Consider the following 72,089-nt stretch of genomic DNA (forward strand, 5'->3'; position numbering starts at 1 on the left):
GGGATGGTGAGCAGATATTGAACAGGTATAGAGATGAGTACTGGGATAGCTGGGATGGCCACGACATGACGATAGAGTCTTCCATTTGTAGTTTAGCATTTATTTACATTTCAGTTGAGAACAGATAGTTTGGAATAATGTATTGCACTTTCAGTTTGGTTTCGAGGATTGTATTTATTCATTAAACTATTTACAATAAATGTTGTTTCTGTTTTGTCTATTTGATTATCATACCTCGGGCGACCGAGATGGTGATGTCTTCATACCTGAGTGGTCCTGGTAAGGCACTCGGAGTATGGGGGTGTTACAAATGGTATCAGAGCGACGATCCTGAAACCTGTAACCAATGAACTTAATGAACATAGGGAGTCAATTAAAATGAACCCGGGGTAAAAGTTGTAGGAGCTAGTGCAAAGGCTTGGGAGACGTCCTAAAGTCGCGGGGATCGCCCTACAACTTTGAACCGGTCACATGGGGGAAATGTGTGTTGAGTCATGTGTGTGCTTAGTAACTTGCGTAACAATGTGATGGAATGTGTTGATGGTTGGATGTTCGAATTGGAAGTTGATGAGATGAAAGAAAAGTGATGTTATATATATAGACATTGTTGATGAAATGATAGCATGATGGAATGTTTTACAATGTGGCAATTAATAGCATGAATGTTATGATATAATGTGATTTATAAAGTTAGCAATGTTAGTATGTGACGTAATATGCGGGTAGCTCTTACGTATTGGTGGTACTTGATCGAGTGAGGCTGACTCGATCGGGTAGGTTTATGGCGATTTTGAGTCCAGAATCGCGTTTTGGGGCACTCGATCGAGTAACAAGGGGTACTCGATCGAGTAGGGGTCACTCGATCGAGTAGCCTAGATACTCGATCGAGTGGGTTAGAGATCAGAAGGTCTGTTTGGTTCTGGAGTTTGGGTACTCGATCGAGTACATGGGGGCACTCGATCGAGTAGCCCGTTACTCGATCGAGTGGGTTTGGATACTCGATCGAGTAGGTTCTGGGCAGCGTGTTTTCGTGTTTTGAAGTTTAGTACGTATGTTCATATCTACCCTTTTCTTATATATGTATAGTTTCAAGATGCCGCCAAAGAGAAATGCTTTGTACGCGAGAGCAGAGCTTATGACCACGGATGACATCGTTAAGATGTTGGAACACCGGGACGCTCTTCATCGAGACCCCGAAGAGAGTGAATGAGGACAAGGATAAGAGTAAGGAGAAGGAGGTTGACCATGCTAAAGTCAGCCTCTATATTGCGAGGTTTAACCCGAAGGAGTACAAGGGAGTTGAGGAGCCTAACCATCTTGATAGTTGGCTGAGGGAGATGGAGAACATACTAGATTTAGTTCGCTGTCCTGATGAGATGAGAGTGGATCAGCCGCATTCTATCCGAGGGAGGCGGTGGCAAGTGGTGGGATTCCGTGAAAGTGAGTGCCAAGGAGATATATACCAACCAAGGGTTACCTGCTATACCTTGGGAGGAGTTTCGAGGGTGTGAGGAAGGAGTTCGTGCGAACATGTGAGGAGTAAGTTGAGAGAGGAGTTCGACAAGTTTAAGATGACTATTTGAGATGTCGTGTATTTGAGTACTACAGGCGAGTTCAATGAGAAATCTAGATATCTTTGAGGATATGGGTTTGAGTGAGGAGAATCGGCTTTGAGGTTTGAGAGAGGGCTACCCACGAAAATTATGGATAAGTTACCCGTGGGAGTCCTTACTGATGTAAAAGAAGCGTATGAGAGAGGGTCGGGAGAGCCGAGAGACTAGTGGAGATGGCTCGGGAGAGGTCGGGTGGAGAAAAGAGGAAGTCCGAGAGCGAGGGTGGTGGCCAATCTAATTTCAAGAAAGGCAACCACAATCAATCTAAGGGATTTTCTTCCGGGTCCGGGTTTAGTCTTTGGAACTTCCTTTGGGCGAGGCCGTGGGAGTGTGAGCAATAGCTGGGGAGTGACCTGCTTTGGTTGTGGTGGCGTAGGCCACAAGAGACATGAGTGCACGAGTGCACCGGGATCTTTTCAGAGACCTGCACAGAGCTTTGCGAGCAATAGACCAGCTGGATCATGGCCAAACCGGGGAGGTCAGAGCTACCAGAGTGGAGGCAACCGCAACGGCGGTAATTCTTATCAGAAGACACCGACGAACAACAACAACAACAATCAAGGGTCGGGTGCTAAGCCGACCGCATCGCCCAAGATCTTGTCGGGGAGGTGGACGAAGACCGATGGCAAGTTGTTCATGATGGACAAGAAGGCAGCTGAGGAAGATGCGCACTTTATCACCGGTACATTCCTTGTTAATGGTATTCCTACGTTTGTTTTGTTTGATTCGGGGGCTTCTCAGTCGTTTGTGTCTTCGAGTCATGTAAAACAGTTGGGTTTGAGAGTATATGAGTCTGTTAGGGAGCAAGTTTTCATACCTTCGGGTGAGTCTGTATCGTGTGGGAGGTTGTTTAGAGATGTATCTTTGATAGTTGGGCAAGTCGATTTCCCGGTAGACTTGCTAGAGTTTCCTTTTAATGGTTTTGAGATGATAGTTGGGATGGATTGGTTAGGAAAGTATAAAGCTAAGATAGACTGTCATCAAAAGGAAGTGTCCCTAAGAGGTCCTAAGGGTGTTAGTGTGTCTTACCGTGGGTTTCTAGTCAAACCCAAAGTTAAGTTGATTGCAGCTGTCACCTTGAAGTCGTATCTGAGGAAGGGATGTCCTCTGATTTTGTGCCATGTGAGAGATGACCGAATAGAGAGCCCTAGCGAGTTGACGAGATACGGTGGTGGGAGAGTTTGCAGATGTTTTTCCGGAGGAGATTCCGGGGTTGCCACCGAAGAGGGAGATAGATTTCACCGTTGAGTTGAAGCCAGAGACGGGGCCAATCTCTAAGGCACCGTACCGTATGGGTCCTAAGGAGATGGAGGAGCTTAGGAAGCAGTTGGATGATTTGATAGAGAAGGGATACATTAGACCAAGTGTATCGCCTTGGGGAGCACCAGTTCTTTTCGTGAAGAAGAAAGATGGGAGTTTGAGGTGTGCATAGATTAAGGGAGCCGAACCGTGTGACGATAAAGAACAAGTATCCTTTGCCAAGGATAGATGACCTGTTTGATCGGTTGAGTGGTGCAACGGTCTTTTCTAAGATCGATTTGAGGTCGGGGTACAATCAGGTGAAGATTAGAGATGTGGACATACCGAAGACAACTTTCACGTCGAGGTATGGCCATTATGAGTATGTGGTGATGCCATTTGGGTTGTCTAATGCGCCGGCAGTGTTTATGGATTTGATGAATAGGATCTTCAGACAGTTCTTGGACCGATTCGTGGTGGTGTTTATCGATGACATCTTAGTCTACTCTAAGACTAAGGAGGAGCATGAGGAGCATCTGAGGATCGTGTTGCAGACTTTGAGGGATCATGAGTTGTATGCTAAGTTGTCCAAGTGTGAGTTTTGGTTGGAGAAAGTTGCTTTTCTGGGGCATGTAATCTCTAAAGATGGGGTATCTGTGGATCCGGCGAAGATTGAGGCAGTGACAAAGTGGGAAGCAGAAGAATGTTCTTGAGGTTAGGAGTTTCTTGGGTTTATTTGGATACTACGGGCGGTTCGTGAAAGATTTCTCCAAGATAGCTAGACCGATGAAAGCGTTGATGAGGAAAGAGAACAGGTTTCGTTGGGATGAGAGTTGTGAGACGGCGTTCCAAACCTTAAAGGAGCGTTTAACCACAGCTCATGTCCTCGCATTACTGAAGGGAGCGAGAATTTTGAGGTTTATACCGATGCTTCGAAGAATGGGCTAGGTTGTGTGTTGATGCAGAATGGTAAAGTGATTGCCTATGCTTCTAGGCGATTGAAGCCTTATGAGGAGAATTACCCTACTCATGATCCGGAGTTGGGTGCAGTGGTGTTTGCTCTCAAGATTTGGAGACATTACCTTTATGGAGCAATCTTTAAGGTATTTTTTCGATCATAAGAGTCTCAAGTACATCTTCACGCAGAAGGAGTTGAACATGAGACAGAGGAGGTGGATGGAGTTGATTGGCGATTATGACATGGAAATCATCTACCATGAAGGGAAAGCCAATGTTGTAGCTGATGCTTTGAGTAGGAAGAGTGTACATTCTTTGTGTACAGCTCTATCTTTGATGAGGCTGAGAGATGAGGTAGCGAGGTTCGGGATACATATGATGCAGAAAGAAGATGCCATGGGTGATATGACAAAGACAGCTTGAGTTTTATGATGATATTCGGGATAAGCAGGCTTTGGATCCTAAGATAGTGGAGTGGAGAGCTGGGGTAGAGAAAGGGACAGTGTCCCGGTTTTCCATTCATACAGATGGTAGTTTGAGGTTTGATGGTAGGTGGTGTGTTCCTAATGATGAGGAGTTGAAAAAGACTATCATGACAGAGGCACATTGCACACCATATTGGTGCATCGGGTGGAGATAAGCTTTACAAAGATTTGAAGAAAACGTTTTGGTGGCATGGGATGAAGAAAGAGACAATTTGAGTTTGTGTCCGTTGTTTGACATGCCGAGAGTAAAAGGGGAGAGAGAAGACCACAAGGTAAGGTTCGGTCTTTGGAGGTGCCGGAGTGGAAGTGGGAATCCATTTCCATGGATTTCATTGTGGGTTTACCTAAGAGTCAACAAGGTAACAATATGATTTGGGTGATAGTGGATCGTCTGACCAAGTCAGCTCACTTTGTTCCAATGAAAGATACATGGACTAAGGCACAATTGGCTATGGCCTATCGAAAGAACGTGCTTAAGTTACATGGAGTCCCTAAGGACATAGTGTCCGACAGAGATGCGAGGTTTATATCGAGGTTTTGGAAGGAGTTGCGGGGAATCGTTGGGGACAAATCGAAGATGAGTACAACATTTCATCCTGCGACAGTACGGGCAGACTGAGAGAACAATCAAGACTCTTGAGGATATGTTGCGAGCTTGTGTGATGGATTTTGGTGGTAGGTGGGAGCAGAGGTTGGACTTGATAGAATTTTCTTACAACAACATCTATCACACCAGTATTGGTATGGCACCGTTTGAGGCTTTGTATGGGAGGAGATGTAGGAGTCCGATCTGTTGGGACGATAGTCTTTGAGGCAAAGTGGTTTTAGGACCAGAGATGGTACATGAGATGGTGGAACAGATTAAGATGATCGGGGAACGGATGAGAGCAGCCCGGGATCGACGAAGTGTTATGCGGATCTACACCGTCGGGACATAGAGTTTCAGGTTGGGGACAAGGTTCTTCTGAAAGTGTCTCCTATGCGTGGGGTTATGAGGTTTGGGAAGAAAGGCAAGCTAAGCCAGAAGTTTATAGGGCCTTATGAGATCTTAGAGCGAGTTGGGGAAGTTGCTTATCGTCGGCTTTACCATTTGCGTTAGAGAGAGTACATAATGTGTTTCATGTATCGCAACTGCGGAAGTATGTGAGTGACCCGTCACATGTGTTGGAGGCAGAGAGCTTAGAGCTGGATGAGTCTTTATCATACCTTGAGGTGCCTAAGCAGATCCTAGACCGAAAGGTTAGGAAGACCAGGAGTGGTGAGACAGTTTTGCTCAAGATCCTTTGGTCTAACCACGAGACCGAGGAAGCTACATGGGAGGCGGAGGATATCATGAAAGAGCGTTACCCCTTCCTTTTTGATCAGGTATGTATGGTTACGGGGACGTAACCTTGTTTCTTTTAGGGGGGTAGGAGATGATCGCGAGCAGTTTCTAAGAGTTTTATACACCTTTTTATATGTTGCGTCGGTAGGTCGTCGGGATGAGTTGGGTAAGTAGCGTGTTTTATATTGAGTTTTGTTTTGGTTGTTGAGTCGGGAATGTTTTGGAGTACCTTTGTTTTAGTAGTGGTTTGAACTTTGGGGACGAAGTTCCTTTTAGGAGGGAAGGCGTAATACTCCGTATTTATAGTCTTGGGGTACTCTATCGAGTAGGCCTTACTCTGTCGAGTAAGGGTAAGTGGCGAAGCAAAATAGTTTCGACTGTTGGGCACTCGATCGAGTAGTTGGGGCACTCGATCGAGTAGGGGGTACTCGATCGAGTACCTTGGGTACTCGATCGAGTGTCCGGTTTCTCGGGGAGTTTTCTCGGGTTTTGTTAATTACGCGATTAAGGTATTTAAACATATTCGTAATTGTTCTAAATCACTTTTTACAAAACCTAAAACCTGTTTAAGAGAGAAAGCAACTAGTCTTCTTCCTAATCGCGTTCTTGACAATTCCGGAGTTCGACGGTCGGTTCGTATCGTAGTTCGTGTCGTTGGATTCCTTGCGTCGAGGGTAAGCTTTTAATATAATTTATATAATGTTTTGATAAGATTGATGAAACCCTAATTTAGGAATTGGGGGTTTTTATGAGTAGTATTTGAATAGTAGCATCTATGTGTTGTATGATAGGAGGAGAATTCGTAGAGGAGCCGTTTTGATACATTTTGTAGATACCGTCTGCGTGTTGTGCTTTCGGGTAGGATTTCCTACTCGGTATTAGTCCCATAATGGGATATTGGTGATGTCTTTGTAGTTAGTTGTTTGATATGATGATTGTGATTGTGATTGTGATTGTGGTTGTGTTTGTTGATGGTTCTCGAGATGCGTTCTCGGTTGAGTGGGGTCACTTGCGGGAGTGATCTCACGCCCTAGTTTCGCCCTTCGTGGAACCCGCCACGAAAGGGGATGTGCACATTAATGGACGGGGTTATCGCTCGTACGATGAGCGGGGCTTAGGTGGGAACGGGTGCGGTCCCCCATCGCGTGGCGGGGTCCGGTGGACGGTCAAGATTGAGATGATGGGAGTTGGTGGTGTGTGTGTGTGTGTGAGTTGGTCATTGTCTGTTTGTCTTATTGTTGTTATCTATATTGATTGTGTGATTAGTCGACCCGGTGTTGTTTTGTAAAACTGCGGTGATCCATTCGGGGATGGTGAGCGAGATATTGAACGGTATAGAGATGAGTCGGGATAGGCTGGGATGGCCACGACATGACGATAGAGTCTTCCGCTGTAGTTTAGCATTTATTTACATTTCAGTTGAGAACAGATAGTTTGGAATAATGTATTGCACTTTCAGTTTGGTTTCGAGGATTGTATTTATTCATTAAACTATTTACAATAAATGTTGTTTCTGTTTTGTCTATTTGATTATCATACCTCGGGCGACCGAGATGGTGATGTCTTCATACCTGAGTGGTCCTGGCAAGGCATTCGGAGTATGGGGGTGTTACAGGTATGGTCGAGGAAAATGACGTTTTGCTCCTAGAGAATAATGAACCCGCTACCTATAAAGGTGCCATGACCTGTTCCGACTCTAAGCTATGGCTTGAAGCCATGCAATCCGAGATGGACTTCATGTATGAGAATGACGTATGGGATCTTGTTGATTTACCTAACAAGGTACGACCTCTTCAGTGCAAATGGCTTTACAAAATAAAGCATTTTGTAGACGGGCAACCAGATACCTATAAAGCACGACTAGTGGCAAAAGGTTTCACTCAAGTGCACGGATTGCATTATGATGAAATTTTTGCACCCGTAGTTATGTTGCATTCCATTCGGATAATCTTAGCGATTGCTGCTTTTCATGACTATGAAATTTGGCAGATGGATGTGAAAACCGCTTTCTTAAACGGTTATTTGGAGGAGGAATTGTACATGGTACAACCCGAAGGTTTCATAGATCCTGAAAATCCTAAGAAAGTGTGCAAGCTTAAACGTTCCATTTATGTACTTAAGCAAGCTTCTCGGAGTTGGAATCATCATTTCGACCAGGTGATAAAAGAGTATGGTTTCACTCGATCGGTAACCATGCTTATATGTCAAGTCGAGTGGGAGCAAGATTGTTTTCTTGATATTGTATGTCGATGACATACTCTTGATTGGGAATGACATTCCTCTCTTATCTTCGGTAAAAGGATGGTTGAAGAACCATTTCCAGATGAAAGATCTGGGTGAGGCACAACGCATATTGGAAATCCGTATCTATCGAGATAGATCACGACGGATGTTATCACTGAGTCAGGAGTCTTATTTAGATAAGATTCTTGAAAGGTTCAGCATGACCAACTCCAAGAAGGGGAACCTTCCAATGACTTCTAGGATACACTTGAGCAAGTCTCAGTTACCCAAGACACCTGAAGGGGTTGAACGCATGAGTCGCGTTCCTTATGCATCAGCCATAGGATCAATCATGTATGTCATGATATGCACACGTCCAGACGTGGCATATGCATTGAGTATGACGAGTCGGTACCAAGGCAATCCAGGTGAAACACACTGGATGGCTGTTAAAAACATCCTTAAGTACCTACGGAGAACAAATGATTGGGCATTGACTTATGCAGGAGATACTAAGCTATGTGCAATCGGTTACGCAGATGCTAGCTTCCAAACATATCGAGATGATTCCAAATCTCAGTCTGGATTCGTCTTTACTCTTAATGGTGTTGCGGTCAGCTGGAAAAGTTCCAAACAGGAAGTTGTAGCAGATTCTACTACTGAATCCGAGTACTATGCCGCTTGACGTGAAAGGAAGCTATATGGATGCGTCAATTCTTACAAGGACTAACCATAGTTCCTAGTTCGAATGACTCAATCACCATCTATTGTGACAATAGAGGTGCCATCTTCCAGGCCAAGGAGCCTAAGTCTAGCAACAAGTCTAGACATGTACATCGGAAGGCTCACCTGATCCGTGATTACGTGGAGCAAGAGGAGATGACAAGATTGCTTCGGATGACAACATCGCGGATCCTCTCACTAAACCATTGAAATATGATAAGCATGAAGGGCACGTTATTGTCACAATTGCTTATGGAGTTGTACTAGTTGCTTATGGATTCGATACATTTTCTTTTTCATATGCTATTTATAACTTCATCGTATTATTTCATATTTTGTTTTTCATGTGGATTGTACGACAACATTGAACGCCACAAAGTGAACTGAATTACATTATATTTGTTTTGGTCCGTAATCGCCTACATGAGCTGATAACTCTGGCTATTATATTGTGAAGTTGATTGATGGTGGGTTCAACGAGCCATAAGTCAAACGGTTGGCTGATCGATCACAGATGCGAGTTATAACGATACCTCGTAGGACATTGTGACAACGTAATGGAGTCCTAAATGTTTAAAAACATTCGGTGCCAGGTCGTGGATTGGACGTACATTGTGTTCCTAGAGTCGATTCTTTTGACTATCGACTGTCTCTTGAGATTAAAGCAGTTTTTGGGTGACTTTTGTTTCTTTCTCATAGTCGACCGTAACAGGAGGCTAAGCGATTTTTTTGGGTCATTTCATACGTGCTTATATCTGCGGGTTTCGAGTTGAAGAAAATATCCAACCTTTATCGGTTTAGTTATTTCTCGGGGCCACTCGAGGAGTCAGAATCGAAATGCATGACCATGCTCGAATGATGATTCGTTTATCAGTTAAGTTACTCTCTAGTCGGGAAAACCACTCTTGATATTGATCACTTGTAAAATACGACCTTTGTGAATACGGATTTTGAAAATTGTTTTACATTGAGCGGGAGAAATTAAGGATATGAGAATCGGTTATCGCACATACACTTGTGAGGACAAGTTGGAGTTTGTTGGAGCTAGTGTCCTCCACAGTTAGTGTGATAACGTGTATAAATCTCTTATAGGTTCACAGGGTATACTTAGTATTTTATCAGTTGATTAACGTTTACTAATAACGGTTGGCTTGCTAGAAGTTTGACGTTATTATCATACTGATGGCGGTGATCAACTGGTCCCTAAAAGTCACACCTAAAGGATGTGTTTGAGAGATGTGATTATATGAAAATATAATCACATTGATGCCTTATATGACTAAATGGTTAGTCCATGTATTTGACTAAAAGGTTAGTCAATGTGATGATGAGTCGATTATTTAATACAATTAAATAATATCAGCCGAGACGCATTAATTGTTAATTCGTAAATTGAATATAAACTGTTATATTTAATTAATGTATATAATGTTAGCTTAAACGAATTAAGATGTTAATTCGTAATTAAACATAAACGGTTGTATTTAATTAGCAAATTATAAATATGCGATATTTATGGTTAATGTATATATTATACGAAATTGTTATAATAAATGTTGACAGACCGATATTAATAAATCGACTACAAACTGTTGTGTGCGGACTTATTAATACGTGACGACATAAATGACAATTGATAATTATACACATTTTATACAATAAGATAACTACCAAAAATAAGAAGATTTTCTCCTTATTTTTGGGTTACACGGTTTGAGAAAAAAAAGGAAGAAAAATATCTCCCCTCATTTCTCTCTTTTGGACGGTTTAAGAGGAGAGAGGGGAGCATTATTTTTCTCACTTGATTTTTCACAAAAACACTCTCATCACTAAAACCCTAAAAATAATTAGGAAATTAGGGTTCTCTTTCTAGCAGGAAAAGGGCATTTCTCGGAGCATCTTGGGTGCAACGATTAGGAGAATATCGATCTCGATATTTGTTCTTAAGCCAAATTGCTAGGACCGGAGGTTAATTCAAATCTCTATTCTTTTGTTTATTCAATTTCGTTTATGACTCATAATTTCATATTTCATAATTTCGTTATAATCCGAATTTTCTTGATGAGATATACCGATATTTCCCACAAATTTGTGTAACTTTAGTCCAAATTTGTGTAACTTTAGTCCAAAATCATGTAACTTTAGTCCAAATTTAAATTCAGATTTGAAACCAACACAATAAGAAGACGAGAATGAAGTTGCACATACTGCCACTGAAGTTGTACATAATGCCACTGAAGTTGCGCATAATGCTATTGAAGTTGCGCATAATGGGTACTGAAGTTACGCATATTGCCACTGAAGTTGCACATATTGCCATTGAAGTTGAGCATAATGGGCATTTTTTGTATACTTCATTTTTAGTGTAACTTTAATACTTAAAGAGTATAAATTTATTCAAACATAAAATAGATCTTAAAAATTAAAAAAAAATAATAAGACAAATTTAGATCTGGAAAATTAATAGATCTAAAAAACCACCACCAAACTAATTAAAAACTATAAAATAGATCTAACACAAAATACGAAATAATTTTTAAAAAAAAACTAAACTAAAAAAACTAATAGATCTAAAGAAAAATATAAAATAAGACGATATGAAATATAAAAGTATAAAACAAGATCTTTTTTTTTTGTCTAATTTTCATATTTATAACACAAAACACTAACACAAAAAACAAACAAAAAAAACTATAAAAAACTAATGTAAATATGACAAACGAAAAAAGGGTATAACTTTAGTCGTAAATACAAAAACCGAAATGAGAAGTGTAACTTTAATGTTTGAAGGGTATAACTTTAGTCGTAAATTGTATAACTTTAACGTTTTAAGGATATAACTTTAGTCGTAAATAGTGTAACTTTAATGTTTTAAAGGTATAACTTTAGTCGTAAATAGTATAACTTTAATGTTTCAAGGGTATAACTTTAGTAAATATGAAAAAACAATACGAGATTAAAGTATGTTTTTAACCAATAAAACCCACTTGATCTCCATACAACGAATTTAAAAAATACAAGACAATAGATCTGAAAAATTTAAAATGTAATTTAAATCAACAATTTATTCTGAAATTATTTTCATTTCTAAAACCGCAAATCTAACAAAAAATCGTAAATCTGAAAAAAATAAACGTAAATCTAACCAAAAATAAATCTTACAAAAATCGTAAAACTAACAAAAAAATCTAACAAATACGACTAGATCTAAAAAAAAAAAACCGGAAAAAATAAATAAAACAAGAACAACAACAACGTAGCAAACACAACACAACTACCATTTCAGAAAACGAAAAAAAAAATAAAAAAAAATAAACACAAAACAGATCTTGAAACAAGAGGGCGGCAGCCGCAACCAAGAGGAGAAGGGGAGAGAGGAGCGAGGCGGCGGAAGGAGGGAGGGAGGGTGGCGGCAGTGAGAGTGCGGTTGTGCGGAGGCGGCAAGGAGTTGGTTGTCGGGCGATCGGGCGTGGCGGGGGTGGCGGCGGGGGAGGAGAGGAAGGGGGAGGTGTCGGGTGAGATCTGGTGGTGGCAGATCTAAGGTGTGGTGTTGGTGGCGGTTTTCAGGCTAGGGCAGGCGACGGCGTGGCGGAGTGGCAGGTGTGGTGTTGGTGGTCATGGAGGTGTGGCGGTGGGGTGAGTGGTGGTAGTGTGTGCGTGATGGTGGGATGAGTGGTGGTGGTGGTGGTAGGGTGAATGGGGGCTGGTGGTGATGTCGGGGTGGGAGGGAGGGGTTTTTTTTTTTGTGGTTTTTGAATTGAGAGAAATGAAATGTGAAAAGAGAAAGAAGTGGTATAGAGAGAGAGGGTTGTCAGAAATGAGAGGAATAAGAGAAAGTGTGTTTAATTAGGGTGGGTTAATGGGGTAGTGATTAATTAGGGTGGGTTGAGTGAGTGAAATTAAACACCATTTTTGTGTTTGATCTCATATTCTCAGCCATTCAATCACAAGATCCAAGGGCCTTCAAGAGAACTTATGGACTCAAATATACTAAGTGGACTTATGAGATCTCTTCTCTAATATGGGATAATCAATAAGATAGATTAAATGAGGAAGGAGAGACTTTTTTTTTGGTAACGAAGAACATCTCTCATTAGCAGCCTAGGCCGATACACCTTTGAGATACCAAACCCCAAGAGATACGCAACAGCACGGTAAGCCGACACTCTCTTTTAACAGACCCCGAAAATCCTCGTGCAATAACCGCATATTGCATATTGCCCATTCAGGGAGTCGAACCCGGGACCTCGCAAAAGACTACTTCATCCTCAGTTTAATTAGACAAAATTTTAGTATTTGATTCAGTTAAAATTTGACTTGAATATATATGAACATTATTGTTGGGTGGAGGATGAGTATAAGAGTAACAGGGCCCGGCCAGGAAGGTTTGCTGACATGCCATGCCATGAGTCTGACAACTTAACAAACACAAACAATTGGGACTTAGATATTTAGTTGCCAACAAACCTCAAAGAAGTGAGATCAATGTTCGAATTTGTGGCCGAGTTTGCTTCTGCATTCTAGGGACCCAATAGTCAATTACAGAGTAATTTTTCGAACTTGTATGGGCCAAAAACAGAGTGAACGAACTTTCAAGTAGAGACTGATGGTATAAATTCTAGACAAAAAAAAAAGGGTGCATCTTCAACCTAAGAATTCAGTTGATTTTACAATGGACGGTTTTCACTGTCATGAAGATACAATCTAAATTCTGCCGGCTACTACTAAAAGCATGCATCTCAGGGCAAATAGACATTCCTTCTTACTCGTTTTTTATTCAGGGTGCTGACTTCCCTGAGCCGGTATATCTATAGGGCGTAATAGACATTCAAGTCCTACAAGATCACGACAAGGCATAAACCCAACTCTATTCTGACCCAAGAATTGCATCCATCTGAGTCATCAACACACAAAATGAACATTCCAATTAGGTACAAAGGTTTCAGAAAGAATGTGACTTGATGCAAATGTTAACATAGGATTACCTCTAAATTTTCACACTAATCATTTCCAAGAAGCCTTTGAATTTGAATTGCTTCGAGATTCCTTGAGGCTCTAGTACGTTAGACATATGTGGGTTAAGTGGATATCATGCAGAACTCGAATAGCAGAGAGTAGTACTTATATGTTATATGCAGAAAACATTGGTAGCTAACCAGTCTCTTGGAGGATGTTTTGGTGCCAACTTTCTTCGTTTTCTCTGGATCTGATTTAGCGCGATCAAGTGCCTGAAAAAGAATGGAAATCAATTGATCAGCAATGACAGAACTCACTGAAGTGAGTAAGAAAAAGGGAGAGAAGCAAACATCAGGGTTTCAGGTTCTACCATGTTTTCTGGGTTAAACTATATTCCTTCAAGCTTAAAATCAGGAAAGAAATTAAAATTAAACCCTCTAAAACAAGTTTTTTTCTTACGTCAATGATTAATTGAAGTGAAACACACATTGACTGAATCGCTTATATTAAAAAGCATATAAGGGTAGGTGGTTAGGGGAAATGTAAATTTGTCCTGGCAAAAACCATTCTCAAGAAAAAAGTCCTATCAATTTCATTAATTTCATTGAGGGCCTTGAGGCAGGCACAATCATTGTACTACAGTTGAGAGGCAAACATTTTTTTAATCAACAAAGCAGGCTAGCACAGTATTTTTTTATAGACAGTTCTTAGATCAGATCTTAGTTTTGAGAGGCGTGAAGTGCACCAACGGGAGGAGGGCTAGGGCACAAAGCACACTGTTTTTGCAACAAATTGTACTTTTAAGATAAGTTTTGTGCAATATTTAACATATGAAGGAATAAACACTAGGGATAATGTGCCAAGGAGAAGGAGATTATCAAAGAACTAGAAGAAAAAACATATTGCAATCGTATAGGAGTGTGTCCCGTTGACTGCACTTTGTCTATAAGGCTCATTAAGGCGTTTTGGCTACTTCCTCACTCGGCCTTCAGCTTAAGCGCGCCTGAGACGCGCTTTTTAAACTAAGGATCAGATCAGTTAACGAGCAAAAATGGACAAAGGGTCCACACGGCATAAAATTTAAATGGAGAGCAAGAGTGAAAGTATACCTCAATCAAAGATTCCACACGGCGTCTCATTCGAGTGTGCATGAACCCCTTTGAGCACTGGTGATAGGAACAAGTTTTACAAAAAAACATAAGGACATCTTCTAAGAAGATAAATTAACATATTAGTTCAGGTACAACTGCAAAGCTGTGTTACTCAAACACTTCACATTGGTTGCCCGTAGCGTGTCCGACACTACGACGCAACACGACACTTCAACACTTCGTTTTAGACCAAAAAATTGAAAAACTTTTCACAAAATAGCCATATTGAACAGTCCGACTTCGTGTCATATCCGTCTGACAATTATATCCGAGCCGGAGTAACATAGTTGCAAAGAATCAGATGAGTTTTAATTCACAGTGGTTTTGTAAATATCTCTACAATAATTAGGAATCTAAATACTCCAATGATTGCAAGAGGGAGAGGAATGTTAATCATGAGAAAGATCACCTTGACATGGTAACTAACATATGCGTGAAATGTTGACAAATTCCATACAGTTCTGTCTAGCTTTTTGCCTTCAACATGCCGTGGTAAGATGACTGGCATTTAAACGAACATAATTAGAGTTCAGTTACTTGAAGTGTAGAGAAAATGGTAGACAGGAGCATAGACATCACCAAAGGCTACAAAGCCAGCATTTGCCGTTAATGCTTCTTCAGGAACACCCACTAGTTCTTGAGGTGGTGTAGGTAACCAATGACAAGAAGGAGCACTATTTAGCGCACTACTACGTCGTGCTTCCACAAATTCCTAAAACAAATCCAAAATCAAATGTCAATATCACTTCGTAAGTAGAGTTTAGTACGAGGAAAAAAAGGCAACCGTTTGCATGCGCACCTGCAAAAAAGCAGTAGCAAGAACTATGTCTGTAGAATCCTTGAATCTCATAGGAAATATAACCGTAAACCTTTCTGGCTGTCACCACAAAAGAAAGTGTTAACACATACACATGTAGTATACGGAGTATATCTTTTCCATGTCTTTACGAGTGCAAAATCAAATGTCCCTATATCTAAAAAATCTGAACACAAACCTGCGGAATAAGGAAGAATGACTCATTAGGCCGATGAACTATAGAAACTAATTGATCCATATCAGGAGCAAGAGATCTGGAAGCAAGATGTTTTAATATCACTCTTAATGGTGCACCAAGCACCACTTCCCGCACAGAAGCAATCTTCTCCAAAAGCCCCTGTCTAGTTTCTGAGATGACAAGCACAATAACTGTTAGAAGAGAGCTATGAAAAACAATTTAATAGAAAAGAACAATATATATGCAAAGTAAAAATAGGTTCACCAAGACATTACCTAATAATGCTCAACATCAATAAATTATTAAGAAGGTAAACATGGAATTTTTGGGTGAAGACATGGTAAGTAATATATTGTCTTCATGATGCTGCGCAAATTGCTTGTTTATAAACACAAATCATTATCAACAAAAAGCACGACAAGGAAAATTCATGATCGCAGCTGATCTAGACCCTCCCTCCCAATCCCACTTCCTACAGCATCTAGATTAGCATCACATTCTCCAAATTTTTTGAACGGTAAGTGGGTAGTACCTGAAACTATTACCTTTCAAAGGCAAACATGTCAACAATGACACAAACTATGCATTACGAAATATGTATAGGCAACACCCTTCATACACATCATTCATAAATATTCTACCTACGTCATGTTTACATTGTGCCTTGTTGACTTTGACAGTCAACTTCAACTTTTTGTCTTTCCAAATATATGTTTTAAGTTACAATGCCGAATTTGTACGTTTGTTTTAATTAAAATAGCTATTTTGATATTTTCTTTTTGAAAATGTGGTGGCAAGTGGCAACTATTGAATATTCTGCGAAAATAGGAGTTCAAGTTAACTACCAAATAACAGAGGAGCAATATAAATGGGATGAAAGAAATACAATACAAACTTATTTTTCACAAAAAAATGTATAAACAACACCCTTACCCCAACCACGAGGTCCAAATTCATATCCACATACAATCAGTGCATTTTACACAAAATATTATATCAGCAAAAATGCAATACCCTCCACCCACCGCAGGTCCTAAAGAAGTTCACATGCAATCATTGCAGATGATATTGAGTGGAGCAAAGTGATGACAATAGGGTGTTTCACTTTCTTGCCTTTTTAAAAAAAATTTATGAACGTTTTGGTGTATATTTCCCATTGATTATCAGACTGTATACTAAACAACAAACATAACAACAAGAACAAAAACAACAAGGCCATAGTCCCAACATGGTTTGGGGCCGGCTAACATGAATCATCATCCGAATCAAATATATAATGTTCGAAAAAATTTCTTAGTAATAAATCAGCATGTTAAGCCCACAGAGAAACATTTACTGCTTACAGTGACAATATAACTAAAAGACATTTAATTTAGCAGTGTATTTGTAAACAATGAAGTGGGTGAAGTTTCAAATTTAGAGGCGTCAAACCTGACATCTTTGACATAATGGCTGACTGAGTTCAAAATAACACAATGGTTGTTGTTCGATATAGTTCTAGAAAGATTGAGCAACTATATTAACTTCCCACAATTTATATCTTCAATGCAGGGATTATGCATGGCAACAAATTGCCTAAATTACCATTTCCAAAAACTATTACGTGCAAAGTTGCAAGACAGAAAACATTTTCATAGAGCAAGAAAACTCGGAGGAGCTATTCAAAACAAACACTCAACAAACAAAAGGTCATATACACCATACGCTTCAATAGAATGTCTAACAGTCATAAACATAATGAAATAACTACTATAGACATTCTAGAAGTCTGAACTACAACAGAAACACACAGAGAAAAGAGCACTTAATTAAAAAAAGTACCATTAACCATATCAAGATTACCAAGGAATGCATAAAAGATAATGACATGCATATGATTTAGCTAGCCACAGCAAGATCCCAATGACCTTAGAAAGAAGACCTTCATCTGGAGAAAGCTTTGTGTAGTTCAGCTTCATAGTGAGGTTAAAACCATCTTTAGGAGGATCGAGAATATGTACAACTGTCCCATAAGCAGCTTTTATAGCCTCAATGGCCCCAGAAGGTAGTCCTCCAATAAACATTGCTCCTGGAGATGGTGATGGTAATGATACAGACAGCAGCAAGATATGTGGATTTTTAGCAGAAGCCTAGACCATTAAAAAGTAAAATTAGGTGGAAACACATGAAGACGTTCAGTGCCAAAGAAAACTGCAATCCTAGAAAAGGCATGGATCCTGGTTGTGAGTTACCCCCATATTTCAGTTCAAAGGTATCTTACTTAAGCTGTTAAACATCAGGCAATTATAAAGGATAAACATATCACCTGGACATTGAATCGCACATCATCAAACTCAATCCACTGACAGTCCAGCTCAACTCCTTTGTCAAGACTACAATTAACACAAAAGTAGTCGAACAACAAAATATGGCACAATCAGTTCCTCAAGATATACAGGTCAAAAAATATTTTGCGTTTTGTTATATTAAGGAATGAGGTGATTAGGGAAAAGGTGAAAGTGGCGCCAATAGAGGACAAGATGATGGAAAACTGACTAAGATGGTTTGGCCATGTGAGAAGGAGACCTATGGACGCACCAGTTAGGAGGCTGGAGACTTGGGGAACATAAAAGGTTGCTCGGTGTAGAGGGAGACCAAAACAGACATGGCTGATACAGCACGATATGAGATTCCTCGGACTTGATAAGGGAATGGTGATGCAGAGGGCACAATGGAGGGCAATGATACATGTGGATTTTTAGTATTTGACTTTATTTGATATATTTAATGTTTTTATTTAATTTTTAAAGTTTATTTGTTCTTTTCGGATTTATTACACCTTTTTACCAACAACTTTCATATATATTATTTCTTATATATTAATACTTGGTTCACTTTTAAGGTATTCTGGACCCTTATGTTTTACTTCGGTTTTCAAAATCGTTTTAATCTTTATTCTCGATTTAAATGCTAAGTTTTGTTAAAAGAAATCCGGACTTCGATTTTAAAACCTATAAGTTTACCTGGCTTTTATATTATGTTTCACTCCCCTTTTGTTTTTCACTTTTTCTTTTCTATTTTTTCGCATTTTTGAGGTGTGTGTTCACCCATGGACGGTTCTAAAGGATGATTCATGTCAGTCAACCCCAAATCATTTTGGGATTAAGGCTATGATGTTGTTGTTGTTATATAAGAAGTCTCATAAAATTATATCTAAAAAGAAGTAATATATAAATAAAGAAATACTCCCTCCTATTCACCATTTTCTTCCCTATTTCCTTTTACGGATTATTCACGTTTTCTTCCCTATTTCCTTTTTTGGGTTGATTTGTGTGGTCCAAATTCAATAACATGTGGGGTAGTGTGTTTTATGTGGTCCAAATTCAATTTCTTATTTCTTGTGCAAAAAGGAAAGAGGAAGAAAATGGTGAATAGGAGGGAGTATATGGTCAACCTGTGGTCCTCAAGGCCGCACAAAGTCAAATGGAGCAAACCCAAACGTGTCCCACCAACCCATTAGACAGGTCTAGGGCGAGTGAATAGGGGTAGTAATTGAAAATTTGAAACGACTAGTGTGGAGTTGGAATTTGAGAGGAACACATTTTGAACTAACTTGGCATTGGAGATGAATTGACGCAATTCCATTTCCAAATGATAGGGTTTCCCAAACATTGGAATTAACTAAATTCTAGATTTCAATTCTAATTCCAGGTTCCCAAACAAGAAAAATTTGAAATTAAACAAGAGGAATTGCAGCAACACAGTCAGTGAACAATTCAAAAATTCACATTGAGTTGGCAAACGGAAAAATGACACTGTACATATATAGTGCAATAATTGACGAGGAGAGCAAAAGGTCTCACTTATGAAGGCGACTTGTAAGGAGCTGGAGAAGATACTTGGACTGAGACTGTAAAATTATCATTGATTACAATCAGCAACTAATAGCTTTCTGCTCTTTTTGGGCAATGGTGGCACCTCAAAAACCGGCTGACTCACTAGGGCTACCTTAACTTTTCAAGGGATGTTCTTGGTTTGTATATACCCTTCCTCGAGCACTCGATACCTCAACTTAATAAGCTAAACTGAAAACTTTAGTGTCCTGATACAAAAATTATCAAAGACATGAACACAAAATATTGATACTTTTGTTGGCTACTGTCATCAAAATCAGATTTTTACACCATTTTTTACGAATTAAGTGTCTCATTCAACCAAAACCCACTTCATTTTCAAACAAAACAAGCATAAAACGTTATAAATAAGCTAAATACAATGCACAAAGTTGGATTAAATTGAGCAAAGATCAAGCTATATGGACATAGAATATTAACAGCTATTAGAAATTAGAAATTAGAAATAATGAATCACTCCAATATATTGACACAACCCAGCAGGAAAAAAAAAGGACAGAAATTAAGAAGAAACGACAAGTGCCCATCAAATGTAATTGAAAAGTTGAAAATAATTAGGGCTGAAAATGGGATATGAATTAGAAATAAGATCAATTTAGTTCGAGATCATACCGAAGAAAGTCGCCCGGGTAATGGCCTATGTTGTTTAATTTTGTGAGGATTCAACTTTTCGTGTTAGGGAGGAAGAGGAGCAGGAGAAGAATATCAGGATTCAAGATTTCAAGGAATGGGTAGTGATGGAATTAGGGCATGCGGGCCGTTCAACTTAGCATGGCTCAGGGCTTTTATTTTGGCACGATATAAGATTGACATGGTTCAGTATGGTACGGTATATTATGAATTGTATGTTGTGCCAATCTAGGTTGCACGAAAACGGACATGGTGGCACTTCAAAATTTTCAGGATACGGCAAAAAAAAAATCAATATACATATTAAAATAAAGAGAATTTGAAGAACATTATAACCAATATCTAAACTTTGGTCATTTAAACATTTTAAAGCCACAAAATCGTAAAATGACAACCAATATTAATGTCTTATACATTAAAATCAACATGTCTTAAAAGCTACAAATTTCCAATTTACAAACCCAAATTTAAATTGTGGACATGGCCCACCTGCGAGCCCACTTCGATCTGTGGACGTGCAACGGTCTTTTTGAAAGCCACGCTCGGCGGCGTAAAAATGCTTTCGACCGGATCGTTTTAGATCGGTCGGTTTCGTCTCGGTAAGGGTCTCGAAACGATTAGAGATGTTCGGAGTCGCCACCAAGCATTTGTGGGATGCTTGGAACCCGTTCGAAATCCACTTTATACCTCGGTCAAATCGAAGCACAAAGCAGCGTTTGACATAGGTACTAAAGATAAGGAAATCGTCCCTCTTTAGCATCCTATCTCTAGAATGACTCTCGTACGCCCTGGATAAGGTCGTCCACTATCCAAAGTTTCTGAGTAAGAGGTGAAGGTACGTATTGGGAAGCCCTTTAATCGACACCCAATCCATGCCATGTAGCGCCTCTACTTGATCGATCTTGGTTGGTTGAATGCAAAAGTTGATAAAACGGTTTAAATGCATGAATGCGCATCCAATAATTTAAACCTAACATGTGAGAGCTTTCTAAGTCGGTTGATTTAATCCAAGTATCAAGTATAAGATGTCGAGTTGGATTAATGATTGATTTGCATGCAAGACGGAAATTAAACATCCATTTACCGAATTAGGTTTATGGTGCATAACGTGATCCATTTATCTTAGTAAGACATTTTGCAAATATGATTTTGAATAAGCAAATAGTCATCTGATCCGTCCTATATCCGGACTAACCGGAGTCGGGATCGTCCTAGACGAGTGCTGGAAAGGGAACATGCCTTGTACCAGACGGCTACATGAGGCGCGAGCCAGCCGGCGGTACAAGGGGCCTCCCCTGGTTTTGAAAATGAGAATGGAAAGGCCTGTTTTAGGCGCGGGTCAACCTACGGTTATATGCCGTATTCTGGCCATTTAGAAAACGTTGTAAAACGTGTTGAAAAATGGGTATTTGAACCCGATTTGATTTGAAAGGATCGTTTAGACCGCGTTTGTTGGTTTGAAGAACTAGACTCGAATAATCATCATTATTTTGACGATATTCGTGTCGGGTTCGACTTGACAAACTTGACATGAATAGTTTTGAAAGCAATTATGAACTAATTGTCTTAAGTTCACTTGAATGTAATTAGTCGATACTCATCATCGTACCCGGGTTAAAATCCGGCATGGTATGTAGAACCAATGATGACTTTGTGTTGGTGACTAATATGCTTGTTTTGAAAATGTAAAGAAATAATGAAAGGCTTTAAAATACCTCCCAAAAATAAAATAAAAGGCTTTAAAATACCTTTTAAATGTTATTAACCAAATATTATCACCGAAACACGGATTTGGCCGTCATGGTATGAGGAACCAAGGGTGAAAAATGTTTTATGGTTCAAACAAATGAAATAAAATAAAAGGGGTTTGAAGATATTTGAAATGGTAAAAACCGATTGTAAATATGAAAATGAATTAAAGGGAAATGACGAGAACAAACACGGTTGAGTTCTGACCTGGACACCCCATTGAGGCGCGGACAAGTCGGCGAACCAAGGGGCTTCTGTCTCAGGCCAAAAATCAGTTTTGGCTCGTTTATTCCATGTTTTGGTTCATGTTATGCATATTTTAGCATGTTATAGTCATGAAACAAATAAAAACATGATAAAAGAAGGATTTTTACACCCTCATACTTACATGTTTGGTTATGGCGAGTGACCGACGTAAGTGTAACAACTCGTTTGGTCGGAAAAAACTCGGTTTAAAACCGTTTTGGTAAGTAAAAAGAGTGTTTTAAGATTAGTGACGGTGTAGTGGTCGAAGTGGTCGGTCAAGTGATTTAATGCACGATGACGGTACCAAACAATGTGTAAGGCTTGTATTTACGATCGGTAGGTCGTAAATACGCGTCGGATTGTGACTTAAGAAGTCGAGTCGAGAATTTTAAGGGAGAAAAGAGGAGGCGGACACTTGCGTGAATTCTCAAATGGGGGCATTTGAGGAGTATTTATAGGAAAATGAGTGGTTGTGTGAGTTTTGAGCGACGTGGCCACCTGGGCTGCTCAAAGAGGCGCGAGCCACGTCGCGGGTCTTCGAGTTGTCTTGTCGCTTTCACACAAGAGCAATCATGATTTGTTCTATCCTAGGATTTGTAGTCATATGTTTGGTACTTGACCATACATAAATTCGGGAAATCTTAGCATAGAAGGTTTTGAATGTTTGTTTTTTGTGGTTGACTCGGTTTGACTCGTTGTTGGAGTCGGGATTTGAATTTTGAGTCGGTTTTTGGTCCGGTGTCGGTTTTGACTCTAGTTAGTGTCATTGCGACCCCGTCGTCGCGCATTAAACACTCCGGGTATTTTTGAAATGTTTTGAAATATTTTGTTTTCGAAATCGTTTTAAGTTTTCCGACGTAAAGTTGTACACAAACTGTCGATCAAACGCCGCGATTCCAAAGCATGTTATAGTCCGATAATCATCGGGTGTTTGTTGAAGTCTCAGCAGATACTGGGTATCTACATAAATAAGCATTCAAGTTTTACAAAATTAAATAAAAAGTATCAAAGGTTTCAAATTACAAACCAAAATTCGAGTCTTACAATACTATTCACCATAGTCATCAAACCGAATATTTTTCGCAAAATATATTAACATTAAAAGGCACCAGAAATAAGTTGGACAAACAATGCTCACCAAAAGCTAAAAAAAAGGAGTTCACGGATCATCCTTTGCACTATTGTAATTATTCATTAAACTTTTTTCAATAAGTGGAAATAACAATACAGTTATTCGCTTCTGAAAATTATCCCTAAATCATACAAATCCTAGCTTCCGAAAAATCAACAATCACCAAATTTAAAATCCCCAAATTTAATAACAACAACAATAATAATCATTATAACGAAAAGGGAGGCTCACGGCGGCCGGACTGAGGCGAGGGGAGGCGGGAAGGCGTCGCAATGCAAGAGAAAAAAAGGGATAAGTGAGATGTAAGAGGAAAATGGAAAAGTGAGATGTCTTGATAACTGATAAAGTGAGATTTTGATTTCAAAGCTGCTTATTTGGTGTGTCCAGCGGACACGGGCCGTGTCCAACCATGTTGGACCGTGTCCGACACGTTTTCTTTTAACATAAAAACTGGGGACACGGTTCAAGGCGTGTCCAGAACGTTTTCAGGCGTGTCCTACGAGTGTCGGTGTCCGACACAAGAACGCTCAAAACTAGGCGTGTCCGTGCAACCTAGGTGTCAATGCCAATGTTTTAATAGAAAGTTTGTGCCCAAGTTCACCATAGCACGACTCACATGTGCTTGACCAGTGGTGCATTGGAACGTCCCATAAATACATACTCCCTTCTAATCGCTTATTTCTTCCCCTTTTATTTTGCACAAAAAATGAAGAAATGATTTTAGGCCACACAAAACACTCAACCCCACATGCAAATGAATTTGGACCACACAAACCTTTCCAAAAAAAAAAGAGGGAAGAAAATTTAACTATCATAAAAAAAGGAAAGAGGGAATAAATGAACGACTAGGAGGGAGTAATAAAAGTCATTTACTTTGCTGAGTGGATTAGCACAACCCAAATTAATCAAATTCAGACCAAATTACCCAATGGATCCCGGTTTTCTTATTAATCAAGTAATAACAGTAACTTCATTAATTTTACATCAATTTTAATATCAAATTAAGGAAATGTAATTAATGAAATTAGAAACTGTATCGGATATCCGGTTTTTTAAATCTCCTTTTTTTAGTATAGGGATATTCTACATGGTACCCCTCTATTTTTCGACTTTCTACATGGTATCCCTACACTTTTTAAAACATACATGGTACCCCTAATTGTTGTCATTATCCCTAAGTGTACCCCTAAACTTTATTTTTCATCAATTAAACTCAGTTTTAGGCGTTAGGTAATGACTTGGACGCGTAACCAAACTTGTCATTTATTATCCCATGACATAAGGACTCTATTGGACTCAATATCCATCTCGATCCTAATATTTATTGATATATATGGGCTAAAAAGTTTTTGACGAAAAATTTATTGATTCCTTGCCAAATTATCACGTCTAAAGATGATATTGAGCCTAATAGAGTCCTTATGTCATGGGATGATAAACGCCAAGCTTGGTTACGCGTCCAAGTGATCATTTAACTCCTAAAACTAAGTTTAATTGACTGAAAATAAAGTTTAGGGGTACACTTAGTGATAATGACAACAATTAGGGGTACCATGTATGTTTTAATAAGTGTAGGGTACCATGTAGAAAGTCGAAAAATTGAGGGGTACCATGTAGTATATCCCTTTAGTATATATCCGGTTTTTCCGTATATCCGGTTTTCAGCCTCACTTATATAATTTAATATATTTTTTTTTCTTTTCTATGTATGGTTGGTTCTTTAGCAATTTAAAAGTGTTTTAAAAAATTATAATAACTAACCTATTGGATATTTTGTGATTTATGTATATATTTTAATATTTTATTCTAGAAAAAAGGCAACCGTATCGGATACCGTATATCCGGTTTCATATTTTGCCGATCCTTATCCGATACGGTTCTACCGTATCTGATATCCGAAAATTCGTATCGGATATCCGGAAATCCGTACAATTAAATTCGTATAGCATATCGGGTACGTATAATAAAACTGTATCGTATAATTTTGGTAGTGGTGGTAGGGGGCGAGGGGCGGAGATCGATCGTCCGGTGATCGACGTTCATGGAGGCAAAGGAGAGTGGCGGTGGGTGTCGAGTGTGCAGGGAGGCAAAGGAGAGGGCGATAGGGAAGGAGTCTGAGCGAGTCAGGGAGGATTAGGAGGGTCTGCGAGTTTAGGTCATTTTATGGTCAATCAAGCTCAGGTCATTGTCATTTTAGATCGAGTTATTTTCTGATCAGGACCTTTCAAGTCGGGCCAATTATTGTCAATCAAGCTCAGGTCAAGTTCATGTTGTGTTTCGTCTACGAGTTTTGCGTCATGTTTTAGTTGTGTTATTCAGACTAAATTTGGATCTCATGACAGCTTTAAAGAGTTCGAAGATCGTCGTAATCGCATTTTCAGATATCATCTACCAGCACAAAACCAACGGTGTCAGTCTGTGACAACCAGTTCAGAAATCAAGACTGATCATTCATTAAAGATGCGAATTTCGCAGACTTTTCTCTAGATGACATTCATGAGCATCTCTCCTTGTTGCAAAAACATGGCAGCCTTCAAATTTACCATACAAACCCATGACTTCCCCTCAATATTTGTATTCATCGTTTTAAGGCTCACTAGGTTTTAAACCCAAGAGTTCACTATATCAATGTCATCCACAGTCGAGGAACTTGACATGCTACAATAAAAGCAGGGTTCCTTCTATATCTTCACAAGAATATAATCTCACAGCTGACGTCGGGCACGAGGCATCACAGCTTGGAGAATCTTCTTCCTAGGCCCCTGTAACAGAAGAGCCATAGCATTACAACAAGATTAACAACTAGTATTAACGTGTACTGCTTTGTATAAGGCGTTGGCGTTACAACTGGTAATTCCGGAGTAGTAATTTGTAATGTTGGGTACTACTCGGTATACAGGGTTGCACCAAGTTTCACAAATCATGATATATAAGATAATCTCACATGCGAGTTATGTGAGACCGGCTAACCCATCAACCCGACGAGTAAATGAGGAATAAGTTAGGAATTGGGTTGTTCTTGCATATGGGATTGTCTCATACAAGACTCAGTACATTAGCGTCAGTTACTTGTATTTATCATTCAGCTCAATTGAAATTCACACACATTTTATCATTCAGCTCAGAAGGTTATGTCGCATCAACAGGTTCCAATATGAGGAAAAAGGGCACATTTGAAATTTACAGTATGTAGCCAGCAAACCAGACACAGAGAGCTATAGTATAGAGAATCTAGTGAAGAACTTTTGAAACAGAGAGAAGCATAAAGAAGAAAATGAGAAGAACAAATTGAAGAAATTCGTATTAATTACCATAGGTATGCCCAAGTCTTTCAAATCACTGTCACCCAACTGCCTTAATGCGTTCATGTCTACCTGTTCCCGTCACAATTAGAAACAAAGATATAATCAGCATAAAAAAACACAGGCCTTCTACAAGTAATGAAAGGGAAAAGAGTGTAGCAGCACATAGAAATAGGATGAATCCTAAATCTGAAATTCTTGGCTTAACTAATGGCACTTGTCAACAGGTGGACATTGTTTCGACTCACCTTTTGTACAAGCACAAGCTTTCTACGAGTGATGTTATTTTTTTAACATTCCTGAACCCAGTAAGAGGACATAAAGCTCATCACCATACTATAGAGTACAATATTTGTGTCACAGAGATCACAATGCTGTTAAGACATGTTTATTGTAACGACAACACATTGATTTCCATAAAATACTGAGCACACATCATACCATGGGATCTCTGGAGATGAATAAACAGGGTAACTCATAACTGAACTCAGGATCCTAGAATAAACCCACAAAAGCTGTGAACCAAGGTTATACTTTGCATATTTACTACAAAGCACAAACCCTACAAGGAGGTCTTCAGAGATGCATAAAATTGTAAAGCACGGTATCTAAAACGCTATTACTAAGCACAAGGCCTTAAAAATAAGGGTTATTTCATGGGAATAATCCATATTAAGCCTCCCCTTCTCATATTAATCCATACTATTGTTTAACTCAGAAAAATCTGAATTACATCATTATCTTGTATTGAACTCGTCCCAAATTTGACCTGAAATAGCAGGTGAGCTCTAGGCAGTAGACTGTAGGTTTTTTTTTTGGTTTTTTTTGTTTTTTAAATTTCTTCTACTTCCTCATCTATTAACTTGCTTTTTTCTTCAATCTTCTTCTTCCAAGAATTATTTCTTCTTCTCCCCTTCTTTCTTTTTCATTTATCATTCTCCATTAATTCTCCATCCCTTACCTCCTTCAGTCCTCCATAACCAACCACCACCCACTTGCTGCCACTACCACACCAACACCGGCACTATCACCAACACCAACACCACACTTGTCTGACCAAAGCATCAAACAATCAAACCTCAATTAAAACGATGCAATCTGTTATTTGTAGTAGATTTCCGTGGTCTGTTTGTTTCCTCATTTGAAGTGCCGGACCATTGATAGTTTTCAAAGGCGTTTTGAGGTGGGCACGATTGCTTGAGATAAGACATCAGCTCCTGCTATAAATTATTGATGTCGTCTCTTGAATCACTTCATTTCTGAAGAGAATCTTATTCACTGATTTTTGGCACTGTCAATTTTACCTCAAGTTGCATCTCATTCATATTCACAGGAAAAACAAAAGAAAGCCTTGAAAAACGTATCTATTGTCTATGGAATCAAGGTCTGATTTCACTATATATAATTGTGCTCATGGGGCAGAGGGATGTATTGTGTTGCCACTTGCCAGCATATGAAAGGCGAAGAGTAAACTAACATCCTAAGACAAAAACGATTTACACCGGATACAAAACTAGTTAATACTAAGACGATGGAAAAAAAGAGAGTTACAAAATCGAGTACCAAATAAAAGCTCTTCATCATCCTTCAATCTAAATCGCCCAACCCTAAAACCTAATTTCAATGCACCAACTTCCTCCTCAATTTATCAAATCTTCACAAAATTGTACACTATCCATATGACAGAATCTACCCAGTATTCTTTAATTCACCAAACAACCAACCAAGAACATCCCTACTCTTTTGAAACCATTACCAAACTTCTATGAACCACTTGTTGGTGGTTGAAAAGGAGGTGTAGATCTAGGTCGGAAAGTGGTTTTTGGAGGGTTGTGTCCACTTGTTGGTGGTTGAAAAGGTGGTGTCGGTGGCTATGAGTAGTCGGAAAGAGGAGAATAGGTGAGTGTTGGTGGTGGACTCGCGGTGTCAATGGTGATGGTGAAGTGCGGTGTTCGTGTCGGTGATGGAGCTCGCTGGTGGTGGGATTAGAGAGGAGGTTGGGTTGATTAGTAATAAAAGCAGTAATAATATTTTTTCCTGGTTTTTTTTATAACCTGATTAACAGGTAGCAGGTCATCGAGTCTAATTTGAGAACATCATAGTTAAAATTAGGTTTATTATGAGTTAAAACGTTGTTCATATTATTATGAGAAGGGGAGGCTTAGTTTGGATTATTCATGTGAAACAACCCTAAAAATAATCCATAAATAAAGACAGTAAACCAAGGTTATATACTACTTATGCACCAGTTTGGGAATGTTAGCCAAGCCCAGAGGTATTTTGGATGTACAAACATGGGATAGCCTAACTGGTTCACCTATTTTCCAGAATATTTGAAGTGTAGAATATTGGATGGAAATCATCAAATACCTCGAGGCATTAGTAGATATGAGGTGTGTAAACGTCCAAATAAAGTTTCCACTGAATTGAGTGTTCTCTTCATTTCAAACAAGAAACACTTAGGCAAAAGAGTGAGCGTGAGAGCCAACCCAAAGGACAATCGGATGTGCATAAGAGGATTATTATGACGCTTTTGAGGATAAAGTGAGGGTTATGAAAATGGGAATATTACATCATTGCGTGAGCAATTCTATGGTGCTACAAACACGGTATTAAAACCCAGTTTGAGTTTTGATCACGAAATTCGTTGTTGCAGCCTGATGTTGGTCTGTGCCGTAAATGTGCCCTATACCTGTCTCTAAATGAGATTGTGGTAACATTAAAAACCTTTATCACTCTGTCGCAGTGCGAATTTCCACCCATAGTTGATAACACGGCTATGCATCCCCAAGATGGAAACCTAACTCTGGACGACGTATAGACAGGGGGAAAATGGAGAGTGGATTGATTGCATAAATAAAGAGAAGTCAACACATAAAGAGTACAACACTACTTCAACCTATACATTTTTTCACTCAGTCTGTAGAAATCTTGAAGGCTTTCCTCTCAAAAGCACAAATTATTTGACCATGACAATACTTTAAACAAAAACAGGTACAATGTCTATCTACGTCATACTCAAAGTTTCCAGGACATTCAAATGCTACCTAAGAACTATATCCAATCATCAAAAGAACTATGTGGTACAAGAACTTGCTCAAATTTCCACGGAAACGTCACTTGATGAAAGGACAGGGGGACAGCAACCTCATCAGAATGTTGCCTTAGGAAACCAAAACCAAAACCAAAACCAAAACCAAAACTAAAACATAAATGTGACCACATTAATTAGAAGAACCCCTCATTCATTCCCTCCACGTTGAATCCTCCCACCCTCAAGGCCCCAACTATGTTTCTGATCCTAGTATCATTTTCCCCATCTCAAATGCTAAGGTTAAAGTAATGCTAAATAAAATTCATCTCACAATTACTTAATATATTCAAGTATCAGCCAATTAGGATTTAAAAATGAAAACATGATAAACACACCTCCTCAGCCTTGAAATAAATAGCGTACTTCTCCAAGCCCAAAGACTGGAGTAAACTATCAACAGTAGGGGGTATATCAGCCTGCAAAGATACAAGAAAGTCCCAAAAAATTAGAAACACACAAGTAAATGAGGGTATCAACTAAGAAAGATTCTTGCACAAGACCAAAGTTAACTTTTTAAACTTCAAGCATGATCCACAGAACTCAATAACCAGACTCTTACAAATTACTATAATTTATTTAGAGTCTTCTTACAAAGAAACTCCCCCAAGCCAAACTAGCTGAACACTTGAGCTCTAATCACTAGACGGACAATCATTTCAACAATAGCAGTACTTTACTCAGCAAGTCATTGATACACAAAGTACAAAAACAAAGTGGCAACTATCAACCATATCCTTGATATTTCCACACTCCGGTAGACTTTTTTAAAGTCAATGGTTAAGGTGAATCGTAATCTTTCATAATTCAACATAAAACTTCAGTAAAATTTCCCACGTGATTTACCCCTAAGCGTTCAAGTGTTTGATCGACAGATTTTATGTAATTTGCAATCATGGGCAAAAGGCGCTGAAATGACAAGATTGACCATTGATACACTCTTTGGTTCCTACTACAATCCTTTCATCTTATTGTGAAAGGGCAGATGTGTGAGACAATCTATGATGAAAACAGGCCGCTTCATAGCAGAAAACAATCAAAATAAAGAAACGGCAAACAACCATATGGGGAAAAAATCTACAGTTAAAAAATCACATAGTAGCTGAAAATCGTTAACCGAAGAAAAGCAACCATATGAATAGCCATTAGCTCTTTATACACCATATACGTTTCTGATTAAAAATCACCGACGCCTGAGCTGACATCTAAACAGAATTATACTTGGTTTAAGTTAATAAGATTATCGGCATCTATCATGAGTTCATGACAAGGCAGCCGCAAAATTTGTAGCAACTCCCCTCACCAGTAACAACCAACAGGAAACAAGAAGCAGAAAAGTTAACTCAACATTTAGCGAGCTATATAACCGATTTTAAAATATACAGAGTAATATATACAAAGAGTTGCCATTTATAATTAGGACAGACGCTAAGAGTAAGACCCAATACCAAATACAGCAACAATCTTTAAGCACATATTGAGGTAAACAAAGGATATTTAATTCATACTGAAGATGGTACCTTCGGCAGTATTCCACTAGCTTGAGCATAATGAGAAACTGGCATCACAGAATTTACAGCAGGAGCAGGCACAAAAGACTGAGTCAGATAAGGAGATGATCGGACAGCTCTTGTTGGACTGATTCTTAAATATGAAGCTGATCTTCCATCATCATAGGATCTGAGAAGTGGTCTTCTCAGCAACTCTTCTCTACTTCTTTGAGGAGAGAGACCCCTAGAAGCAGATGGGGGAAGAAGCCTCTCTGGAGATCTTGGTCTCAAAATTTGGGGAGATCTTCGCCACAAGTCCTCTGGAGATCTTCGTCTTAAAATCTCTGGTGAGCTCTGTCTCAAATTTTCTGGCGATCTGCGTCTCACATTTTCTAAAGTTGAGGAAGGATAACTTCGAGGAGGAATAGCAGATAATTCACTTGGGTGTCTTGAGGGAGGAAATCGGCCCAATATGCTAGTATCCCTGGAGTCAAGTACAGGATGCTTTGTCATTCCAGCAACCCTGGGGTCAACAGGATGTCGTGTACTAGCAGCGGATTCAGGAGGCCGCATTGACATACTATCTGCAGAAGGCCGCATTGACATACTATCTGCAGAAGGCCGGGAAGTCTTACTTGACAGTTTTTCTCGGAGGTCAACATTACGCAGTGGCTTCCTCTTCCGAGATTTCCCGCCAGTTTGTTTTTGCATTAGTTTGAATCGAAGGTCGTCTTTACTAAGACACAAATCTTAATGTTTCAAAGACGCCATGGTTAGTAGAAGGAAACCTAAGTTAAGAAATCAAGTAGTACAAAATGTAAAACAGAGTTGAGGGTCTATACCAATAGAGTTACTTGTGCTCTCTCCACGCTGCCTGGTATTGTGAAACAGAGAATATCAGAGCCAGATAATATAAAGTAACTCCCATCAATAAATAAGATACGATAAACTCCTGAAGACATGAACACAAGAAATCAACGGATTAAAAAACAAATAACCCAGCACCACTTCTCGGTAAAAGCTGAAAAATAGACATCTGTAGTTTGTGCCTCTGAACGAAGGGAAGAAGAAATCTCTAATTAAATTAAAGAGAGCATTTCAGACCACAAGCTGTATGAAACAGCACAAGAAGACATACACACCGCTTGTTATAAGATTCGCCTCTATCTTGGGAAGTACCGCCAAGTCTATCTCTGATGGAACGCTTGCTTCCTCCAATAGGCCTGCCATTATGGACCTCATCCGTCAACCTTCCAGTCCTTTTTACAACCTACATATACTCACAATCAATTATTCAAGATCAAACCAATAGACATCCATGTCCGGAAATCCCACCTTTAGAAGAGGGAGGGGGTTGGAGGGGATGGAACGGAAGGAAGGGGAATGGATGAATGTCATTTTTGTGGGGAAGGCGTTTGATTAGGTTAGCAGTACGGAAACTACGTTCCTGCATTTAAGCGTGCTTGGCGGAGAATAGCATTAAGAAGGGTGGCCCTCTTTTTAACTCATTTCCATTATTCATCCCCTCAATGTATTCTAAACTTCAACAAGAGCTACATGTAATCTAATACGGAGCACTGCAACTACAATTTAAAAATAAATACTCCTATCATAGATGAAATTATAAAAAGGAAGAAAATAAGGGAAACCCTAAATTATAGAAAAGGGAGAAAAAAGTACCCGACCACTGCGACCAAGGGTGACCGTGACCTGAGACCGCCTCGAATCGGCCATTACGGATTCAAATCAAGATGCGATTTCAACGCTGGATTGCATTAACTAAAGGAACAAGGCAATTATGCATCAAATTAGTAATAAGCGTTTTGTTGGAAGTGAGGGAAAGTACAAGTTCAAGTCATGATGATGATTAAGTTAGGGCATCTCTTTTGTGTTGTTCATGGGATGGGAACTGGAACACAGATCAGAGGAGGAGTGGGGTGGGCACCGGTCCAAAACCGGACCGAAACCGGTTTGGACCGGAACCGGAATCGACAAAATTCATGGATCGTGACCGGACCGGATTACAAAAATTCCGGACCGCGACCGGATCGGAAAAATTCCGGTCCGAGACCGGACCGGACCGGTTGGACCGGAATTACCCACTTTTTCAGATTCCGGTTCAAAAATTCCGGTCCATTGGACCGGATCGGACCGGTTGGACCGGATTGGACCGGAATAAAAATACAATTTTAAGAAAAAAAATGAAAATAACAATAATTCCGGGCATTCCGGTCCAAACCGGACCGGAATCTTGGAAAATGGTGGACCGGAGACCGGACCGAAATTTTTTATTCCGGTTCCGGTCCACTAGATTCCGATCCGGACCGGTCCATTTTTCCGGTCCGGACCGGATTATGCCCACCCCTAGTACAACTCTTATGTTGGTCTATGACTCAATTTTTGTTTTGTTTTTTTTTTTTTGGTACATAAGCCCGAAAACTAATATGCTATTGCACGGGAATAACCACCCTAATAATGTACTCACGAAAAATGGATATATCTCTAAAACTCAAAGCGGTTTTTTCTCGGAGAGGCAGATCACGGATAACGTCGTTGTCTTTCAAGAAGCTATTATATATTGTGAAACTTTGCTTGAAAAATATTTGTGGGGTTTCTAGTGAGAGAAGCTCCCACCTCTTTCTAGATTTTTTTTTTTGGCAACAGTAAAGAAAGGTTTTTACATTCTCATGGCCTGACGAGTCAGGCCATGCGCTATTCGATTAAGATGTCTAGGAATAAAACTAAAGTTTACACAATGAAACTGAACCCAGATACTCTTTAAATCATCAAGGATTCCCTTGATAACATGACTTTCCTTCTCTAATCCAGCTATCTGATTGATCAGCTTTAGGCAATCCGTCGCAACCTCCAGGTGTAGTTCTCCCCTATTTCTTGCCCATTTTAATCCCTCCCATACTCCCAACGCTTCCGCCTGCAAAGCCGATTCCGCTCTCAGTTTACTCCTACCTCTAAAAATCTTCATCCCCAAGTTATTGTATGCCACCCATCCGCAAGCAGCATCAAAGTTTCTTTCCCAGCTCGCATCGACTTTTATTCTTGCCCCCTACATTGGCCGGGTTTTCCAATTACAAAAGTAAGATGTCCTTCGCGTAAAGCCATTGGTTCGATATTTATATTATGCTCGTCGTTAAAGCTATCAACCAAAACAATATTTCTAACTCTACAAACTACTCTTTAGTGGAGTGGTAAGTAAAGGTCGGATCCCAAGGGACGGGTATTGATTTAGGATTTCAATTGCAAGTATTGTATGTCTTAGGGTGTCACAATTTTGGGTTGAGATGAGATGTAATCTAAACTAATCAACAAGATGAATGTAAATTAAGGGAAACAAAGCAAAGCAATTAAAGGGGTTTGTAAACAATTGATTAAAGGCACTAGAGTGTCATGGGTTCATAAGCGAATCATGGAAATAGATCATACAAACATGTTCTCAAATAGATGCAAGCAACTTATTGTTGTGATGGAATCGAGTTAGTGTATATCTTACAATTCCTAGGAAGGTTTAGGTCCCAGAGCCAAGTCGATCAAGACTTTACAACACCTACAAGTCGACTTAGTCTCTTCCTATTTAACTCTATGCATGGTCTAACAAGGCTTGAGTTGGCTTATATCTTACAAGTCTCATTGAAAAGATAAGAGATGGGTACAAAATGCAAGGTTTCATAGTTTAGCATTTCATCAAACATAACATCTGCATAAGTTGAAATCACAACAAGCACGCATTCAATTATGAAAGCATATTAATTTAAGCATAGATTTAATCCCATGATTGATTCCCCTAATTCCCCATTAACCCTAGCTAAGAGACTACTCACTCATGATCAAGTTTAACATGCTAATAAGGTTGTCAATCATACTAACAAAGCAAAACATGATGAACAAGTGATGTAATTAACAATAATTAAGCAAAGGTAAAAGGGATTATACCTACTTGAGATGATCCAAATAATAAAGCAAAGAATAATAGAAGTAAACTTGATGATTGATGGAAGGTTGTCAATCCTCCAATAAACCCCAAATAATCTTCTAATTACCCAACTAAGAACAATTGAGAGATTAAGGAAAGATTAAGATGTAATTAATATTGAAATGTGTATTACAACTTGGATTAAGACTAAATTAAGAGAGATTAATACTTGATTAAGAGATGATTCTTAGATGATGCTAATCTAGGTAGTACAATAGGGTATTTATACTAAAATTAAGTACAAGGATTAGGGTTACTAAGGGCTTAAATGACGATTAAGACCCTAAGAGAGGTTGACGATTTGCAAGTCCCATAGGGACACGGGCGAGCTGGGTTGCAAGACCCTCAAGGCCACACGCGAGCTGGCTAAAGAATGCCTGGGTCCTGTGAGAAGATCCGCTCGAGCCGAGCCTTGGGACGTCCGGATCCTGGCTTGAGACGCTCGGGACGCCCGGATCCTGGGACAGGGTTCCTTCTCTTCTTCTTCACTTCCTATCAATCCGTGGGGATTGATTTGGGGTCGTGGGGATCTTTCATCATTGCCCATTTCACTTGTTTTATTGCTTAGGCCTTTAGTCTTGGTTTCCTCTTCGATGCTTGGTCATTAGATGCGATCCATTTAGCTCCATTTTGGTCCATAAATGCAAGGCTAGCCATCCTCTCCTACCAAGGACACAAAACCTCAAAGAATATGCATAATGGGGAACTAAAGATAAGAAATGTCCCTAATAATCGCTAGAAAGCATGGGAACGAGGTTAATTCGGGGACTAAATGTGCACAAATATGAGTCACATCAAACATCCCCAAACCGAACCTTTACTCGTCCCGAGTAAAGAGGTGACTAAAACTATGACCTTTATTTAAACTAGCCTACTAATATAGCCGATGTGAGACAATTAGCGGGTCTCACTCCGCCCCTTCAACTCACAACAAGACATTCATGAGGTAAGATGCTTTCTTGAAATGCAAGGTGGGGCTTGCCAAAATGGCGATACATCCAAGCATTAAGCACACAAAAACAAGTAATGAATGCATCTACAAAAGAATAGCCACTTTCCTCATCTAAGTGGCGGGAATTATCTTAGGGGGAAGTAATCTAAGGGTACACACTTCATTATAGATATGGTTTCTTCAAGTTACTAAGCCTAGGAGGATACCAAAAAATCACCTCCAAGTTGTGTCAAACTAGGGTACCTTTGTCCACAATCGCTAAATGCTTTTGTCAAGAGTAGACTCCCTATGGTGTTTAGAAACACTGTAGGATCGCGGAATTCTCCTTCTTGCCTAGACAAGAAGAAGGGTCGTCCCCTCTCCACCATGCACAAAAGTGGAATCAATGGATAAAAGGGATCAATATGACTTTGAGTTTCATAGTTTGCTCTTGTTTTGTTATTCCCCCCAATTTCTTGTGGCATTTGACTTTTGAGGACATTTCTTTGCCATTTCTTTGATGTTTGACATTTTGATACTTGGCAAAATTTTCAATTTTTGCATTCTTTTGAACATTTTCAAAGTCACCCTAATTTGTAACGAGGGTGCTTTTGTTAAGGCATATGAGTTCTCATTTTTGTACTCCTCTTTTCTTTGATGCAATTTTGTGCAAACTTTTTTATTTTCATTTTGATGCTTGAACTCAAATTGAGATTTTTGTGCCCATTGATGCGTGTCTTTTATATGATGTTTTACATCCTATTTTCCACGCATTTCAGAGCTCATTCGCGTAGTTTAAGCTGCCATTTCCCCTATTTCCGTCTACTTTCGTGTTTTTGTACATTATTGCAGAAATGTGAAGAATTCAACGGAAATCGAGCTAAGTCCGTCCCCGAGTATCCTGCATTGCATTTGTTTTTTTTTTTTTTTTTTTTTGGTGAAATGTAAGCTTTCCATTAAAATCAAGTAATCTAGTACAGATTACATCATTCAGACAAATACAATTTAATACCCAAATGGGTTTACAAATACAATTTAACACTCTTCAACCAATCTAAATCCCTCCTATCTGTCACTGGTAGAAGACGTGCACAAATTCTAACTTGGACTTCTCGTCTAATCTGCTTGCTGAGAAGATCCGGTTTAAGGATACATCCTTCCACCCTTGCTTTGTTTCTTTGCATCCATATGTGATAGAAAGTAGCCATAACTATACACAAAAGGACTCCCTTCTGCAAACGTGAAGCATGCCTATCCCCAGCCCACTGCATATGATTAGACATAGGAATTGACATGTTACACAGTTTACTAACCTCAGAGAAAACTCTCCTGCCATAAGTACACTCCTGAAACAGATGGTCGTGAGTCTCAGAAGCATTACTACATAGCATACAATCACCATCAGCAGCTATTCCTAATTGAAAGAGTTTCATCTTGAGCTGCAAACTTTCTCTAGCAATGAGCCATCCAATAAATTGGTGTCTAGGTATACACCATCCATTCCAAACCCACTGATTCCACTGAACAGCTTGACATTTCTGCCTGACCAGTTCATAACCACTACCCACAGTATAACCTTTGTTATCAAGTAACCACTGACCATTATAATATCCAGAAGCTAATCTATCCCTGACTCTGCAGATGGATTTCCATCCCCAGCTCACATCCCCAGAAGGATGATGACTCCCGCCGATTAGCTCCTTCGGATAAATTTGGTTGACCCACTTTACCCAAAGTCTATCTGGACTGTAATATATCCACCACACAAGTTTTCCTATGGCAGCTATATTCCATGACAGACTATCCCTTATGCCCAGTCCTCCTTCCTCCTTTGGTGAACAAGCCTTCTCCCAACTCACCATTGGAACCCTTATATAATCCACACTCTCATCCCATAAGTAATTTCTACAAATGGAATTAATTTTGTTGAGAACACCTTTAGGGATAAGGAAAATATTTACCCAGTAATTATAGAGTGCAGAAAGAACTGAGTTGACCAATACCAATCTTCCAGTATAGGAGAGCTTCTTAGAGCCAAAGCTTCTGATCCTGCAAATCAGCTTCTCCACTAGCAAATTACTATCAGATTTTATCATTCTACCACATGTAATTGGGACTCCTAAGTACTTAAAAGGCATGTGCCCCTCATGGAACCCTGAGATCTGCAGAATATCCTTTTTCACACCATTAGAGATCCCATTGAAATAAGCATCAGTCTTAGTAGAGTTCATGCTCAGACCAGAAGCAACTGAGAAAGTGACAAAAGACCTTAACAAAACCATTATAGAAGCAATGTCACCCTTACAAAACAAAAGCAAATCGTCTGCAAACATTAAGTGTGAAAGCTTCATCTGGCCACAAAGAGGATGGAATTTAAAAGAGAAATTACTTGTAGTATAGGCCAAAATTCTACTCAGATACTCCATAGCAATGGTAAAAAGTAGGGGGGGATAAAAGGTCACCTTGCCTTAACCCTTTTGCCCCATTGAAATGACCAAAAGTTTCACCATTGAGGACTAAAGAATAAGAGGCAGTTTGAAAGCATTCCTTAATTAAAGAAATAATCTGAGGAGGGAAATTCAAGTAAACCATCATCTGCTCTAAGAATCCCCAATTGACTGAATCATAAGCTTTTTTGAGGTCAACTTTGAGCATAAATCTAGGTGAGATAGCTTTCCTATTGTAGCATCTCACTAAGTCTTGGCAGATAAGAATATTTTCCACAATGCTCCTCCCTTGGATAAACCCACCCTGGTTTTCACTAATTATATCAGGGAGAATCTTAGCCAACCTATTACACAACAGCTTGGATATGCATTTATAGATAACATTGCAGCAAGAAATAGGTCGAAATTGGGAAACACTCTTTGGCATTTCACACTTGGGAATAAGGGTAACAAGGGTATGATTAATTTGTTTGAGGAGCTTCCCTGTTTTGAAAAAATCCTGCACAGCATCACAAACAGTCCCCCCCACAATGTCCCAAGTGTCTTTGAAAAAAGCACTAGAATAACCATCTGGCCCAGCAGCCTTAGTATTAGGAATAGAGAAAATTACCTGTTTAATCTCATCATTGGTTACTGGACTCAGAAGACTAGCATGATGCTCACTAGTACACAGCTTGCCATTCTGAACAACCATTTAAGACACATTAACAGTGGTAGTAGATGTCCCCAGTAGATCAGTATAAAACTCAATAAAAGCTTGCTGAATCTCCCTATTTTCCTCACACAGGACACCCTGATGATTCTCAATTCTCATCACCCTATTCCTTATATGCCTGCCTTTGATAATACTATGGAAATATTTACTGTTGGTGTCTCCTTTCTCCACCCACAGAGCCTTAGACTTCTGAATCAGGAAATCATGGCAGGCTTCCTCCAAAAATCTAACACTGCTAGCAGCTTCCAGTTCAAGATGAATAAGCTCAGCATTTTGTGGTTCACTTCTAAGCTTAATCTGAATAGATTCCAAATACATACGAGCCCTAGCAGTAGTATTCTCAATATCATCAAAATCAACCCTATTGAGCTCCTTCAGGGGTCTTTTTAAATGCTTCAACTTTTTAACCAGATTGAACATTTTTGTCCCAGGCCATTGTTTTCCCCAATTCAATTGAACACAAGGAATAAAATCCACAGATTTACTCCACATGTTGAAGTATTTGAAGCTCCTATTTCTTTTACACACATCATCTTTCCTCTGTACTACACATGGAGTGTGATCAAAAGTACTTTCACAAAAGAAATGTGCAAAAGACTGACCATTGTTCTGCAACCACTCCTGATTTACCAGCACACGATCCAACCTGCTATATACTCTTGGTAGCCTGCTCATGCTTATTACACCAAGTATACAGAGAACCACTAGCAGGACAGTCCATAACCTCACATTCATCAACACATGCTTTAAAATCATCCATTTCTTCCATGGTACTACTACCTCCTAACCTTTCCGAAGGCTGTAAGACAGTGTTGAAATCTCCACAAATTACCCATGGCCCCTGGATATTTTTCTTAATCTTACACAAATTGGACCACAAACTTTTCCTTTCTTGCGTATCATTGAAAGCATAAACAAAAGTCACATAGGAGGCAGTCCCAGCAGCCAAATCAGTAGCTTCCAAATGAATGAACTGTGCATTGTAGTTTAGAATATAGACTCTAAAGAGAGAAGGATTCCATAAGACCCATATCCTCCCTCCCTTATGATATTGAGTATTAGTAGTTAGACACCAAGAACTACATAAGTTATTCCTCACTGCATTTAGAGACAAAGGTTTTACCTTTGTCTCAAGGAGGCCAAATAGTCCTATCTGATGATGGTTAAGGAAAGTTTTAATACTAGTTTGTTTAGATAGACTATTCAACCCCCTAATATTCCAAAAACCCCAGTTACTCATTACATCCCATTGGAGGTAATGCACTACCATTCGTCCCTATTCCAACTTTGGGGGTAACACTGTTAATAGACTCTAGCAGGTTCACCTTTTTAAGATGATTGGAGCCAGCATTAGCTGCCAGAATCTCTTGTCTACTATGCCTGATAATTTTGCGAGCAAGAGTATTTGCCATATGATACTTACCATTAGTCGCCCATGTCACTTCAAAATTATTTGGCTTTTCATAAGGAGTACACTCAGTAACAGACGGAGCAGAAATAGGTGGAGAGGCAACAGAGGTACTGGGAACAGGTACCACTGCTTGCTTTGGTCTCCATTGCTTCTGACCCCCCTTCTGTGCAGGAACCTTCTTTGTATCCCCTTTTTTCTCTTTTCTACACTTCGCAGTCTCATGTCCAATTCATTGACATTTAGTACATAAAAGGGGTTTTCATTCAAATTCAACTTTCAGACTGAGAATACTACCATCAGAATCCATGAATTTCACATTACTAGGTATGGGCTTACCAAAGGGGACATCTATCATCACCCTGGCAAAGCTCAACCGAGTTTTCTCAGTTGTGGCACCATCACATCGTACAAACTTACCCATCAATCCAGCTATTCTCGGAAGACATTTCCCCCAAAATTTTAGTGGGAGATTATGAATCTTCACCCAGACTGGAACTTCTTTGATCTCTTCCTTCTCTAAGGCCGCATCCTCACTCCAAGGTCTGATAATAAGAGGCTTATTATCAAATAGGAAATGTCCCTGTTGAAGGATTTGAGCCTTAGCAGCAGCACTCTTAAACCGAACCATAAAAACACCATTGGCACAAAAGGAAATCTTATCGATTGGGTAGTTTGCCCAGAGACGGCGTAAGAAACCTTCCACCACTTCCACAGGTGGATTAGCACCCAGGATAAAGCCATAAACGGAATTCCTCCAATATTCTAACTCCTCTTTCACGTCCTCATCAGAAAATTGAAGCAAATCACCAGCTTCTTCCGGAATACTTTGCAAGGTGTTCTTACCCTTCCTCCGATTCTGAACAACCCAGTCAGAAGACTCTCCCTGATCAATTCCATCCAAATTATATGGTGCAATTCCAACTACTTGATTAATATTTGCAGATTTATTACCATCCCCACTCCCAGGCCCTCCAATCACCACCGACGATGAAGGATCTGAAACTAGGGTTGATTCCGCAGGTTGTTTATTATTTGAATTAGAGCTTAGAGGAGGAAATTGAACCTGATCGTTACAATCGATCGACATTTTTAGGGATTTTTAGGGTTTTTAGGGTTTAAGCAGTAAATCGCATATTTTGGGGTTTTTTTTTCTCTCTCTCTCTCTCTCTCTCTCTCTCTCTCTATTTTTACAACTTCTCATTACATGATTTCCTGCATTGCATTTGACGTGAACTATTCGCTTAAGGAACGAGCTTGGTGCGCAATCCAAGGCCCAAAAGACAAATCCACGAGATTATAGAAGTCAAGTAGCAGCTAAAGCAGTCGGTCGACCACTGCCTTCGGTCGATCGACCAACCATCGGGTTCCAGAGGCTACTGTACACTGTTATTCAGTCGATCGACCGGTCACTTCAGTCGATCGACCAAGACGCTATTCCAAACGAGAATTAAAAGATCGAGATTTATCAAGCCCATAAGTTTTTAGGTTTAGGAATTATGTTACGTATACTTTCTATATAACGTAACCTAGTTCGACAGATACAAGGATCCAGTTTTTTATCAGGTTTTACATAAAGTTTTACATATAGTTCTTTAGAAATAATTAGGGTTGGAGATTATTTTCGGTATTGAATACAATTCGCTTTGTCATTCAGCTTTGTTCTTTTCCTTCGCAATTCACACGGTACTCTCTGGTTTTATTCTGTTATTTTATTTTCGTTCGTAGTTGTCAAATTGCTAGATCAGTTCCCAAGCCGAATTGCCATCTTTTGTTAATTGTTTATTTTACCGTTTTAAGCATGAATTCCGTAGTTTTAATCCTTAATATTATTGTTGCATTTAATTTCAGTATGAGTAGCTAATTTATTCGTGCTAGGATGTAGGGGAATTATAGTGTAGGCGGCAATATATGAACACGGCCTGATTCGCGTGTTGGTCGATCGACCGCCATGCCTGGTCGATCGACTGACCACGTAAGGTTTTATTTTCGTTTTAATTGTTTTAATTCTTTATTCGACGAATCGAGTGCACACGACTAGTTGAATGCTTAGGATATGACCGACCCGTTAGATCGAGAGATAGGGACAGTTGTTAGATCACCAATTAAAATGACTAAACTATGCTGAGATCGAAAGATAGGTAAAGTTTAGACCGTTAGTCACTTTTCAGGACGAAAGTTAGTATTAGTGATATTAGGGACCTATAGCGAGATCGAAAGATGCTATTTGTTAAGAGTGGACCGAGAGGACCTCTTTATTTCCCGCCTCATGTGTTTGATTTAGACCTGTTTAGTATGCTGCCGCCGAAACTATAACGAACCGACCATCCTAGTACCCTTTTTATACTTGATTTCATCCGTTTGCTTAGTTTACTTTATTTTATTGCTCATTAGCTATAGACCAATTCAATCAAACCCCCACCTTATTGTTACCTTAGATCGAATTTAAACAACTAGAAATTAAATCCGCTCTCTCGTGGTTCGACCCACCGCCACTAGCTATAGTTGTAGTTGGAGATTATAAATTTATTTTTGACACCTCACGACGGGTATCAAATTTTGGCGCCGTTGCCGGGGAGGCAATTGTTCTAATTTTTAGTTGTTTTTATTTAGTCTTTCTTTAGTTTAAGGGACTTCCGTTCATTAAACTTTTCTTATATTCTTTTTGTAGTTTCTTCTTATGCGCAGGTCACAGGGTGGTGAACTAGTACCATTCAATCCTGAGATCGAGAAATCCTTGCGCGAGTTGAGACGATCACAAAGGGTATTACCGACAGAGGAAGAGCTGAGTACTCTGTCAAGCTACTACGAGAACGCTCTGTTCGAGGAAGATCCACCTACATCTCCTGCTTCAATTTCTTCAGCTGAGACAATTACTTCTCCAGAAATTCCAGTCATGGTGAAGAAGCAACCATTGCCGATCACTCGGAGAGCAACAGTGCGAATCTCTACAAAGGATTCGAACTACTTGGGAGGCGAGAAAATTCGAGCGAAGCCTTCCTATATTAACCTGGTTAAGAGAAACCGATTCGGGGGAGCTGCAAATGAAGATGCGGCCAAGCACATGGAGATTTTTATTGATTATTGCTGCTCTATACCCCCCCGCCGGGTGTGACCCAAGACCGGATCAAGAAGACCATGTTTATTTTCTCCTTCGTGATCGCAAGGGAGTGGTATAGAGATCGGATCGAGCCGCTCATGGGATCACAGATCGGAATTCCTTAGCCCGGCATTCTCAAAAAGTACTTCTCGCCTCGAAGACTAATGCCATTAGAGCTCGGATCACGAGCTTTAAACAAGGGCCTGATGAGAACTTTCATGAAGCATGGGTCCGTTTCAAGAAATCAGTGCGAACCATACCGCACCATGGGTTCGAAAAATGGAGTCTTTGCAATCGAGTTCTATAATGGGTCTGTATGACGATCGAGAGGGCTATTTTGGATCTGCAGCCAATGGCCGATTTCTTTGAGAACATGGGAGAGACTAAGGGGTGGAAGATCATTGACGATTTGGCCACTCATAAGGCTGAATATGGGAATTCGAGAGAAAACCGGAGGAGGGCTTTGCTTTGAATCTTCCTCTCAGAGCCGCACTAGAAGCTCTCACCGCAAGGTTTGACAAATATGAGTTGGGAGGAGCCTCTAAAGGAGGGATGTACCATGTTAACGCTGTTTTGAGACGGTCCTTTCTGTCGTAGAAGATGTGGAGCCGAGGGGCATGTCTCGGAGAATTGTTCTGTCCCCTTTGAGTCTTGTCGCCTTTCAACACTATAGGCAGACAAACACGTACTATGAGCCGAATGTCCACCCCAACTTGAGGTGGAGTAGCCAGAATGTCCCGAATCCGACTCAACCTCCACAACAACAGAAGAACAAAGAAGCTTATGTGCCCCCTCACAAACAACCATATCAAAAACCTCCCTATGTCCGCAGAAAGCAACAATCCCAAAATTCCGAGTTCACCGAGGTTGAAGAACTTATTCTTTGAAGAAGTCCCAAGCTAGAGAGGCCGGGATGAAGATGCTAGAGAGCCAAATTGCTCAATTGGCTAGCAAAAGTACCACTCGAGCTCCGGGACACTTACCGACTCAAACTGACCAGAAAGAGACCCTAAATGCCATAACTTTGAGGAGTGGGTCCATCCTAGAGGGGCCTGCTATGGTCGAGGATGATGCTGCAAAAGATGAGGCAAAACCGAGTCAAAACAAAGCTGGAACGAGCAAAGGAAAGAAAAAGGCGTCTACCAGGTATATCAGTCGATCGACTGATACACCCGGTCGATCGACTGAAGTGCGGGTTACAAAAGCTTCTGGTCCTGTTCAACTCAGTCGATCGACTGACATCACTGATCGATCGACTGAGATCGCTGCTGATAGTGAGATTTTTCGTCCTCCGATGCCCGACAACTTGAGGGATCATTTGTTTCGGGGCACACGGCAGATCCGAAAATATTGGGAAAGACCAGTGTCTTTGATGGGTCGGTCCGGCTCAAGTACGACCCGATGTCAATCAATGGTTCACATTTGAGACGGTGCGAAGAGGGTTCAAACTTCAACAAGGAGAAAGTAGTGGACTTCCGGCCCTAAGTCCACGGATACCGGCATGCGCGATTTAGAGGAGAGGGCTAAGCTACTTCTTGACCCCCATATCCCGAAAGACTAGTGCCGACGAAGGAACATGTATCTTTCAATAAATTTGAAAAAGTTATTCGTAGCTTGAATGTACACGTGCCTTTCCTTGAGTTAGTTAATCAAGTGCCTGCCTATACTAAATTCATGAAACAACTCTTGTCTAAGAAAAAGTCACTTGAAAATGTGCATACTGTCACATTAACCAAAGAGTCATGCTCTTATTTGTCTCACACTTTGCACCCATAAGCTAGAGGACCGGGTAGCTTTTCTGTTCCTTGCAATATAGGTACCTTCTCTATTGAGAAGGCATTATGTGACTTAGGAGCTAGTATAAGTGTAATGCCCCTGAGTCTTGCTAGGAAGCTCAAATTGACTAGGTTCGCAGTGACAGATATGACAGTACATATGGTGACCGATCTGCGGTCCCGCGATAGGAGTCTTAGAGGACATCCCGTGCAAATAGGGAAGTTTTTCTTCCTGTTGACTTCGTCGTACTTGACATGCCCGAGGATGCCCATATTCCCATTATTTTGGGTAGGCCATTTGCACACTGCTCTTTGGTGCGTCATAGATGTTGGTTCGGGTACCTTGACTTTTAAAGTAGGGAAGCATTCTATTGTCTTTGCCCAACTTGCTAAGAAGAAGGACCCATGTGGCTGTGACTTGCAATACGGTTTACGAAAAGAAATCTTATTTTATACTTCCCGATATGCCCATCTCTAGTCCCATTCTGTTGTAACCCCTCCGCCCCGCAGTTGGGAGCAAATTGGAGGAAGATTTGTCTATTTCTGATATTGCAGGAGCTGGTTTGGGGAAGGAAGAGCTGCAAGTCACTCTAGCTGCGAAGAAGCCAATCGTTTCACGAGGAGATCTTGGTTGCCTTAGCTATGCCACCGATGAGGAAGTTGATGACGAGCCAGTCAAAGTAATGGAGTCCGACTTGGACTTTGATGAGCAAGAAGAGGTCATTGGCTGGGGAGATGATGAAAGTGTTGATCCGTTGAGCCATACGGACGTGGAAGCTAAGAAGGGTGTAACACCCCCATACTCCAAGTGCCTTACCAGGACCACTCAGGTATAAGGATGCCACCATCTCGGTTACCCGAGGCATGATATTCATAAGACAATAATGAAACAACTTTAAATGATATAACTTTAGTGAAAAGTACAACCAAGGCCAAATCCCAAAATACGGGTACAAGTTCTCAAACCAACTGTCTAAACAACTAAAGGCAAATGTTATAAACCTACTAAGCTACAGCGGAAGACTTCTATCGTCAGACAGTGGCACATCCCAGCAATCCCATGTGACTCAACTCAAACCTGCTCAATTACTGCTCACCATCCCCGAATGGATCACCGCAGGTTTTACAAAACAACAACCAGGATCAGTACTAATCACACAACTTATATATATCAACAATACGATAAACAGACAGCTTAACCGTCACACACACACAATCACACCAGTCCCATCAATCTCAATCACCGATCGTCCTTTGGACTACCGCCCGCTGGGGGACCGCAGCCGTACCCACCTAAGCCCCGCTCATCATACCGAGCGATAACCCTGTCCATTAATGTGCACATCCCTTCTATGGCGGGTTCCACAGAAGGCGAAACTAGGGCGTGAAGCCACTCCCGCAAGTGACTCCACTCAGCCGAGAACGCATCTCGAGAGCCATAGACAAACAATCACAATCACAGCCGTCACAACACAATTACTATATCAAACAATCAATCTCAACATATCAACAATCATCCCATTATGGGACTAATGCGAGTAGGAAATCCTACCCGGAAAGCACAACAATCGAGACGGTCTCTCAAATTTTGTATCAAAAAGCCTCTTCTACAAATCCTCCTCCTATCATACATACACATAATCACTACCAATCATTATCTACAACAAAACCCTCAATTCCCCATATTAGGGTTTAAACAATTTAAAGGAAATACTATAAAAACGGTACATAGATCTTACCCTCGACGCAAGGATCTCAACGGTATAAAGAAAGGTGAAATCCGACCTTCCAAACTCCGGGATTTGCTAACAATGCGATTAAGGCGAAGAACGATGTTTTGTTTTCTCTCTTGATAGTAAATAGGTTTTGAAAAGTGTTTAAGAACAATGACGGAAACGATTATATACCTAATCTCATAATTAACAAAACCCGAGAAAAACTCCCCGTAAACCGGCTACTCGATCGAGTAGCTAAGGTACTCGATCGAGTGCCCCCTTACTCGATCGAGTATTAACGGTACTCGATCGAGTACCCAACAGGTCAGAAACTATTTTAAAACGCAACTCACCCTTACTCGACAGAGTAAGGCCTACTCGATAGAGTACCCAGAGACTCATAAATACGGAGTATTACAGCCTTCCCTCCTTAAAAAGAACTTCGTCCCCGAAGTTCAACCCATACATGAAACAACCATGCTAACTCGACCAAGACACAACAACATAACTAAGAACTCAAGAACTCGACCAAACATAAAACATGAACTCTTAACACCCACTCCACCAACTATGTTTACTTCCTTAACATGACTCACGATATCGTATCCACCATATATATATCTCTCACAACACCAACTCCATACATAACCAACTACCATCCTCTAACGCTGCTAGCTCCATAGTATCATCCACTATCAAATCCAAAATCAAGACACTCATAGACATCAAACGGAATGTTACATACATTCTACCACCCTTAAAAGGAACTTCGTCCTCGAAGTTTACTAACACTCATAAACATCATCATCCAACTGTCAACACTGGTGAAATATTCTCACACTCCTAAACATCGAACTACTACAAGCACGGTCATGACCTTTAACAAAATTAACTACAACACGAATCAACCTTTTATTCGACATCAAGACTCAAACTTCCAAATATATTACCATATGCACACCCATCAAAATCTCTTTTATCGCATCCTACTCCTCTTAAGATAAATGTTACGTCCGCGTAACTCGCTAATACTAAATCCTAGATATATCTTTTCATTATCCTCATCACCACCGCATGTCAAAGATAACCACCTATAATCTAAACACTCGCCATGGATATATCCAAGGCTCTCTTACTTAAACAACTCTCATACTTCACTTCACTCGTCACACCGCCTAACCTATACCACAAAATCCTTAGCTTAACCCAAAACTTCACTTGTTCCCTATTAGCGCAACATGACACACCTCTCTATATAAACTATCTAAAACGCTTATCGGCAAAAGCATAACTCACGATCCACACTTGTTACGTACACTCACACTAGATCCTCAAGTTCCTTTCTTTCATTACTGCAAGACTTATACATAACTTAACACGACACTTATTATTCAACACCCTACACTCACTGTCTCAACAAAGGATTATGAACCACCTGCATATATCAGATCATTACCACACATGTTCTACGAATCTCTTGCCATGACTATGACTACCGATGCCTCATCTTAAAACAAGATCAAAATTATCAGAATAACTTCTCACAATCTGTGTCCCATCAATGAGAATGTCACTATACCATGACAACAACGAAAACATATACAACTCTCTTTCATATCATACTCTACCCTCATTCCAAAACTTAACCGGTAAGAAACATCGATAACAAAACAACTGTCTATCTGTACAAATCGAAACTCACAGAAGCAACATCAAACAAAACAACAATCTATGTATGATGGTATGTACTTTGAAACTCGAATCATAATCATCCCGCCTACTCCACCACAACCGGTGACGGCATCACAACACCGCCACCAATGACCACACCGCGGTGCGAAAAAAAATACCCGCATCTCAACACTAAATATCGTGTCCGGATCACCACCCGAGGCACCACAACCACATCGATAGTCATCACAATTGCATACAACTCCCATAAATACCGACTCGAATAACTTCTCCGACAAGAAAAACTTACTCAAATCCACTTTACTAAATCATAACACAACATATTTTATGAATTAAACAGGTAATAACCTCGTGAATATCATCCCCTTACCATATCACAGATTGACATGTATCATGAATACATACAAGTATAGCCGATCATGCGAGATCACTCAAATTATTACCTTTTTGAATATCATTCAATTAGATTAGCGTACTCATCATGCATTACAGAACATTCAAATAGCAACTTTATGATAATCACACCATACCACGTCTTGTGAGGTCGAAACCTCACACAAACATTTATATATCATGGACGTAATCACATCCAACCGATCAATCCCGATCACGTAAGTTACCACTCAACAAAGGTTACCTGTCGCCCGAGCTTAACTCACATGCCCCTCATCACCTTCTTCCATTCGCATAACCAAAGACCTTCTCGCCATACATAACTACACGCCTAACACTCACTATGAGAAACCGCCTCCTAAGACTATGTCTTATACTTCCTCACAACCATACCTATCAATTCAATCTCTACAAAATCAGCCTCTTTAGAATTGCCATCTTTCCTATTTATCATTAACCTTAACCACTAGCGACAACATCTCCACACAACTACCGTTCGTACATCAAACTTCTTACACTCATCTCTAAACATCACTGTTTCTTCCCTATCTTTGGTTATCATTCCCAATAACGAGCATCAAATCCATCAACAAAATTACCTCAACATTCTTCCCAATACTATCTTTAATTGTATCATCATCTAACTTTCCACCAAAATCTCATATCATGCAGATATTCTATCAACTTCTTACTTTCCTTAATCCCTCAAAACTCAAGACTAATCATGTTATTCCGAAACTCCTATATAACCATTAATTCAATTCCTCATGATAGTATCATGCATCTCGACGATTCTTTACTTTTATCACATAACTCCGGTGAACATTTTCTTAGTTTTACTCCCCTCATTCTTTTCTTTTTACACTCGACTAAAGTAATTAACCATTCAACTCCTTATTACTTCTTCCTAACTCTTTAGTGTTTCGGTTACTTTCTCATTGCTCCAAAATTCCAATCCTATTATTTCTTATCGATCTTATCTCACTCTTCCTTACCATGGGTCCCTTCTCATCACTCCACTCACTCACACTTGCCACTGATTTGTCCATAAAAAAAAATCAATGCTTAATGTTCAAACAATTACATCTCCCTTTTGACATCTCTAGAAATCAAAATTCTTTTAATACCGTTAATTGCCCAAGGAAATCACACATTAGTTTCGTCTCTCGATAACACAAATTTCCATACTCAGTCACTATCTGCAAATCCACGTCGCGACATGTCTTCATTAAGTTCACTATATACCACTCTTCTCAATTCCTCTAAAACGACCTTTCATTACATATATTCTTACTCAACGCTATTTCTAACCATCTCCCTCCATAATTCGTTATACATCTCAGGTTGCTACTATCCACATCCTTTCTTTCAATCTTTTCATTCTCACGTTCTTTAAACTTACATCATCCCTTTGCCCACATTCACTTACATTTTCATTACTCAACACACAATCATGTCACTCATCTCGTCTCACACAACATGCCCTATGCCTCAATTAAGCCTTACCAATCTTCCTTTTCTTTTTCCTCTACCGATCACAACACATATAAATCATGTCCTCCCCACCAAACTCATACTCATCATAGGTGCCACTCTTTACATCATAAGATTGGGTAACTTACGCTTCAGGATCAACATACATGTAAAACGGTGCATAAAGAAGCAAATTAATACCTTTAAATTAAACATAATATGCAACGAATGTTAAAAGATAAGCATATGACCCAAAACAGGGGTCACTAGATCGAGTACAGGCCACTCGATCGAGTAAGTGACTTACTCGATCGAGTAGGTGAAGATCAGAAGCACGTAAAACAAATCACCAGGGCTACTCGATCGAGTAACTAACATACTCGATCGAGTGCCCCCTTACTCGATCGGGATACTCGATCGAGTACCCCAATTCTCAAGATATCCGGCCAGTAAAAAGTCATAACTCACTCATTTCTTGGTCGTTTTGGGCGTGTGACCTATCGTTAGAATCGTAAAAGAACAAGCTATCACCTCCAATTAGAATCACATTAAAATCATTTATGCATCTCAAGTTATAACAGTTTAAAGATAACTTTGCTGTAATCAGACGACATAACTATTTGATTTTTTTTACTTCCAAACAACTTAAACAACAACCAAGCAAACAAAATCAATCCAAAACTCATAGCACCAGTATTCCTAATCATATGTTACTATTTTCAAAAGCCAAGCAACAACATTCATCATACACAGATTATTTAACTCGTCAATCACGATTTACCCACATGCTTTTATTTTATAACTTTACGTACACAATTACATAATATATGACATAAAGCCCCCTATTCACATGTTACTAACATTGCAACATTATACAATCCATTACCCACATAAACATGCTCCACACATGAATTTCATATTCTTATGCAATTACTTACTTAATCTCTTCCAACCAATTCATCCATTACAGCTACACACTTCTTACAACATATACACATGAACAATCGTGGACAAGTACATAAACTTATCATACAACTCTATGAAAACAAGATATACGTATACAACATAACATTCTATTCACATGTTATTATTATGTCACATTATGAATCATCCATCCTGCAACATCATTACTCATCACATATCATCACATATGAACTACTTCCTTTTTCTACCACATCATTCATCATTCTCATATACTTTTCCTACGATTCAAAACAACATTGTAAACCAACTATCACGCTTTCAATCAATAACTTACGAAATCACATTATCACCATCGATCTTTTCTACACATTCCCCATTCTCCACATACATACATCCACTGATTCATGCCACACATCACCATATAGGCACACAATTCACAAGATAAACACATAGCGATCCCGATTCATATCCCATGGTGACCGGTTCAAAATTGTAGGGCGAGTTCGCGACTTTAGGATGTCTCCCAAGTCTTTGCATTAGCTCCTACAATCTTTACCCCGGGTTCATTTTAATTGACTCCCTATATTCATTGGATTCATTGGTTACAGGTTTCAGGAGCGTCGCTCTGATACCATTTGTAACACCCCCATACTCCAAGTGCCTTACCAGGACCACTCAGGTATAAGGATGCCACCATCTCGGTTACCCGAGGCATGATATTCATAAGACAATAATGAAACAACTTTAAATGATATAACTTTAGTGAAAAGTACAACCAAGGCCAAATCCCAAAATACGGGTACAAGTTCTCAAACCAACTGTCTAAACAACTAAAGGCAAATGTTATAAACCTACTAAGCTACAGCGGAAGACTTCTATCGCCGACAAAGTGGCACATCCCAAAGAATCCCATGTGACTCAACTCAAACCGCTCATTATGCTCACCATCCCCGAATGGATCACCGCAGTTTTACAAAACAACAACCGGGATCGATACTAATCACACAACTTATATATATCAACAATACGATAAGCAGAGACGACTTAATCGTCACACACACACAATCACACCAGTCCCATCAATCTCAATCACCGACTGTCCACTGGACCAGCCCTGCCAGTGGGGGACCGCAGCCGTACCCACCTAAGCCCCGCTCATCATACCAAGCGATAACCCTGTCCATTAATGTGCACATCCCTTATGTGGCGGGTTCCACAGAAGGCGAAACTAGGGCGTGAAGCCACTCCCGCAAGTGACTCCACTCAGCCGAGAACGCATCTCGAGAGCCATAGACAAACAATCACAATCACAGCCGTCACAACACAATTACTATATCAAACAATCAATCTCAACACATCAACAATCATCCCATTATGGGACTAATACTGAGTAGGAAATCCTACCTGGAAAGCACAACAATCAGACGGTCTCAACAGCTGTATCAAAAAGCCTCTTCTACAAATCCTCCTCCTATCATACATACACATAATCACTACCAATCATTATCTACAACAAAACTCTCAATTCCCCATATTAGGGTTTAAACAATTTAAAGGAAATACCATAAAAACGGTACATAGATCTTACCCTCGACGCAAGGATCTCAACGGTATAAAGAAAGGTGAAATCCGACCTTCCAAACTCCGGGATTTGCTAACAATGCGATTAAGGCGAAGAACGATGTTTTGTTTTCTCTCTTGACAGTAAATAGGTTTTGAAAAGTGTTTAAGAACAATGACGGAAACGATTATATACCTAATCTCATAATTAACAAAACCCGAGAAAAACTCCCCGTAAACCGGCTACTCGATCGAGTAGCTAAGGTACTCAATCGAGTGCCCCCTTACTCGATCGAGTATTAACGGTACTCGATCGAGTACCCAACATGTCAGAAACTATTTTAAAACGCAACTCACCCTTACTCGACAGAGTAAGGCCTACTCGATAGAGTACCCAGAGACTCATAAATACGGAGTATTACAAAGGGTGCAGCTGATAAGATAAGCACCGTTGAGGCTACCTCTAGTAGCCAGAAGCCGACGAAGTGGGCCATTACGTGGCCGTTCTTGATCAACTACTAGTTGATCACAAGTTTTTACAAACATTTTATTTGCTTTTGTTAGACACTTTTTATTGCTTTTGTGTGCGCGAAACTTCGCATTTATTTTTTGTTGCTTAGGATTTTATACGCTTTAGACTTTACTTTGGGTTTTGCGTAATTTTGGGCGTGTAATATTGTGCATTTGCAGGTTTTTAGACCTCTTTAGCTCAAGTAATTGAGCAAATACGAAGAAATAAGAAGCTACAGCAGTATCTTCAGTCGATCGACCGGTCTGTGTAGTCGATCGACCGGTCTGTAGTTTCCAGAAGCTATTGTTCCTTTCACCACGGTCGATCGACTGAGTGATGTGGTCGATCGACCGACCTGCACTGCTGTGCCTGTTTACGACCTCTCTCCTGCTATGTTTGGTCGATTTGCGGAATTAGGGGAGTTTTCTACTCCACTTTATCTTCCGTCACTATTTATTTCTTCTATTTTTCTCAATTTTGCACATAATACCGCTTCATTCTTGCTTTCTCGATTTATGCGTGGTACTTTGTTTGTCTTTTCAGGTACTTATTAGTAGCACTGCTGGCTACTGAAACCTCCTAGCTCACGCTGGTTTGGGGAGGTTTCCTTTGCTGCGCTTAAAATCTTGTGAGTTTCTAAGTCTTTACTTAGTGTTTTATTTGTTTAAATTTCTCGCAAATTCTCGTTTCTCTTTTCTTCATTACATGATTTTGCACAATGGGGACATTGTGCGATTTGGTTTGGGGAAGGGTTTTGCGTCGCATATCATTTGCTTGCATTCACGTTTACATTTTGTTTTGCATTGTTTATTTCATTTCTCATATATACAAAAATCCAAAAAAATTGAAAAATTTCAAGAAATTTCAAAAAATTGCATGTTTATTTTAGCATATAGGTCGAGTCGGAACTGTAGTATTTCAATGATGACATTGCATTTGCACCTGTTTTTGCCTAAGCCTTGCTTGATTAACATGTTATTGGTAGAATCGTATAAGTGCATATTTACGAGTTTTCGTTAATTTATTTGCTGAAATTGAGACTTGACTTAGAAAATTGGCAAACTACATCATATTTCTAAGATTTAGAGCCCATAACTGGTGACATCTATGACCGGTTCATTTAGGAATGTGAGTAGTACTCATGAGACATGTCAAATCAATTTGCATAAATATGAACTTAATCTGCTTAATACCTGTATTGCATTCGGTTTGTGGTTTGTTGACACATGTGGTAGAGGTTTTCCTTTATTCATTTTACCCATGAACTCCACACTGCCAAAAATATCCTTTTTGTCCTATTTACTACATCCTACATTTGGCCTGTCCTTTGTCAAGCTAGTAGTCTATGTTCTTGGGATTGTTACTTCGTTTTTGGTGGTAAATGCTCTTATTGAGATTTAGTTGGGAAAATGAAATGAAAAGAAAGGAAAGAAAGAAAAAAGAACTGAAAAAGTTGAAAGAAAAGAAAAATGATTCGAAAAATGAAAAAAAAAGAGTTCTGTACTGTTCAAGGCAGTCGATCGACTGCCCATTATGGTCGATCGACTGGAGTTCGAAAGAAAAAAGAAAGAATCAATTCGCATAATTCAAGCCTTTATCTTATGGCGATTTTTGCTCCCATGTATTATTCATATCTCAAGGGGAGTTAGTTGATTACTTTTATACCTGGAGATTGTGAGATTTGTGCTTGCTACAACACCGTTTAATTTGATTTTGAGCAAGAAGTTGGATGTTGCCAAATGGTTCCGTTTGGGTACTAGCTTGATCACCTGTACCTCCACTTTTCCATATATGTTTTGCCTCTTCTTACCCATACCTCACATATCCCATATATACCTCGGCATGTGTCATGGTCTTTTGTTGGTTGGAATGCATATGTACGGTCATAGAGATTACTTTCATATTATACTGCAAGCATGTTCTCATAGGTCGTAGTTAGGTGAGAGTCTCTACAAAATGAATTCTTTCTATCCTCTTATATATTCACCTGTGCTTATGAGAGATTTGAGCGACCCGTGAGAGTCCGATTTGATAAGTCTCTATGGTTGACGGTTCAGCAGTTTTTAACGACTTATTAACTCGTTTGCATGATTCGCATTACTAATTGATTGTTAGTTATTGCATTAAATTGGTTTAGGCTTTACATGTTGTAATTCGCTCTGAGATTAAACTCGTTCCATTAGGTCATTAGATCTAGTCTAGTTCTTGCTTGGGGACAAGCAAGGATTTGGTTTGGGGAAGTTTGATGCGTGTCTTTTATATGATGTTTTACATCCTATTTTCCACGCATTTCAGAGCTCATTCGCGTAGTTTAAGCTGCCATTTCCCCTATTTCCGTCTACTTTCGTGTTTTTGTACATTATTGCAGAAATGTGAAGAATTCAACGGAAATCGAGCTAAATCCGTCCCCGAGTATCCTGCATTGCATTTAACGTGAACTATTCGCTTAAGGAACGAGCTTGGTGCGCAATCCAAGGCCCAAAAGACAAATCCACGAGATTATAGAAGTCAAGTAGCAGCTAAAGCAGTCGATCGACCGCTGGCTTCGGTCGATCGACCAACCATCGGGTTCGAGGCTCAGACACTTTGCTATTGATCGATCGACCGACCACTTCATCCATCGACCAAGACGCTATTCCAGGACGAGAATTAAAAGATCGAGATTTATCAAGCCCATGAGTTATTAGGTTTAGGAATTATGTTACGTATACTTTCTATATAACGTAACCTAGTTCGACAGATACAAGGATCCAGTTTTTTATCAGGTTTTACATAAAGTTTTACATATAGTTCTTTAGAAATAATTAGGGTTGGAGATTATTTTCGGTATTGAATACAATTCGCTTTGTCATTCGGCTTTGTTCTTTTCCTTCGCAATTCACACGGTACTCTCTGGTTTTATTCTGTTATTTTATTTTCGTTCGTAGTTGTCAAATTGCTAGATCAGTTCCCAAGCCGAATTGCCATCTTTTGTTAATTGTTTATTTTACCGTTTTAAGCATGAATTCCGTAGTTTTAATCCTTAATATTATTGTTGCCTTTAATTTCAGTATGAGTAGCTAATTTATTCGTGCTAGGATGTATGGGAATTATAGTGTAGGCGGCAATATATGAACACACTTTGATTAGCGTGTTGGTCGATCGACCGCCATGCCCGGTCGTCGATCGATCGACCACGTGAGGTTTTATTTTCGTTTTAATTGTTTTAATTCTTTATTCGACGAATCGAGTGCACACGACTAGTTGAATGCTTAGGATATGACCGACCCATTAGATCGAGAGATAGGGACAGTTGTTAGATCACCAATTAAAATGACTAAACTATGCTGAGATCGAAAGATAGGTAAAGTTTAGACCGTTAGTCACTTTTCAGGACGAAAGTTAGTATTAGTGATATTAGGGACCTATAGCGAGATCGAAAGATGCTATTTGTTAAGAGTGGACCGAGAGGACCTCTTTATTTCCCGCCTCATGTGTTTGATTTAGACCTGTTTAGTATGCTGCCGCCGAAACTATAACGAATCGACCATCCTAGTACCCTTTTTATACTTGATTTCATCCGTTTGCTTAGTTTACTTTATTTTATTACTCATTAGCTATAGACCAATTCAATCAAACCCCCACCTTATTGTTACCTTAGACCGAATTTAAACAACTAGAAATTACGTCTGCCTCTCTGTGGTTCGACCCGACTGCCACTAGCTATAGTTGTAGTCTGAGATTATAAATTTATTTTTGACACCTCACGACGGGTATCACCCATTCCCCTTTTTGTTGACAAAAATGATGATAGAAGTGGAAGAAGGTTGCATGGTTTCAAGGGTCACCTTGGAATAAACGGTAGCCAATGAGTCATCACACCACAAGGTACTCTTGACTAGGCCTTAGTCCATGGGTCAAAGGATACTAGCATGACACATCCTAGGGTGTTTTGGAGGTATTCTAGTGAGCAAAGTCTAAAGGATAAAAAGTATCTACAAGGGCTTTATATACACTTATCAAGCTTCCCAAATAGATGTTTTCACAAAATTTTCCTAAAATGCAACTACATGCCATGATGCAACTAGCATATATACAACCTAATGCAAATGCTTCTATCAACTAGTATGCCATATAAACTAAATGCAAGCTCTTAACAACACATTGGTTTGTACCACATCAACCAAAATAAAGCCACATTGTCATTAACATATAAAAGGAGGAAGGAGAGTTGGAAAGATCATACCACACGGTCTTCTATTTCCTTCATGCCTCGAATGTGGCGTAGTCGATCCAATGTGATAAGAGTGACAAACAAACAACAAATATATACAATATATACAATTCTACACTACAAAGGAATGAACATATTTTTGGACTTTTGAGAAATTTTTCAATTTTTATGAATTTTTATGAATTTTTCAATTTTTATCATTTTTTTTTCAATTTTTTGAATGCAAGGTTTAAGTTAGAATTTCCCATCCCCACACTAGTATGGGCGTTGTCCTCAATGGCCAACACGTTAGGAAATTATGCAATGCAATCTATATGAAAATGCATGATTTCTAAACTAGTATGCAAACTATATGACATATATAACAAGTGATGCAATCTAATCTATCCTATATGATGCATGCTTTCGATTAGTCGGAGAGCCAATTTGAATTGACTCGCATTCCTTGTGAGTGAACTTCCCCAAACCAAACAAAACACTATTGCTAGTGCCAAAAAGAGGGGGAGTTTATGCACAAGGGGTGAATGCAATGCATGAATTCTAATTGTCATTTTGGATTTAGCAAATGGGAACAAAATATTTATCATCACCTAGGTGTTACTAAGTTGGAAAATAGTCCTTAATTTTTACAAGGACACCGATAGAACCGAAATAATTAATGATAAACCAAGTTAGAAAAGCATGTGAATTTTTGACATGAAAAAGTGAGAGGGAATTGAAGAGCTTCACCTAAGCCATGGTGGGTGCTTTGTGCCTTCTCCACCAAGCCAATGAACATCTTCACTAGCTGTCATCCTCTTCTCCAAGATCGTCATCCCAATGTGTTCTTGATTCATCACTTTCATAAAAATCCATAAATTCATCACCATCGCTATTGACCTCCACCGTGTTGCCACCACTTGACCCCGCTCCTTCCCCATCTCCATTGCCATGAGCTCCACCATTTGCATGCTCCGAGTTTGGAAAGAGAACTTCTATTTGGGCCCAAGAAGGAAGCATTCCCTCTTCATTAATGTGCCCTTGATGAGCCATCCGGTGGAATTGAGGATAAAGAGCATAATAGTTGTCTAATCTATCGTCTTATAGTTGTCGGTGCAAAGCTTGGAGTAGACCCGTTGCAAAATCATCTCGGGGTAGGATGAATGGGTTAGGATGATTGTACGGTTGGTATGGAAAGGGGTATGGTGGGATTGCAATCTTTTCTTGGCCATTCATTTGGGGTTCATTTTGTTGTTGATGAGTGGGTGGTGGGGCTGTAGATACCCAATATCTGTTGAGTCTCCAATAAACACCCGATGATTATCGGACTACAACATGCTTAGGAATCGCAGCGTTTAATCGACAGTTTGTGTACAACTATACGTCGTAAAACTTAAAAACGATTTCGAAAACAAAACATTTCAAAACTTTTCAAAAGTACTTGGAGTGTTTAATGCATGACAACGGGGTCGCAATGACACTAATTAGAGCCAAAACTGACACCGGACCAAAAACCGACTCAAAATTCAAATCCCGACTCCAACAACGAGTCAAACCGAGTCAAACACAAAAAGCAAACTTTTCAAATGCTTCCATGTTAAGATTTCCCGGAATCCTAAATGGTCAAGTACAAATCATGTTCATCCAAATCCTAGGATAGAACAAATCATGATTACACTTGTGTGATAGCGACAAGACACCTCGAAGACGTCGCTCAAAACACACACAACCACCCATTTTCCTATAAATACCCCTTAAATGCCACCATTTGAGAGCTACGCGAGTGTCTGCCCCCTCACCTCTCTCTTAAAATTATAGACTCGACTTCTTAAGTCACCAAGCGACACGTGCTTACGACCTACCGATCGTAAACACAAGCCTTACACATTGTTTGGTACCGTCATCGTGCATTAAACCACTTGACCGACCATCTCGACCACTACACCATCACTAAACTTAAAAAACACTCTTTTACTTACTAAAACGGTTTTCAAACCGAGTTTTCCAGCCAAACAAGTTGATACACTTTCGTCGGTTTCTCGTCTCAAGCCTAGCATGTAAGTATGAGGGTGTAAAAATCTTCTTTTATCATGTTTTTCATTCGTTTCATGACTATAACATGCTAAATCATGCATAACATGGTCCAAACATGGGATGAATGAGCCAAAACCGGATTTTTGGTTGAGGCAGAGGCTGCTTATGTAGCAGATAGGCTCGCGCCTAAAGCCCCCCTCACCTTAAATCCAAACCGTGTTTGGTCTCTTCTCTTTTATTTTCATTTCATATTTGTAATCGTTTTTTACCATTTCAAATATTTTAAATCATTTTTTTATGACAAATTTTTAACCATAAAACATTTTTCACCCTTGGTTCCTAATACCATGACGGTTTAATCTGTGTTTCGGTGATAATATTTGGTTAATTACATTATAAAAGGTATTTTAAAGCCTTTTATTTCATTTCTTTACATTTTGAAGGGTATTTTAAAGCCTTTCTCATTTCTTTACATTTTCAAAACAAATGTATTAGTTACCAACACAAAGTCATCCTTGGTTCTACATACCATGTCGGATTTTAACCCGAGTACGATGATGAATGTTGACTAATTATAAACAAATGAACTTAAAACAATTAGTTCATAATCATTTTCAAAACTATTCATGTCAAGCTTGCAAAACCGAACCCGACATCGAATATTGTCAAAACAATGACGATTATGCAAGTCTCGTTCTTCAAATTAACACGAAAGCGGCCTAAACGGCCTTTTCAAACCAAGACGGGTTTAAACACCCATTTTTCAATACATTTTACGAACTTTTTCAATGGTCAGAAGACGTCTTCCATCGTCTCTTGACCCGTGCCCAAACAGGCCACTTATTTTTCCATTTTCAAACCAGGGCAGACCCATTTGCATCGCCAATAGGCTCGCGCCTCTTATGGCTGCCTGATGTAGGATCTGTTTCCCTTCCAGCATTTGTCTAGGACGATCCTAACTTCGGTTAACCTGAATACAAGATGGATCAGATGACGAATCTACTCATTTTATCTCACATTTTCAAAACGCCTTATTAAGACAAATGGATCATGTTATGCACCATAAACCTAATTTGGTAAATGGATGTTTAACTTCCGTCTTACTTGCAAATCAACATTAAATCCAACTCGACATCAAATACTTGATACTTGGATTAAACAAACCGACATAGAAAGCTCACATGTTAGGTTCAAACTAGTGGATGCGCATTCAGGCATTTACCCGTTTTATCAATTTTTGCATTTAACCAACCAAGATCGATCAGTAGAGGCCGCTGCCGCGGGCGGGATTGGGTGTCCGATTAAAGGGCTTCCCAATACGTACCTTCACCTCTTACTCAGAAACTTTGGATAGTGGACGACCTTATCCAGGGCGTACGAGAGTCATTCTAGAGATAGGATGCTAAAGAGGGACGACTCCTTATCTTTAGTACCTATGTCAAACACCGCTTTTTGCCTTGGTTGACCTAGGTATAAAATGGATTCGAACGGGTTCCAAGCATCCCACAAATGCTTGGTGGCGACTCCGAACATCTCTTACATCATTTCGAGACCCTTGCCGAGACGAAACCGACCGATCTAAAACGATCCGGTCGAAAGCATTTACTACGCCGCCGAGCGTGGCTTTAAAAAAGACCACTGCCGTTGTCCACAGATCGGCTGGGCATCCGCAGGTGGGCCATGTCCACAGATTGGCGACTCCGCTGGGGATGACTAGGACACTTGTGTCTTTGTGATCCCTAGATGGTGAGACTCGAACGAGGTCTTGGTTGAAATACATTAATTGATATTACGGTCATAGTGGGGTTCCTTGTCCGGCCCCACAACCTAACCTTTTTCGACCAATTGGCTCGTCTCGTCGGCGTGAGTTTTCTCATCCCCGCGTTTCGAATCCTGATTGAGTCAAGCATACCATTGAAGTTACACATTTTTGTTTCGTCAAAGAGCTTTCATCACCTTCGAGCGCGAGGCTAGGGCACCCTCCTTACACATTTTTTTTGGATTGGTATCCCTCTCGAAAATCGGGGTTTGATTGCTTGGTGTGTAACCCACCCTTTAAGCCAAAACCCATGTCAGCATTATGCATTATGTAATAAAACTGTGAGTGCTTATGTTTTATGTGATCATAAGTCCTTCCGTGTCATTTTCAACTTTCAAAAACACCCTTTTGCGCCGTTATAATGGTCGTTTAAAAACCTCGGTCTTTCGCTGACCGTTGCATTTCAAACAACACGCCTTTCTAAGCCGTCGTAATGATGATTTTCAAACTCGGTTTTCTACAACCATTTCAAAAAACACGCCTTTCTAGGCCGTCGTAATGACGATTTTCAAACTCGGTTTTCTACAACCATTTCAAAACACCTTTTTACGCCATTATAATCGCCGCGTCAAGACACGAATTTTAACCCGTCTCGCGCCGACAATGGCTCTTTCAAAACCCGAGAAAGGCACACACCCTTTTCTCGAGACATTTTCGAGGTTCCGAGGACCATACACCGTCCCCGAGACCTTTTCAAACATTTCAAAACTCGATTTTCAAAACATACAATTTTGAATTTCAAAAACCGTCTCTAGAAACAGTGTATTGTTTTCCAAGCCGACTCAAACTCAAACCGTCTTTTGAAAACAAACTTAAGACAACCCTTTAACTGACCGACTTTCGGAGATTCCTATTCTTTGAAAGCCGTCCATAAAGCGACAAACGAATCTTTTTGAAAATCTCTATTTTCGAAAACTTCAGTCCACCATTCCAATTCCGCCTCGTGTCTGTCGAGTCGAAGCAAGCGTACTTATGGGTCTTTACTTATGAGTCGTCTCACCCCGAGACTCGTCCAACGGCGTCACGCCATTACGTTGGATGCGAGTCAAAGTCCGGTCAACACCGTCACGTTATAAATCGAGTCAGCACCGAAGTACCACACACGGTCATCCTCGTCTTGTTGAGTCTGATCTTTGTTCCGTCCTTTGTATTGTCTGCGTTCAGTCTTTGGACCGTGTCAGATTGAGGTGTAATGTGAGCCGTTTTTCTTCCTCAGAACCATGGCCTCGTCTTCAACTTCGTCCAATAACAACAACAACACAGATGTTACAACTGCTCAGCTAGCCAGCCTGCTCACTGCTCTCAAGGTCACCCTAGACCGTGTCGAGACCCGTATCGACACCCTTGAAAACAAGGAAACTGGAGAACACAACACTCTGCCCTTGACTGAAACTGAGAAAAGGCTCAAACTCTTGGAAGAATAACTCCTAACCCGGGGTAACAACATCCACCTCGAAAACAGTTGGAGATTCGACCCCGTTGGGGATCAACTACCCGACAACTTTACCTTGACTGATGTACCCAAATTCAAGGGATTGGAGGACCCACTCAATCACATTCGAGCCTTCAAAGACTACATGGCCATAAAGGGGGTCAAGCAGGAACTCTTACATCTTTCTTCCCATCATCCCTGGAACCAATCCCTCGCCAATGGTACTACTCCCTCGACCCAAAAAACCTCACTACCTGGGATGAGGTGGCAGTTGAATTTGCTAAGCAATATACCGACAATGTCGAGATCCAGGCCAACACCCGTACTCTTGAGGTCTTTACTCAAAATGACAATGAGGGATTCACGGAATTTCTAATCCATTGGAGGAGAGTAAGCACTCAGTTGGTCAACAAGCCAAGTGAGTCAACTTTGGTGGAGAAATTTGTCAACAATCTCCACCCAGTGTATGGCAACTTACTGAGATACCAAAACATCAAGACATTCCAGGATCTACAAATCCTTGGGACCCGCATCGAAGACGACCTCCGAAAAGGTGTCCTAACCAAAACCACCGGTAGAGGCTACCAGGGATCTGCATCAACCGGATTTTGCCCCTATGGTCAAACAAACAAAATTGACGAGGTCAAACTCCTCGAGCCAACCGCGAAAAGAGCTGAGCGCCTCAAAGAGTGTTCACCAACCTGGGGTCAACTTATGCAAGCGCCCTAAAAAGGCTTATGGACCAAGGGAAATTATAACCAATCGGACCTACTCCAGATCCATCTGAGGCTAAGAAGACCCGTTTCTGGAATCCTAAAGCCTACTGCCAATACCACCAAGGGAAAGGTCATGACACGGAAACTTGTTTTAAGCTCAAACACATCATTCAGCACATGATCGAGAAAGGGGAATTACCTTTGCCTCCACCGACAAAACCAAACAACAAGACAAACCCTTTGAGAATCCATGCTATCTCCGATGACGAGCCAACCTTGGATTGCTCACACCTCATCTTACCAATTGATGACGAGGTGAATGCCTTGGAGAAGGATGCCCCGGATAGGGTATTTGTCTTCAGTGCCGCAACCATGCTTACCATGTTCCAACAAGTTGAAGAGGCTATAGCCAGTCTCTCGGAAAGGATTACTCAACTTGACGACGCTTACCACCGATTGATTTTCAATCCTCCAATACCACGCCAGAGGGAGGGTCATCCAAACACCCAAAACTACCCTCACCAGGAAGGATTGCTCCCGCGACCATTCTGGCACGCACCCTACCATAATCAACCCCACAATAATCAACCCCTCAACAATCACCCCCACAATAATCAACCTCACAAAAATTACCCTCACAAAAACTTCCCTCACAAAAACTACCCACTTAGGAATACCCCTCCGAGGTACCCTCGAGATTCCGAGATCAACGGTATCTGGAGAGACGACGCTGATACGTACGCCCCTATCAACGGTATATGGTCCCGGGAAAGGGGAAACAAACAAAAGAGATCAGTCATCCTACCCGATCCGGATGCCCCTATCAAAACCCAAACAACTCAACAGTCATTCCAACAACGAATGACCAGATCGTCCCAGACATGGACACCCAACCCAAGGCTCCCGAAAATTCGATCCTCAAATAATTGCAAAAAGAAAAAGCCGAAATTTCAATTTGGCAACTGATTACTACATCCTTCGAGCATCGGCAAGCTCTACTGCAAGCCTTGGGAAAACTGACCGTTCCCTCTACCTCCTCCCCTGAAGAAGTGGTAGCACACATGACAAGGGATGTCCCCGACTTGAGCAACCCGATCATCTTCTATGATGAAGATATCCCTCAATTTGGAGCCAACCATAACCTGGCCCTATATATCACCGTGCAGTGCCTAAAAAAGAATGTGCCTATGGTTCTAGTGGATGACGGATCTGCGGTTAATGTCATTCCACTCAAAACGGCTCATAAACTGGGTATCAAGGAAACTAATTTGGTCCCAACCAATCAAGGAGTACGCGCCTATGACGGCACTCGCCGTAAAGTTGCAGGGCTTATCACCCTAACCGTTACAACCGGACCTTTGGAAAGACAAACCAGTTTTCAGGTAGTCGATATCGACGCCTCCTTCAACATGCTTCTAGGACGCCCCTGGATTCACACCGTCAAGGCAGTTATCTCAACCCTTCTTCAGAAAATCAGGGTCCCCTTCAACGGGAAGACGATCACAATTCCCGCTTCCCTAATCAAAGTCGTCATGAAAAAGGGAATAGCCTCCCAAGCCATTGAGGAGGACGACAGTGAAATGTGGGGATTCCAGGCTGTGAATGCCCTAACCGATGAATCAACACCTTTTGATTATGACCCGTTTGCCAACCTCACAGTTAACCACATTCTGATGCGCCAGGGTTACTTCCCAGGTCTACCCCTCAATCCACTGAAGAACACCTTACCTCCCTTGAAACATGCTAAGGTCCCTAACATCCCCTTCGGGCTAGGCTATGAACCTACCAACGAAGACATCCAGGAGATGAACCTCCTAATACGGAAGGGCAAGAAGCACAAAGTTATTCTTCGTCCCTATCATTTGACCCTCAATGGATACTTTGTCCTCGAGGGAGAGTCCGAACTCTACCACGGCTTTCCTGAGCCGGTTTATGATTCCGTGGCCAAGGCCCGACACCCGGGGGTAGAAGTATTTCAAGACTGCTATTTCATCCTCGACAACACCAAAGCTGCATCAACCAAATCTGAGTCGACCCCATGCCTCGACGGACAAGCTGTCACTCTCCTCTTCGGAGAAGACAACATCAAGCACCTCGGCTATGAGGACATCATCAACATTGCCCTAAAAGACAACCGGTTTGACCCCACCGCCTTAATCTCTAATACTGACCCAGAGAAAACTACACAAGGTTGGAGGAAAACCGTCAAGTGGACCGGTCGTCAAGGCCGCATTCTCAAGATTACAACTGGAGAAGGCCCTATGTTCAAAGAGGGAAGTGAAGAAGAATCTGAATCTGAGTCTGAGTCGGAGTCAGAGTCTGTCTTGGCTCCTAACACTCCTGATGTCCCAGTCAGAGTCCCCTTCCCACTATTTTATCACAAACTTGTGGCTGCTTCAGAGGCTGAATCAACTGGGGTAATCCCCACTCCCATGGAAGGTGACAACCTGGAGCTTGTTCCAGGGGCCACCTCCTTTGCTGTGTCGCCTCTAACTGCCTATGATATGTCTGTCCTATCCGAGCTTTTCGCTCAAGTCGACTTAATGAACGCTAAGTTTGCTTATGACTCGTCTCAATTTAACTGCAATGCAATTCTGAACGACTATGAGGAATTTGACTTGAGTGACTACCCACCTCACCTAGACAAAGAACTTGACAAACGGGAAACCAGGACCCCCATCATTGAGGAGACTGAACCTATTAATGTAGGGACCGACAACACACCTCAAGAACTTAGGATATGGACAACCCTTGACCCCTCGGAAAGACAACAGTTCATTGACCTCCTACACGAATACAAGGACGTATTCGCCTGGTCCTACAAAGACATGTATGGGATAGACAGGGAGATTGCGGAGCACATGATACCCATTAAGCCCGGAGCTAAACCCGTAAAGCAAAGGTTGCGCCGAATGCGCCCTGAATGGGCCTTGAAAATCAAGGAAGAAGTGGATAAACAGTTCAAGGCCGGGTTCATCAAAGTATCTGAATACTCTGACTTGGTGGCCAACATTGTTCTTGTACCCAAGAAAGACGGAAGAATTCGGGTTTGCGTCGATTTCAGGGATCTGAACGAAGCAAGTCCAAAGGACGACTTCCCTTTGCCATATGTTGACATCCTGGTGGACAATACCGTCGAGCATGCTCTCCTATCATTCATGGACGGATAGGCTGGGTACAACCAGATCAAAATGGCTGAGGAAGACATGCACAAGACTGCATTCACTACACAGTGGGGTACATACTGCTACACGGTCATGCCTTTCGGCCTCATCAACGCCGGAGCAACCTATCAAAGAACCGCTACCACTCTCCTACGTGATATGATGCACAAGGAGGTAGAGGTATATATCGATGACATGATCGTCAAATCAAAAGAATGGGACGGCCACATCAGCGCCCTTCGAAAACTCTTCGCTCGTCTGCGAAAGTACAACATGAGACAAAATCCTCAGAAATGTGCATTCGGGGTCACCTCCGAAAAGCTTCTGGGACATGTCGTAAGCAAAAGAGGCATTGAGATTGATCCAACCAAAATCAAAGCCCTTCAACAATTGCCTCAGCCTAAGAACGAGAAGGAGATTCGGGGATTTCTCGGTCAGGTTCAGTACGTCAGCCGCTTCATAGCCAAACTCAGCATGATTTGTGAACTAATCTTCAAGAAGTTTCGCGCCTCAGATCACACTGATTGGGACGACGATTGTCAAAATGCCTTCGACAGGATAAAGGAAATCCTATCCAAACTTCCCGTCCTCATGCCACCTCAACAAGGAATTCCCTTATCCATATACCTGACTGTCACCGACACAACCATGGGAGCAATGCTAGCACAAACAGTCGACGACGAAGAACGAGCCATCTACTACATCAGCAAAAAGTTCATCGAGTATGAGACAAGGTACACCCAACTGGAAAAGACATGCCATGCCCTAGTATGGTCAACAAAGAAGCTGCAGCACTACATGCTCAGCTACACGGTTCACATCTACTCCAAGATGGACCCGGTCAAATACATCTTCGAAAAACCCGTACTAAACGGAAGGCTATCTAGATGGACACTCATGCTATCCGAATTTGATCTCAAATTCGTACTCCTCAAGGTTATCAAGGGAAGGGCAGTCGCCAATTTCCTAGCAGAAAATCCCGTCAACGAGGATCCAACGACCGACACATGGTCACTTCCTGACGAAGACATCCTTTGTGCCGACACCGACGCATGGGACCTATACTTCCATGGTGTATCTAATCTGAGAGGTTTCAGGGTAGGAATCCTTCTAATATCACCAGAGGGAGAACATGTTCCGATCTCGATCAAACCGGACTTCGCCGTCACCAACAATGCTGCCGAATATGAAGCATGCCTCATCGGCCTACAAGCAGCCATAACACTTGGCATCAAGAGAGTGATGGTCCACGACGATTCCTCACTCATCATCAATCAGGTGTCCGGATCATGGAAAATACGAAGTGACAGCTTAGCTCTCTACCGAGCAAAAGTCAATCAAGAGGCCGAGTTCTTCGACTAAGTCGACTACTTTCACTTGCCACGAGAGAAAAACCAATTTGCGGATGCCCTGGCAAAACTTGCCGCACTCGTCAACATACCTGACGACATGACATCGATGCCCCTATGTGTCGAGAGAAGAAGCGAGCCAGCCCACATCTGCGCCATCAACAATGACGAGGAAAACCATGTCGAGCCTTGGTACCAAGCCATCCTCAACTACAAAACCAAAACCGAATTCCCTCCCAACTCTGATACAAGAGGACAAAGAGCCATCCGTTTACTTGCATCACAATTCGTGATAAACTAAGAACAACTATACAAAAGAACACCCTAAGGGATTCTTCTCCTTTGCATTGACCATCACAAAGCCAAAAAGGTCATGGGAGAGGTCCATGACGGAGAATGTGGCCCTCACATGAGCATAATGATGCTGACCCAAAAAATCATGCGGTTAGGCTACTACTGGACCACCATGGAAGCCGATTGCCGCAACTACGTCAAACACTGCCACAATTGCCAAATCTTCGCCAACATACAACACATACCACCCTCCCTTTTATACACCATGACATCACCCTGGCCTTTCTCGACCTGGGGCATCGACATCATCGGGAAAGTCAACCCGATAGGCACCAAAGGGCATTGCTTCGTCCTCGTCGCCATCGACTATTTCACCAAATGGGTGGAAGCACAATCTTATGCAGTCTTGACCGCCAAACAAGTGGCCAAGTTCATCCAGGACAACATCATCTGCAGATATGGGGTACCCCATGAAATCATCAGCGATCAAGGCTCTCACTTCCGAGCGGAAACACAATCCTTGCTGGACAATTACAAGATCAAACGACATCGATCATCCCCATACCGTCCCCAAACCAATGGAGCGGTGGAGGCAGCAAACAAAACTCTTGTCACCATTATCAAGAAAATGCAAGATAATTACCGCGATTGGCCGAGTAAACTCCCATTCGCACTTTGGGGATATCGAACCTCCATTCGAACACCAACAAGCGCCACACCCTTCTACCTAGCATACGGTATGGAGGCGGTCCAGCCGGTAGAATTAGAGGTCCCATCTCTATGCATCCTACTGGAGAGTCAAGTTCCTGAGGCGGAATGGTCCCGTCGAAGGTTCGAACAACTCACGCTTCTAGACGAACGGCAGCTCAATGCCTTGCACAACGTCCAGCTATACCAACGACGTATACAACGGGCATTCAACAAGAAGGTTAAACCCAGGAACATCAAAGAAGGCGACTTGATCCTCAAGTCGGTTCGAGCACCATTACCCGTCGATCCGAGGGGGTAATTCAAACCCAATTGGGCCGGGCCATACCTGGTCAAGAAAATACTTTCGGGGGGCGCAGTGAGACTGAGCGACCTAGACGGGGAGGATTTTACAAACCCGACCAACCTAGACTAACTCAAGAAATACTACCCTTGAACCTTAGCGACCAACAACCTCACCCTAGTTTTACCACTAGTAACCACCTTAACCCTTTCAAGTCAAGTTCCTCAACGCGTTCTGATTTGAAATTGCATGTTTTATCAAGTCGAAGTTGCGGCACCTTGCCCGTTTTGAATGCCCTTTGATCTATCAAAGGCAACATCCATTTGCACTCAAACCAAAACACCTGAACTACGAGCACGGTTTGATTTCACCTTTTCAGGTGGATACGTAGGCAGTCCTTTCTTATACATGAGGGATACAACCATAAAACCCAAATAAATCTACAAAACATTTCGAACTATGATCATGGTTTGATTTCACCTTTTCAGGTGGATACGTAGGCAGTCGTTTCTTACACAAGAAGGATACAACCATCCCCATAATAAAAAAAAAACATCCCCACATACAAAAAAACATCACCAAAATCAACTTCAAAAAAAAGAAAGGGAAAAACATTCCCTTCCATAGAAAAATACAAAAAAAGAAGCCTTTATCCCTTTCCACAAAATCTCACTTTCCCAAGTGCAATGTTTAGGACAGTTCAAGCCGAATTGCCTTTATAAAATGGATGGATGAAACAAGCGTTCACAGTTTATTTTGATACAAGCAATCCTCTTATTTAAATAATAATGAGAAGGATTACAAATTAAATAACAAATAAAGCTCGGCAAGTCTACAACTTGTCAAAGCTAAGGAGTCGACTAAGACATCTCACATAGTAAAACTAGCATAAAACACAATACATAGCTAGTATAACATAATAAAAACTCACAACATTAATACAACATAATAATAAAATGGGTAATGGAGATCTTCATTCTTCCATTCTACCTTTGCCTTTTCCCTCGGGGTACATATTCCCCTTGTTCTTCTTGTTGGCCCGCCTAACATGAACTTCCTCTTCGGAGCGGATCGTCAACGGATCTACAACGACGACAGCCTCCGTTCTCTTGCATGACCTCCATATTCGGCCCAAAGCGAGCTCATACACGACCCACTACTTCTTTGGGACCCGAGCTTCTCCTCTTTGGTGGCCTCATCACATCCGGGCTAGCTCCATCAAAAAAGTCCTCAAAGAAGGCACGGTTGGCCTTGCAAATCTCTCTATAATTCAAATTAACAACCTCGTCCTTACGAGATTTGGTCCTCTCCTCCAAGGTTTGAGCTCTTGACCACTTGACATAAGCGGGATTCACCCATGTCGTGGCAACGGGGTTTGGTACCTCCCAAAGCGGCCGAGTGGCCCACCATCTTTCGAAGACCTCCACAAGCTCAGAGTTTCGAAAAACACTCTCTTTGACGAGAGTATCTTGAGCGGGCACCGTTTCTTGACGCCCCATTTGCCTCATGAGCCTTTCGGGATAAATGAAGGAAGCAACCTTCAAACCCACCACCATCAAAGAGCAAGAACTAGCAGCCGGAGCGGGCAACCCCGTGAAAGACCTCAAGTGCCATCATGGCACCACCCAACGGATATGAGGACCACCCTCCTCCACCAATCTTGAGGTCCAATAGGCCTCGGTGGATGAGAAACTATCTGAGTACAACTTCTTCCTCATAGTAAGGTGATGGAAGGAATAAGAAGAAGAATTGGCCGGAGGCTCTACATACCTTAGCCTCTCCAATAGCCACACTTGGAGGATCCTTGGAGATCCAAACGAGGGAGCTTCTCCACAAGAGCCCTTCTTGTCCAAAGCTTGGATGATCTCGCCAAGCAACAACCATGATGGATCTCTACCATGCTCCATTTGCTCAACCACATGCACAAGGGTCATGCTACCATAGCATTTCGACCCCTCCTTGTTCAAAGCATCAACAAAGAGGTATGCATGTACTAGGCAAAAGGCAAGAGCCCTTCTCCTAGCCACCTCCGAGACATTCATATCCAACCGGTTTGAGAAAATGTTGATAAGAGCCAACATATCCACACCATGAGGAGCAAGGAGAAAGTTGACTTGACTTGTCGACAAGCCCAACATTGAACAAAATTTCTCCTTATAACACAACCGAGTCGGGGCAAGCACCGGAACACAACCCGGCCACCCACCAATGGCACCTACTTCTTCGGCAAGAGGACAAATTTCGCCTTTTGGGAAAACGAAAACATG

At 40.7% G+C, this 72,089-nt stretch overlaps 4 protein-coding genes and 1 non-coding gene across 6 annotated transcripts; all 5 read right to left on the reverse strand.

The window, feature by feature from the left end:
- Nucleotides 1-12,987: 12,987 nt before the first annotated feature.
- LOC141623702 (actin-related protein 2/3 complex subunit 2A-like) lies at nucleotides 12,988-20,318 on the reverse strand. 2 transcript variants are annotated; one of them, XM_074439858.1, is made up of 12 exons: nucleotides 20,172-20,318; nucleotides 19,509-19,747; nucleotides 17,972-18,038; nucleotides 17,588-17,795; nucleotides 15,667-15,836; nucleotides 15,471-15,548; nucleotides 15,251-15,383; nucleotides 15,081-15,172; nucleotides 14,630-14,686; nucleotides 13,721-13,792; nucleotides 13,550-13,619; nucleotides 12,988-13,458 (listed from the first exon to the last, which is right to left on the reverse strand). In XM_074439858.1, exons 2-11 carry the CDS (start codon nucleotides 19,568-19,570, stop codon nucleotides 13,569-13,571), a joined length of 990 nt encoding a protein of 329 aa, XP_074295959.1. In that variant the 5' UTR covers nucleotides 19,571-19,747; nucleotides 20,172-20,318; the 3' UTR covers nucleotides 12,988-13,458; nucleotides 13,550-13,568. The 2 variants fall into 2 exon arrangements, with proteins under 2 accessions (XP_074295959.1, XP_074295960.1); XM_074439859.1 differs by lacking the exon at nucleotides 19,509-19,747.
- A 5,431-nt stretch (nucleotides 20,319-25,749) lies between these two features.
- LOC141623703 (uncharacterized) lies at nucleotides 25,750-33,098 on the reverse strand. Its single transcript, XM_074439860.1, has 7 exons — nucleotides 32,880-33,098; nucleotides 32,342-32,469; nucleotides 32,042-32,073; nucleotides 31,230-31,948; nucleotides 30,048-30,128; nucleotides 26,628-26,690; nucleotides 25,750-26,078 (listed from the first exon to the last, which is right to left on the reverse strand). The coding sequence occupies exons 1-7, from the start codon at nucleotides 32,931-32,933 to the stop codon at nucleotides 26,022-26,024; spliced, it is 1,134 nt and encodes a 377-aa protein (XP_074295961.1). The 5' UTR covers nucleotides 32,934-33,098; the 3' UTR covers nucleotides 25,750-26,021.
- A 4,042-nt stretch (nucleotides 33,099-37,140) lies between these two features.
- On the reverse strand, nucleotides 37,141-38,400 carry LOC141618719 (uncharacterized). Its single transcript, XM_074435801.1, has one exon. The coding sequence runs from the start codon at nucleotides 38,398-38,400 to the stop codon at nucleotides 37,141-37,143; it is 1,260 nt and encodes a 419-aa protein (XP_074291902.1).
- Nucleotides 38,401-39,259: 859 nt separating this feature from the next.
- On the reverse strand, nucleotides 39,260-41,778 carry LOC141618721 (uncharacterized). Its single transcript, XM_074435803.1, has 4 exons — nucleotides 40,966-41,778; nucleotides 40,606-40,899; nucleotides 39,938-40,253; nucleotides 39,260-39,825 (listed from the first exon to the last, which is right to left on the reverse strand). Exons 1-4 carry the CDS (start codon nucleotides 41,776-41,778, stop codon nucleotides 39,260-39,262), a joined length of 1,989 nt encoding a protein of 662 aa, XP_074291904.1.
- Nucleotides 41,779-43,954: 2,176 nt separating this feature from the next.
- LOC141625646 (small nucleolar RNA R71) lies at nucleotides 43,955-44,061 on the reverse strand. Its single transcript, XR_012535414.1, has one exon. It is a non-coding gene; the product is annotated as a small nucleolar RNA R71 (small nucleolar RNA).
- Nucleotides 44,062-72,089: the final 28,028 nt, after the last annotated feature.

Source organism: Silene latifolia, chromosome X (genome assembly GCF_048544455.1).
Source record: "Silene latifolia isolate original U9 population chromosome X, ASM4854445v1, whole genome shotgun sequence".
Classification (NCBI taxonomy): domain Eukaryota; kingdom Viridiplantae; phylum Streptophyta; class Magnoliopsida; order Caryophyllales; family Caryophyllaceae; genus Silene; species Silene latifolia.

Coding starts and splice junctions, on each gene's coding strand:
- LOC141618721 (XM_074435803.1), bottom strand. CDS start 41,778: ATGTCGATCGATTGTAACGATCAGGTTCAATTTCCTCCTCTAAGCTCT. Junction 40,900..40,965: donor GTAGTATTCTCAGTCTGAAA/GTTGAATTTGAA, acceptor GAGACTGCGAAG/TGTAGAAAAGAGAAAAAAGG. Junction 39,826..39,937: donor GCATGAGCAGGCTACCAAGA/GTATATAGCAGG, acceptor CTCCATGTGTAG/TACAGAGGAAAGATGATGTG.
- LOC141623702 (XM_074439858.1), bottom strand. CDS start 19,570: ATGATAATTTTACAGTCTCAGTCCAAGTATCTTCTCCAGCTCCTTACA. Junction 18,039..19,508: donor CTTACAAGTCGCCTTCATAA/GTGAGACCTTTT, acceptor TGTTAATTGTAG/TCTTGACAAAGGAGTTGAGC. Junction 15,837..17,587: donor AAAGCTTTCTCCAGATGAAG/GTCTTCTTTCTA, acceptor TTGTCATCTCAG/AAACTAGACAGGGGCTTTTG.
- LOC141618719 (XM_074435801.1), bottom strand. CDS start 38,400: ATGGTTTTGTTAAGGTCTTTTGTCACTTTCTCAGTTGCTTCTGGTCTG.
- LOC141623703 (XM_074439860.1), bottom strand. CDS start 32,933: ATGGCCGATTCGAGGCGGTCTCAGGTCACGGTCACCCTTGGTCGCAGT. Junction 32,470..32,879: donor CCCTTGGTCGCAGTGGTCGG/GTACTTTTTTCT, acceptor GAGTATATGTAG/GTTGTAAAAAGGACTGGAAG. Junction 30,129..31,229: donor CTAGTGGAATACTGCCGAAG/GTACCATCTTCA, acceptor GTATCTTTGCAG/GCTGATATACCCCCTACTGT.